The sequence below is a fragment of the Oreochromis aureus genome, linkage group 11, assembly GCF_013358895.1.
Source record: "Oreochromis aureus strain Israel breed Guangdong linkage group 11, ZZ_aureus, whole genome shotgun sequence".
Classification (NCBI taxonomy): Eukaryota; Metazoa; Chordata; class Actinopteri; order Cichliformes; family Cichlidae; genus Oreochromis; species Oreochromis aureus.
Genome location: NC_052952.1, coordinates 29,843,572 through 29,900,099, shown reverse-complemented (window position 1 = coordinate 29,900,099; position 56,528 = coordinate 29,843,572). Strand labels below are relative to the sequence as shown.

General features: G+C 39.0%; 3 protein-coding genes and 1 pseudogene across 5 annotated transcripts; 1 reads left to right on the top strand and 3 right to left on the bottom strand.

The window, feature by feature from the left end:
* Window positions 1-7,038: 7,038 nt before the first annotated feature.
* LOC120442736 lies at window positions 7,039-9,309 on the bottom strand (annotated as a pseudogene).
* An 81-nt stretch (window positions 9,310-9,390) lies between these two features.
* LOC120442534 (macrophage mannose receptor 1-like) lies at window positions 9,391-16,487 on the bottom strand. Of its 3 annotated transcripts, XM_039619133.1 has the most exons (7): window positions 16,336-16,487; window positions 15,162-15,413; window positions 14,226-14,279; window positions 13,048-13,407; window positions 12,634-12,960; window positions 10,152-10,252; window positions 9,391-9,755 (listed from the first exon to the last, which is right to left on the bottom strand). In XM_039619133.1, the coding sequence occupies exons 3-7, from the start codon at window positions 14,260-14,262 to the stop codon at window positions 9,618-9,620; spliced, it is 963 nt and encodes a 320-aa protein (XP_039475067.1). In that variant the 5' UTR covers window positions 14,263-14,279; window positions 15,162-15,413; window positions 16,336-16,487; the 3' UTR covers window positions 9,391-9,617. The 3 variants fall into 3 exon arrangements, with proteins under 3 accessions (XP_039475067.1, XP_039475068.1, XP_039475069.1); XM_039619134.1 differs by lacking the exon at window positions 14,226-14,279; XM_039619135.1 differs by lacking the exons at window positions 15,162-15,413; window positions 16,336-16,487 and adding an exon at window positions 13,587-13,850.
* Window positions 16,488-17,151: 664 nt separating this feature from the next.
* Window positions 17,152-20,453, top strand: LOC120442675. The gene has a single exon (XM_039619647.1). It carries the CDS (start codon window positions 17,177-17,179, stop codon window positions 20,078-20,080), a length of 2,904 nt encoding a protein of 967 aa, XP_039475581.1. The 5' UTR covers window positions 17,152-17,176; the 3' UTR covers window positions 20,081-20,453.
* Window positions 20,454-33,837: 13,384 nt separating this feature from the next.
* LOC116314819 (C-type lectin domain family 12 member B-like) lies at window positions 33,838-44,032 on the bottom strand. Its single transcript, XM_039619655.1, has 8 exons — window positions 43,914-44,032; window positions 39,341-39,441; window positions 38,938-39,012; window positions 36,149-36,262; window positions 35,138-35,305; window positions 34,886-35,049; window positions 34,649-34,758; window positions 33,838-34,536 (listed from the first exon to the last, which is right to left on the bottom strand). The coding sequence occupies exons 2-8, from the start codon at window positions 39,405-39,407 to the stop codon at window positions 34,410-34,412; spliced, it is 825 nt and encodes a 274-aa protein (XP_039475589.1). The 5' UTR covers window positions 39,408-39,441; window positions 43,914-44,032; the 3' UTR covers window positions 33,838-34,409.
* Window positions 44,033-56,528: the final 12,496 nt, after the last annotated feature.

Below are 56,528 nucleotides of genomic sequence, written 5' to 3'. Positions count from 1 at the left end.
ACGCAGGACTGTAAGCTGTCATCTGTGAGGCGTGAGCGGTGTTTGTTTTTAACATAGTTCACGGTGGAAAACAGCTGCTGACATAATGTGAATCCGAAGATCCATAATTGGCCTACCTGGGGTTGAAAGTCTCGATAAATGCACGGCGTTTCGGCGGGTACACCGGCTTCCGCAAGTGTGACGCTTATTTTGAGTGATGAAAAAAATAATAAGATATAATTTTATTTTTATATTTCAAAATCACAATAATCTTCCAATTTAGAACTACAAGTTAAAAAAAGAACTAAACACAAATAAAATTCACTTCAGCGAAATACTTCTTCTATTTTCCCAAACCACCCGGATCCGCAAAATAAGGACTAAAGAGCCGCATGCGGCTCCGGAGCCGCGGGTTGCCGACCCCTGGCCTAGTTTCTTTCTTTCTTTCTGCATTGCATGATGGGAGTTTGGTGGTGGAGCGTGTGGTGAGTCTGACTGAGCGATTGGGGACTTGTTTCCAACTTTACTTTTCTGTCTGTTATGTCCTTTTTCTGATATTATAGTTTAGATTTTTATATTGTGCGTGGTGCTGAAGTAAGCGTTACTGGTTTTGCTGCGTGCATAAAACCGGCTTTTTGCCGGTTGGCGTGCGTATCGCCAAAATGGACCTCAGTAACCTTTCGAGACAACATGGTTTTAGGATCATACCTACTTGTCCTTGCTCTGTAGAGGAGTGTGGTCTGGCGGTTGGTGAAATTGTGGGTTATAGCAGCATTAAATCTGCTGTTCGGATGAACGGCGCAGTGGTGATTTTTGTTGACAGTGTGGAGAAGGCAAATAAAGTGATTGAGAAGGGTATTGTCGTGAATGACTTTTTTTTTTTTTTTTTTTTTTTTTTTTTTTTGTCGGTTTCTCCTCTTAGCGCCCCAGCGAAAAAAGTCACGATTGCAAATATTCCTCCGTTCATCAGTGATGAATTACTGGTGAGAGAGTTGTCTCGGCACGGAAAAGTAATTTCTCCGATCAGAGAACTGTCATCGGGTTGCAAATCGCCGCTGTTAAAGCACGTTGTCTCACACAGGCGCCAGGTTCTTATGATCCTAAATAAAAAGGATGAAGACCTAAATTTAGTGTTTAATGTGCGAGTGGATGATTTTGACTACAACTTATATGTGACATCGGGTGCGTTGGTGTGTTTTGGGTGTGGCGAGGTTGGCCGTTTAGTTCGAGCGTGTCCTGGAAAAAATGTCTCTTCGCGTAATTTGGAACAATCTCTGGTGGAAGGAGGAGAGAAGGAGCAGGGAACAGCGGAAGCTAGAGATTTGGGGAGCAATGCATTAACCGAAACAGGAGAGCCAAGTGGTGAGACACCTGGTCAGAAAGCAGCTGCAGTGCAGGAAAAGCAGACTACAGAAGAAGAAGATGTAGAGCAAATTGTCCACGCTCAAAGTCAAACAGTGATAGATTCACAGGATAATCAAGAAAATAACACAGGTGTAGTGCAGGAGAGCTCAGGGGCGACTCAAGAAGGGAGAACAATTGCAAATGATCCTGAGGTAGCTAGCTCTCAAATTGGGAATGATGCTATAGGCAAGATGGAGTTGGGAAACTCAGGACAGAATCGGGTAGACTCTGATAGTGATATGGAAGAAGAGGATGAAGGCGAAGAGGAAGGCTGGACTGAAGATAGTCTGGCAAGTTCAACCTATAGAGCCTCTGTTAAACAGCAGAAGAAAGGTTATGGGGTGCAAAATGTTAAACACTTTCTCAAGGTCACAAAGAATATGAAAAATGTGAAAATAGAGGATTTCTTTTCAGACAAGAAGTTGTTTTTGTTGTATGTGAGATCACAGTTGAGCAATAAAGGAAAGGGTGATTATACGGACAAAGAAGTCTATAGACTGAGAAAGATAATTGCAAAACTTAAGCAGGAATTTAACAATGACGAGGAGTATGATGGCATCTAAGGTTTTGTGTTTTCTATCTTTATTTATCCTTGTATCTTTGGTGATGAGTAACTTCAGAGTTTCTACGTTAAACCTGAATGGAGCCAGAGATATGAGGAAGAGAGTCAGTGTGTATGAGTTAATGAAATTGAAGCACATAAATGTATTAATGGTCCAAGAAACACACAGTGATTGTTTAAATGCGACAGACTGGAATAGGGATTGGGAGGGAGAAGTGATTTTGAGTCATTTAACTAGAGCCAGTGGTGGAGTGGGGCTCCTTTTTTCGAAAGACTTTCTACCGGAGTCTTATGATTTTCAGGAGGTGGTAAAGGGCAGGCTAATGGTGGTGAAGGCAAAATATGAATGTTTCACGATTGTGTTTGTGAATGTGTATGCTCCAAATTTGGGGCCAGAGAGAGTTCTTTTTTTACGCAAGCTTGAGGCTGTCTTGTGCATGTGTGATCCAGAAGAGTTTCTTTTTTTGGCTGGGGATTTTAACTGTACAGAAAATGATCGGTTGGACAGAAATCATTTAGAACCCCATGTGCCCTCACAGACAGTTCTAAAGCGTTTGACAGAAGCACAGTCTGTAGTTGATGTTTGGAGGAAATGCACAGTGAAAAAGACAATTTACGTGGGCTAGGTGTGGAGGGAACTTTCTCTCTGCAGCTAGATTGGACAGGATATACTGTTTTAGACATCATTTTGGAATTTTTCAAGAGTGCAACATTCATCCTATTTCTTTCTCTGATCATGCTCTGGTTTCTTGTGATGCTTTTATTGCAAATCTTAAGCATAAGTCTGCGTACTGGCATTTTAACACTGCTTTGTTACTGGATGCAAATTTCAAGACAGCGTTTAGTTTTTTCTGGAGAGTGTTTCAATCTAGGAAAGATGATTTTATGTGTTTACGGCAGTGGTGGGACCGGGGCAAAACTGAAATCAAAGAATTTGGTCAACAGTACACTTTCAATGTGTCTTTGGACAGCCAAATCTATGAGAGAACTGGAGACTGAAATAGTGGAGCTGCAGGTGTCTGCAAATTCCACAGGAAACAGAGGTTGTTTTGAGAATCTCAATTCTAAATAAGATTTGTTGGCTGACTTGCTGGGCTCTAGAGCACAGGGGGCACTGGTTCGTTGCAGGTTTCAAAACCTTTCTTTGATGGACGCTCCTACGAAGTTTTTCTTTTCGCTGGAAAAAAAGAAAGGACAGAGCAAGTTCATACATGGTTTGAAGTCCTCTGCTGGGGATCTTTTGACAGTGGACGGTGACATCAGGCGGAGAGCAGCAGATTTTTACTCTGAGCTTTATCGTTCTGAGCACTTGGAGGATGGAGAAGCTTTTAATGCCTTCTGCAGTGGTCTCCCCAGGATTTCTGAGGATTTCGCCAAGGAGCTGGGGGGGCCTCTAACATTGACTGAGATTAATACTGCCTTCCAGAGTACGGAAGGAGGGAAGGCCCCTGGCATAGATGGGCTTCCGGTCGAATTTTATACAGCTTTTTGGTCTGACCTGGGTGTTGATGTCATGGAGGTTTTTGAAGAGTGCTTTACTACAGGATCTTTACCTCAGAGCTGCAGAAGAGCGGTTCTAACACTGTTGCCTAAAAAAGGTGATCTTCAAGATATTAAGAACTGGAGGCCTGTCTCTTTATTATGCACTGATTATAAAATACTGTCGAAAGTGCTGGCAAACAGACTGAAGAAGGTGATGGATCAAGTTGTCCATCAAACACAAACCTACTGTGTACCAGGCAGGTCTATTGTCGATAATGTGTCATTGATCAGAGATATTTTGGAGGTCTCCAGTTCATTGGGATGTGATATTGGTCTGATTTCTCTGGACCAAGAAAAGGCCTTTAACAGAGTTTTCTTCTCAGTGGTGTTTTAGGAATGTGGTGTGTTCTGTTATAGATGGCCGTTTGTTCTTCAGCCCTGTGTTCATGTGACAGTTTTGTTTTTTGTTTTTTTCCCTTTGTGAGAAAACTTGTGATGTCTTGATGTTTATTTATTGGTAATAAATGTGTTGTTAAAAAAAAATCTCTTTCTTTCTGAGGGAGGGGAGAGAATTTTGTCATGTTTCGTATTGAAGAACTGTGTTTTCTAAATTAAAATAAAATGTTTTAACATTATTTCTGTAGGTTTAAATTGCTTGGGTCAACTTGAGAGCTTTAATTTTAGATTTACAAATCTTACCTGTCTTTCACAAAATAAAGGTCTTGGTATGAAATAATGCCTTGGTGTAGGAAATGGCAGGTGTATCAAAATATCAATGAGAATGTGTGTCATTGTAGCAGGGTGTGGTTTGAGGCTAAGCTGCGGGGGAGGGTGGAGAAGTGGGTTCACAGGACAGTGCCAAGCAAGCCCGGCTGGCACAGCTGATTGTCATCATGCTAACCAAGACTTCCCTATTTCTAGTAGCTGCTGAGGGCTGGAGGAGCAGAGGCAGACAAGAGCTGAGCTGAAGCTACAGATTCCACAGAGTCTCCAGCTCTCAACACTGTTAATAAAAGTGCACCCAAACTCATCCAACGGTCTCTGAGTGTGTGTCATGCTGAGGTTCTGGTAACGAGTGTTGCACTCATGTTGACTGGGGCTTGCTAAAGACTGACTAGAATGTCACCCTCCTCCCTACAACCACATTTCCTGCTGGTTTAGTTCTATGTTTTCTGGACTAAACTCTAATTTTATGTAGTTATACACATTGTCTGTTTTTTTTTTTATTAGATCATTACAACTCAAGAAATAATTAAGGTTGAAGAGCTTATCAAATGCACTCTGGGGAAATTACATATTTGAAAGAGTGTAAATGTGAAATACAAAGCCCACGATCTGAATAAGCTCCAATAATTATGGATCTCATGTTTTTCATACAGCACACAAAGTAATATCAGCTGATTGTATCCAGAGCAGAAGAACCGATAAGTGTGATCGATAGGCAGGCAGACTAACGATCCCGGGGAATTGGACTACTGGGAACCAGTTCTTGATTCCCATCCCTCCTTCCACTTGTGTTAACACAGAGTGATTTTGTTTGATTTTTGTTGTCTTTTTTTTGTTTTTTGTTTTTTGACAACTCACCATTTGAATCAGGAGTTTGTTGACTTGCTTTATTTTCAACCTTCATTTCTTCATGTGCAGCTTCCTTGTCCTGTTTTACTGAGAGTTTAAAGGGTAATTGGAGTTACGTACCTTTCAAACAACCACAATTTTTGTAGACTTTGGGTCATTTTGAATGAACAAAATGTTTTTGCTCAGTGTTGACAGAATTCAGCATCTTAAATCCAATTTGATACATCATAGCTCTTTTTAAAAATGTCTTTTTTCTCTGGAACTTCGCCTTGGATTGTACAGGGAAAGTTTGCCTTTTATGTGACAGCACATATCTCAGTATCTGACCCACTGGATTTGCTTACAGTCTTTTTTTACTGTTTACTATTACTGAAGAAAACATCACCTAAACCAACATGACTTGAAACAGTAATCACATAGAGATGCAGACTTTGATTCACGTCAATAGCCCTGAGTTTTAGAAAATCTTTTTTTGATACACTGCATTTGAAAAGCTTAGCTTACCTGCTGATTGTGTTCATTTGTTAGTTCTTAATATGACCTTCTCCTCTGCCGTAATTACCGCCCTGCTGCTGAGTTTTTGGGACGTGTACACTGAGCAATAGCACTGTGTTTAAACCATAGAACATAATAATTATCATAATAAACTTCCTCAGTGCCCAGTCTGTCTTGTACCAGCTTCTGCTTTTTGCGTGAGAATGTAAGATGAGTTGAATCTTACATTCTTTTATGGCTTCAAACTGAATACGTGGTGTTCTTATCTACAAGTGACTAGAGACACTTCTTGTGGCTTGCACATTGAGAAATACCACAGAGCATCATAATAAACTGCTGCTTCATCAGTGTAACTCTGTCTCTTCTAACTAACCTCTGCTTTTGACATATACACTCACTGGACACTTTATTAGGCACACATTGATTGTACTGAGATGACATTGGCTTTGCCTTTATAACTCCCTTAATTCTTCAACAAGGTCCAAGAAATATTCCTGAGATTATTATTATTATGATAGCATCTTACACTTGCTGCAGATTTGCCAGCTGGAAATCCATGATGTGAATTCCCCACACCACACAGAACTAATAAGCCAATCACAAGGCATCAACTCATTGCATTTAGAAATGTAGATATATATAAGGAAACCAACTCCCATGCTCCCTGTTTTTCATGAAAAAAATCACAAAATGTTGATGCTTGTGGGGAAGAGAATCGATGTGTCAAGGCAAATAAGAGACTTTTTAAACCATGTGGAGCAGCTCTCACCATTAAAATCATGATAACTTTAGTGTGCTTAGTCAACTTTAGATTTAGTTGTGTTAATGCTGTAAAGCACAGGATTCTTTATTTCGATGTGCGAGACTCTTGTGGTCCTTCATGAAATTAGCACAAAGTATGTGGAAGCGGTTAAAAGCCACAAAAACATGCAGAAGCAACTAGAATAATAAAGAGAAACAGGAACATTGTTGTGTGAATGCTATACAGCATTTAAATGTAAATTCAAGCTAGCATTCACGAAATAGTGTTCCACACATTTTTTGGCCTTTAACTACTTCCACATACTTTGTGCTATTTTTATGGAGGACCACAAGAGAAACAACGAATCCTGTGCTTAAATAATAATATTGTGTAATATAATGTGCATCTGTAAATTCATTTCTGAATGTGTTTTTCAATGATTTTATTTATTTAAACATTAATAAGTAAGTTATTTTTTATAATTTAATTTAGAATAAAAACACTATTTATAAATCAATATTTCAAATGAATTATTCATCCATTAATAAATACTTAAATCAAAAATTAACCTCTGAATAAAAATATTTAACATTTAACTCATTTGAAAAAGTTTTTTCAAATTCCAAATTAAAAAACATATTTTTGAAATCTTTTTGAAAGGTTGATACTGGATTAAAATCTGGTGACTGTGGAGGCAATTTGACTATAGTGAACTCACATAGTGTTTTATCTGGCTGGAATCAGCCAAAACAATTGTGGGTACGGAGAGCTGGACAACAACAACACACAGGTGGGCTGTGCCATTTTTATTTATGCTCACTTGGCATAAATGACCCAAAGTGTGCCAAGAAAATGCCCCCCAAACCCTTACAGCACCACCACCAGGCTGAGCTGGTGATACAAAGCAGGATGGATCCATACTTTCATTTCAATCAATGTAAATGAATAAAATCAAAACTTTACTAACAGCACTAAAAAAGTGAAGTTGATATGATAACAATATGCAAAATACACAACATGAGACTTGAATTATAAGATGAACTTCCTGTTCTTCTCTGCTGCTCTGTAGCTGATATTGACACTGTGACTGATTAACAAAGTCCAAATGTAGAGGCCAGATGTCCTCCTTCCACATGTGACAGCAGTTCGAACAGTGTTGTTCTTGGCTTGACTAAAACATTTGTCATTCATATAACATAACTTAACAATAACTATCATTGCAACATGAAAAAAAAAATCTCAGTGCAGATACTTCAGGCAACAACTCTTTGATTTGAAGTAATGCAGTGCCCTCTGTTGACCAGTTATTAATATCATCATTAATATTATATTTTTGAGATTGAGACTATCCAAAAGTCCTCTGAAGTTTTACTGCAGTATTCAAACAGACAAAGCTTTCTTTTTGCAGATCCATCGGTTCTTCTCATTACAGCTCACTGATTTAAATCCTTGGTCTTTGACAGAGATTGCACAGTGACCATCAGAAGGAGGCTGGTCGATCCAGGAGCTGAGGAAAACAACAAATCTGCTCAAGGCTGATGGACACTGGTACACTGTAATTGATTTATCACAGATTTGGGAAATACTTGAAATTTATATTGATTCAAAGTGTCTCTTACTTATTATTCAGATTCCTTCCATCCAGCCACTTCCATTTCCCATCTTCAACTCTCAGACCAATCCAGTATCCTTTGTTTTCATTATTTTTCCAACTCTTTTCACTGACAGTTTTCTGAGGACAGAGAGAAAGTTGTCAGAGATATTTAAATGCTTTGCTCTAAGAAAGCTTTCGATCAAAAGAAATTATATTTTTATTTTCATGAAGTCTGTAATAAAGTGTCCCACAGTTTTCTCAGTTTTCTCATTACCTTTTCTTCTTCATTAATCACAACAGCTAAATCTGAAATCTTTCCTCTGCAGTTTTCTCGAGCTTCTTTCCAGGTTTTCCATTCACCACGGTTAGCATCATTAATTGCATAGCAGCTGGACTCAGCATGATCCCATACCCTCTGACAAGGGTTACATTTTCTGTCTGCAAGAATAGAGAACGGTTAATAAACAACATCAGTGCATATCTATGTTAAATTAGGTAATTTTGTACAAATATATTTGGAACATACTGTTATTTTCTTTGGGACAGTAGGCATCAATGCTGCATTAAGCTCGACTAACATTGAAGTCACTCCATGATGTCATCATCTGTTGTATTATTTCTGTTTTTCTTCTCTGTCTCCAGCTCCTTATTTTTCATTTTGAGCATCTGTGTCTCTGCAGTCAAATTTGTGATGTGTTTTTCTAAAACTGTGGAGACTATAAGGTTACAAAGGACAGCAGTTAGTTTTTTTTTTAAGTGGTTTGAATATATTTACATGTTTCTTATAAATTAATGCAACAATAACTGTTAAAAAAACACAATCAAATATAAAACATCACACTACTTTGCGTGTAAGTTTTAAAGTTATACTCACTGTAGATGCGAAGGACCATAATTAGTATTAGAATTCCCCAGCATGTTGCTAGTGATGGAAAAGATTTATTACAAGATGACTTCTTATATAGCAAAAACAAAAGTTATTTCAACAACCAAAATTATTCATAGTTTTCTTGAGAATAAAATGAAATGTGTCAAAGATCCCTAATTATTTAAGCATTGTTCTGTTATGTACAACCACAAAATACCTATTGGAGGCAGAAAAAAATGATTTAACATTAGACCAGACCTATAATCACAAAGAAAACTAAATCAGAAGACCTGAAGGCAAAACTAAGGCTAAACCTTGTTAAATGTAATACAGACCCCCAAAACTCAGAACACTATATATACAGAAAAAGGCAAAAATGTAAATAGAAAAACTGAAAACTCAGGCAAAAAACTCAGGGTTGATGACAGCTTTTGTCATTTCTGTGTTTTGTATCTTTGTGGGAGATATTACATCTTAAAAATGTTGTTTGAAAACCCTAAAATTCAGAAACATGGTCAAAAACTTGGATTCCATTGTATAATATTTTTATTTATTTTCAGTCAAAAGTTACACAGTTTTAAACATTTAATTACTTTACATGGGTACATTTCTGTTTTAAATGCTCTGTCCACAAATGGCCTTTGGTAAGAATTGCTTTACAGAGTCCAGGAACAGAGATTAACAAAATATGACCTGCTCACCTGCAAACTTTAGCTGCACCAATCAGAAGAAACAAAGAGGCATAAAACAGCTCATCAGACACTCTTTGATCTGAGCTTAGGATAAATAAGGATTATTTCCAACTATCAGTCATGCAAAGCTACACTATTACAGTCCAGCAGTCAGAGTATAGAGATGGAAATCAGTTGAATTACACAGCAGATCATCTGAGGAAAATCAGCCAATAACGTTCAGACTAAACCGACCCACAGTATTCCTTCTCACAGTAACCGGCTGTCTCCTCCTCTCTGTGGAAAATCTTCCCATCAGGCTGCGTCTTCCACCTCAGCTTCACCTCTTCTCTGATCCCTTGCTCCAGCAGCTTCTCCCTCACCTGAAACACAGTTTTCACACATTAACAGAAGCTCCTCATTAATCAGCCGTTGTTTCCGTAGTGAGCAGAAAACTTTGTTCGTGCTGTTTCTGGGGGTAATGAACTAAATGAACTGCCTGGTGATGAAACTGAAGTTTGTTATTAGGCCTCATTGCCTGTCATTGGGTCACTTCGTCTCCTCACAGTAATCTGAAATTAAATGACTTCTTCAAGTTAAGAATTAAAAAAGGCTAAATAACAAAAATCGATGGGATTCCATTAAATGAGCCCCGTATCTCTGCAGCTGTGTGCTGTCACGTTTCCCTGAACCTGGACTGCACAGACTCACTGCTCTCTATCATTTCACAGTAGTTATAGCAGTCTGTCCCTTGTATCGGGGCTAGTGTGTCCTCTGACCTGCTGCAGGATGGATTCTTGCACTGTGGGGTCGTTCAGGTCTGCAGATCCTGCCCTCAGCTGAACCTTCACTGACCTCGAGGCTCGAGAAGATTTGACATCTGCAGAGAAAGAAAAGGCCGAATTTCAATTCAATTTTATATATACAGCGCCAAATCACAACAACAGCCGCTGCAAGGCGTTTTAAACGGTAAGGTAGACCCTACAATAACACATATAGAGAAAAAAACAAGAAATCAAATGACCCCCTATGAGCAAGCACTTTGGCAACAGTGGGAAGGAAAAACTCCCTTTTAACAGGAAGAAACCTCCAGCAGAACCAGGATCAGGGAGGGGCGCAAGTGGGAGAAAGCAGTCTTACATATTTGTTTAATATGTGCATTGAAGGACATATCCTGGTCAAAAATGACTCCAAGGGAGGTTCCTCACAGTGTTACTGGAGGCCAAGGTAATGCCACCCAGAGTAAGAATCTGGTTAGATACCATATTTCTAGGATTTTCAGGGCCGAGTACAATAACCTCAGTTTCATCTGAATTAAGAAGCAGAAAGTTAGCGGCCATCCAGGTCTTTATGTCTTTAAGACATTCCTGCAGTTTAACTAATTGGTGTGTGTTATCTGGCTTCATGGACAGCTAGAGTTGGGTGTCATTAGCATAGCAGTGAAAATGTATGCTATGTCTTCTGATGATACTGCCTAAGGGAAGCATGTATAATTTAAAAGTGCTATATAAATAAAATTGATTTGATACTTTCCTTAGGCCATCAAATTAAGATAGATTTTATGTTGTTGGTTCTGAAGATCTGGATGGATATTTTAATGTATTCTTTATTTCTATTTTTCAAGACTTGGAGATTTGCCTTTTTTATATAACTTGGCCTACCCTTTTTAGTTTTGTTAATATTGGCAATAGTGAGAAGTACTATGGTTGGATTCAAATGTATTTAATATAGGGCATCTAATTAAGGTAAATGTCATGTTTTTAGTTGTTAGAATCTGATGAGCAATATTTTATTTTATTATTTGTTATTTTGTTTTCAGTTTTCCCCTGAGAGATTGCCACCTTAATGTGGTCAGGGGTTTGCGTGCCTCAGTGACACTAAGAGCTAGACCTGCAGAAGCTTAGCCTTCAGGGGGACACCCAAGTTGGTCAGGTTTTAGGGTAGAGGTCTGACAAAGTGCAATCCAATTACATGACAAAAACAGTTATTCAGAGCACCCCACACAACCCTTACCCCTTTCTCGCCTCTGTTGCCACCATGTGCCCCCTTTACATTTCTGTCTGGAGGAGGAGAGGAGCTGCAGAAAGGCGTGTAAGACTTCAGCTCTGCTTCCTGGTCCCAACTCTGGATAGTCATATTTTGGGAGGGGTTTAATAAATTTGTCCATATTTCTAGAAATGAGAGCGGCTCCATCCAAAGTGGGATGGATGCTGTCTCTCCTAACAAGACCAGGTTTCCTCCAGAAGGTTTGCCAATTATCTATGAAGCCCACATCGTTTTTTTGGACACCACTCAGACAGCCAGCAATTTAAGGAGAACATGCGGCTAAACATGTCACTCCTGGTCTGATTGGGGAGGGGACCAGCTAAAACTACAGAGTCCGACATTGTTTTGGCAAAGTTACACACCGATTCAATATTGATTTTAGTGACCTCTGATTGGTGTAACCGGGTGTCATTACTGCCGACGTGAATTATGATTTTAATGAATTTACGTTTACCCTTAGCCAGCAGTTTTAAATTTCCTTCAATGTCGCCTGCTCTGGCCCCTGGAAGACAATTGACTATGGTTTCCGGTGTCTCTAGCTTCACATGTCTGAGAACAGAATCACCAATTACCAGAGTTTGACCCCGGCGGGTGTGTCGCCAGTGGGGAAAAGCAGTTGAGACACATGAACAGGTTGGTGGTATACCTGGGGCTTCTGTTTAAGACTATGCTTCCTCCTCACTGTCACCCAGCCGCCCTCTTTCCCCAGCTGCTTGGGGTCTGCCGGGGAACAGGTAGCGGGGCCTACGCTATCTTCGGCTGCACCAGCTACAGGGGCCTGGCTAGCTACGGGTGACTCAAGGGTGTGAAGCCGAGTCTCCAATTCAGTAATCCCGGCCTCCAGAGCTGCAAATATGCTACATTTGTTACAAGTATCACTACTGCTAAAGGAGGCCGAGGAGTAACTAAACATCTGACACAATGAGCAGGAAAGTGCATGAGGGACAGGTGAAGAGGCCATGCTGCACATGAAGATTATACTATGAAAACAGAAGTTATCTAAAGGTTTTTAATTAAATTGGTATGCAGATAAGCTACTCAACTAGTACTTCCTGTTCCTGTGTTGGTGGAACAGGAACAGGAAGTGATACTCTACCGCAGAGAGAGCGAACACCAAATGACAGCGCCACCCAAAGGATCGACAGTGTTGTGCCAAGAGTGTCCAGATGAGCCCAGGAGGACCAGACCGTGCAGAAACACAGAGGACAGACTCACCTCTTGAGCAGAGGAAAGGGCGTTGTTCATTACAATTATGACTGTAGAAGGAGCCCGTTGATGCATCTATTGTGGCACAGTTTTGAGTGTCATCAGGCTGCCCGGGCCCCCACGGCAGGTTTGAGGCTGTGCTCAAGTTTGACCACGTCCAGTAATTTCTATACAGTCCAATCCAGGCCTGATTAGAAGATGTCAACATGTTAGCGGCCATGGTGTTTACATTTGAATCAATCATGCTGCTCAGGTCTATGTATGTCTGTCTGCAGTAAGACTGAGCATCAGGCCAGGTCATCAAGGTCGGCACCAGGATGATACTGCTACTCATGCCTGAAAGACAAAAGATCAGACGGATTCAGACCTGCAGCTAAAATGTTCAGTTTGTCAAACCCTGGTACCAAAGTCCAAAACACTCACCATTATAGCAGAAAAAGCTATGTTGTTCTGAGCACTGTCTTGTGGACCATGATCCATCACTAGATATTGTAACACACTCCCCAGTCCCTGGCTGTCCCGGGGACCAGGAATTAAACCAGGATGACTGAACTGGACCGAGGCGAGACCATTTCCAGCCGCTCTTGGAGAGTCCAATCCACACCTCTGTGCTCCCCGCCCATTTCTGGGCTTCCTGGATGAGAGCTGAGCTGTTAACGATGGCGAGGTCAACGTACTCATCTCTGCAGTATTGCTGAGCGTCGTTCCAGGACTTCTGCAGGTCAACGAGGTGGAGCTGTCTGACTAACTGATCAGACTGAAAATGGCAGACCATCACGTAACCTGAGAGAGGACACGAGTCAGTCAGCATGGTCACAGACTCACCTCAGCTCGATTTTACTCGTCAGGAGAATTTACAGAGATTTGAACAGTGTTGTGGTCTGTTAATAAATGTGTCCTTTAAAGGATCTGTAACTCGTGTACTGGTTAAAATGTGTTTTACAATGCCAGTGGACACCTACACACTGGTTTCCTGCTCCAGGGCCAAACTCACACATCAGGTTAAAAAGCTGCTTTAACAGTGTTAAGTTTGTTTTTCACTCTGGCCTTATTGCACATGTATTTGGATGATTTTTCCTCTTCAGTGTGCACAATAAAGGAAAACAACATGTTAGTGGTCGAGGGTCAAAGCTGAACAACATGTGCACACGGACGTGGTAAAAGCAGTCAGGATCTTTTTCAGCGAGCTGACGGGTTTGCAGTGTTTCAGGCTTTCAGTCAGATTTCTACACAGAAAATAAAATAAAGACGTGTTTTTCTCAGCAGTGCACACAAACAGAGCCACGTTCATGCACTCTCTCTTCCCTCCTGTCGTTCTTTTTTTACTCTTTTACTTCACTTTATACAAACTGTTACAAACTACCGACTATTAAACTGTCAATCAAACTTTTAACTGGACCCAAAGAAAGCTTTAGAAGTTTAGTTGACATGACAAAGATCTTTGGAGATTGTACGAGTGTTTCTTTGACTGCTTGAAACTCGTTTACAGACACCTTGAAAATAATCACTATGGAGCAGTTCAGTTTGTGCTTTCTTTGATTTTCTGATATTAAAAGTTTTATTCAAACTATAAATGAGGCGACTGAGATGAGTTTACAGACCTGAGAGCAGCAGGAGGATCAGTCCACACCTCTTCATGACTGAGAGCTGAAAAACTGTGAAAACATCCTCATGAATCTCATCTTCAGCTGCTCTATCATTATTAATCATAACACTTAAACCAGCATCAACAAAGAGGCAGATGTCTCTGTCATTCACTCCATTTCTATCCTAATCTAATGATTCAAACAAAATTATCAAACATATTTAACATTTGAAACGTTCAACTTTAAAAAATGGGCCGTTCGGTTTCAGGCTTCAGTCTCTGTGAGTGGAAGAACATGCTTCTCCTCCTGACTGGAGGTCAGCGTGTCTGCCGCATCATCAGCAAAGATGGACACACTTGGAAATGTTTGTGTCTTCATTTGAATCCAAAGCCGAGGTTTGCGAGTTTGCTTGCTGTGCATGTGTTTGCATAGATACAGCACTGATTCTCTGCCTGACCACTTCAGTGTTATTTGAATAATGTTGTAATTATTATAATTCTGACAAAACAGCGTTCAAGCTTGACTCCTCCAAACAAATCAGTGATGATGAAGACACAACCTGACACATTTCACATGTCAGTTCCAATCATAGAGAACAAATAGTTTTTACTTTGTTCTTTCTTTCTTTGTTTAGCTTCAGCGTGTTTTTTAATGATATTACAGTTTTAGTGCATCTCCTCTAAAAGTGCAAAACTTGCTTTGAGAGTCTCACACAGCACCACTTCCAAAGATGGAGGCTCAGTCAAATACAAATAAAATGCACTGATTTTAAAGTCACCACTAAATTTCACTGAAAGTAAGTAAATAAAATGTTATTTATGTAGCGCCTCACAATGTGAAGATCACAAAGTGCTTCACAAAGAAATACCAAGGAATTTAAAAGAAAAGATAATTTTTTTTAAATATCATTATTGGATGTGCTGCAGGTGATGATGTTGATACAAGACATACCTGTCCCAGTGATCACATGGTGAACGGTGTTGCCACGGCAGCCGGATGCCAGCTCGTTGCCCGTGGTGACGGAGAAGTCCACCTTTGCCAGGTGTCAGCATGGGTCTGTTCTGCTCAACGCCGGCGCTGCCGAGGAAGGTCCGAGCGCTCCTCTATTTATTTTCAGTTTTTAGTTTCATTCGATGGAAACTTTCTTCTTGTTAGGCCTTGGAAAACTTTACCATCCACATGACAGAGCACTCGGACTCATATCTGATGATGTGTAAGATCAAGAGAATATCAGAAATGATGGTAAACCTGAAGTCTGCTTTGGATTATTCTCTTCAACAATCAGTTGACAACATTTCAGTTTTGTGTTTTGAAGGTTTGAGTAATTGCAGCCACCACGAGTACATGAAAAAGGACTCGAGGTCTTTTTAAACCTTTATTTCCGTCCTGTCTGAGCGCAGCCCACAAACGAACATCATGAAAATGATTCAACAGAAAAGTACCCAGTTCTTATTTAAACTCGGTTTTCTATGTGAAAACTGTCGTTTCAGCTCTGTGTGACGGGAGAACATTACAGCCATGCGCTGAGTCCCCTTAGACAACAATGATGCTAAGTTTAGCTAGTAAAATCTGGGACTCTCGGCCATTTGACCTTAGAACTGAAGAAGCTTCTCGGATGAGAGGTGAAACGTCTTCAAGCAACTCAAAGAAGTCCAGACGCTTTTCTTTGCAAACTCCTTTGACTACGATGACCTGGATGACTGAGAACCTTCACAGACAGTTTTGTCTTATAATCACAAAGACACACTTTGTGTTTTAATTAGAGAAAGGAGAAACAGGAGGAGGACTTCTCCATCTACTGTCTGTCTCATTATTAGTGGTTTATACAGGATGAGAGCTCTTTAAGGACAAACTTCAGCACAACATGGTTGAGTCTGCGTCCTCGCCACAGTTCGCGGGCCAGATATTTGGTCAACCGTCTGCTCGGTGTTTCCTGAAACGTTTAAGTACGTTTGGCTTCACACCGAAAAACAGACCCAGCTTCGGCAGAAACCTAAACTAACTAACCGACCAAAGAGCCGCTTTAAATGGCGATATCACTAACGTCACGTAACTTTAAGGCTTTTCATTATGCTAACACTTATTCCGCTGTATATTTGAAGAGAGATACAAGCCCAGTGCTTACTTTGAAGATTTCTGGACCGCCTCACTTCGACCGTCCACCACTTTTCTTCAACCTTTCACTCGCAGTTAATCCTGGTATATGGTTGGGCATATCAAGGCTACGTCCACACGCACACGGAGATTTTCCGTTTTCGTTTTAAAAATAATCCCGTCACACGTAAACGCAGAAATGAAGGAAAACGCTGCTAGGAACATGCCAACGCAACAGGTGGCGATATATTCCTAACCATGTAGAAATGTTGGCCAATCAGAAGTCTAGAAGCCTCGGTAGGAAATAGTAAACAAAGATGGGGCATAGAAGCAGAACCGAGTCCTATGTGTGGAGGGACAGTAACTGTGTGTGTATATGTAAGCATTTAAACACTGCAGAGAGTACAATTAACAGTATTGTAGAAATTCATTTCACCGAAACAATAACGTGGCGCACAGTGTGACGTCAAAAAAGGCGCACACCTTTGACGCTGCGTTTTCTCCGTTTTTCTCGTCCACACGTAAATGCAAAAACGGAGTTTTCGGAAATATCCACCCTGGCAGGCGTTTTTAAAAATCTCCGTTTTCAGTGACCGAAAACGCCGTTTACGTGTGGACGAAAGGTGCAAACGCATAGAAAAATCTCCGTTTTCAAAAATACCCGGGTACGTGTGGACGTAGCCCAAATCTGCTGCTGCGCAGCTGTGAGCGCGCGCTAGGGGCTTTTATCCGTGTGCGCGTGCGTTCTTTGCGACGTCACTGGCAGATCAAAGGAATTTGCTTTTGCTTTGATCCGTCAGCCACGTGACAGGCAGCCAAACCCCACAAATAGGGGCTCTCACACACAAAAATTACTGCTCATCTGTTTGCAAATGTTCAACAGTCGGCATCCTCCAAAACAAGAAAATTCTCCCGCTGTTCTCTCAAACCCGGAAAATCAAATGTGTGATACAACCATGTCAACACGCAGCGAAAATGAAAATTCGATTGTGGTCACACCAGACCAGATAATGCCACCTATCAAGAGGTGCTTCGAAAGGCTCTCTGGGGTTCAGTGGAGCTTAATAGAAAATGGCGCATGCGACTCGGGGACCCTAGCGGTGCTTGCTGATATGATTTGTGAAATCATTCAGATCGCCTCTAGCAGAATCCTCAAAATTGCCCTTCCTGTTACTCAGGATTGCATGACGAAGGAAGATCCAGAGCCTTTAGATGCGGGGAAAATAATCCCGTCCCTCGGAGACTCGATCTCAGACGCCATCGCCAGCTCTCTTAATGTCCCGAAACAGCGACATGAGAGCGCTGACGAGCTGACACGGATGGTTGAGGAAGAGATCTCCGAAAAGGTAAGCTCAACAGTCAAACTCATTACAGAAAGCCCCGATCTCCCGCAAGACCCCGCCGTTTATGTTAGCGGGAAATGTAGTAATATTAAAAAGCTGCACCGCATGGTTTGTCACGCTGCCTCGTGCCTTAAAAGGTTTGTAGCACGTAAGATGCGCTGCCGGTGCGTGTCAAGCGGGTCTGATTCCGGTACAGAAAGTACGGATTCAAAGATATCAGTGCAATCAGCAATCACAGAGATTTCTGTGATTCTGTCATCAAGCAGCTCAGATGGAGAGATGACAGAAAAAGATAAAGATGAGGAAGAAACTGAGCTCCCAGACGAATCAGCTCTAACAGAAGAAGACAAAATAAAACCAGCTGCAGAGAGCCAAAGTATCCGAGCTCCAACGCCAGTAGAAGTGGTTGCAGCTGACATCGTAAATGAGATACTTGGGAACATGAATTCAAGCAGTGAAGAGCCCTGTGAGAGGTGTAGCTTACCCAAGCCTGCCTTTAATGCAGGATTAATTATCAACAAGGTGAGAGACCTTTTCTCCAGATGTTTGCCATCCACCTCACACTCAGGGCTCAAAGCACGCAAACACCGCTTTTCCATGTTTGCGAAAAAACAGTTTGAAAAAATGAAAAAAGAGCTGAGACAAGTAATAAAGGCAAACAGGAAATTTTTTGTTTGTCTAAAAAACATTTTCAAGTTCCACAAGTATGAAACAGTGCCATCCGATGAAAGTAGCCTCCCAGGGTCAGTCCCAGAAACTGGTCCCCAGAGTAAAGAGGCTCATCGAGCCCCTTCCCGAAACACGCTGCTTCGTTACATGCGTTCTTCTCCAGCCGACTTTGACGCCATTAGGTCAGACGTTAACCAGCTGTTTGACAAATTAACAAAGAAAGAAGAACTCTTCATCATCCATAAAACATTGGACAACTTCAGAAATAGTGGGGCAACCAGAGATTTTACCGTGGAGTTGACGGGAAAAGTATTTGATCTACTTATGACGGATCGACTGTATCAAATCCCCGAACCTCTAATGGGTAGATCCCTCTCAGATACAGTCATCTCCAGGACTCCACAACCAGCACATGGCTCAAAGCGTCCCTTTTCTGCTGAAGTCCTCTATGTCCTCGTAGAAGACGCAGTAGAAAAGTTTTTACAAAAGCTTTTACTCTGGGTGGAGAACGAAGACCAAGATCAAATGATTGAGGACAAGGTTTCTGTGGTGGTGGAAGACATTCAGAACTTTATTAAAAGAACAAGGACACCGACAAAGGAAACAAGCACAGAGTCAGATGGCAGTGGAAGAGAATCTGTTCCATCACCTGTAACACCAAAACCTGAGAGCATTTCCCCAGAAAGATCTTCTCCGGCACCGGATGAAACACCTGTAACACCAAAACCTGAGAGCATTTCCCCAGAAAGATCTTCTCCGGCACCGGATGATACACCTGTAACACCAAAACCTGAGAGCATTTCCCCAGAAAGATCTTCTCTGGCACCGGATGAAACACCTGTAACACCAAAACCTGAGAGCATTTCCCCAGAAAGATCTTCTCTGGCACCGGATGAAACACCTGTAACACCAAAACCTGAGAGCATTTCCCCAGAAAGATCTTCTCCGACACCGGATGATACACCTGTAACACCAAAACCTGAGAGCATTTCCCCAGAAAGATCTTCTCTGGCACCGGATGATACACCTCAAACACCAAAACCTGAGAGCATTTCCCCAGAAAGATCTTCTCCGGCACCGGATGAAACACCTGTAACACCAAAACCTGAGAGCATTTCCCCAGAAAGATCTTCTCCAGCACCGGATGAAACACCTGTAACACCAAAACCTGAGAGCATTTCCCCAGAAAGATCCTCCCCGGCACCTGATGAAACACCTGTAACACCAAAACCTGGGAGCATTTCTCCGCAAAAATGCTCTGCTAGCATTTCACGCTCTCTCAAGGATTCCTCTGACATGTCTGAGATGCGTTCTGTGTCAGTGTCATCTTCTGATGCTGAGAAAATTTCTGATGACCTCGCTTTTATCCTCATGATGAGAGTCGTCAAAAAATCTAAATCTAAGACCAAACAGTCTGTGTCTCTGTCAGAAGAACTACAGACGGTCATCAACCGTCTGAGAGATCTGATACAGCCTGAACTAAGCAGCACAGAGTCTGCCACAAGTCTGACAAATAACAAGAAAAAGTTCATCAAGAAACTAGCCAAATGCCTCATCAAGGAGTTTGGCTCCCCAGACAATGTCTTAAAGGCTGCAATAGCAAATGATTCGTCTTTTGATGAGGCTCTGATAAGGCATCTAAAAATCCGCCTCGGAGTCATCCCCAGTCCTCCCAAAAAGTCCAAAATTTCCAGGTTTTTTTCAGCTGTGGGAAAAGCTCTGCGAAAACCCTTTAGGTGGTTCACTAAAGCCAGAGATGATTAAAATGACCATCCTGGCTTTTCCCCGCCGCCCTGCTTCTTTTAACATCTTGAAGCAGAATTTTAGCACCAAATCCAAATTTTAACAACTGTAGTTCGCGCCATCTCGTCTCCTTTTGATTTCCATCCCCCCCAACCGGTCGCAGCGGATGGCCGCCCTTTCTGAGCCCGGTTCCGTTGGAAGTTTCTTCCTGTTAAAGGGAGTTTTTCTTCCCCACAGTCGCCTAGTGCTTGCTCAGAGGGGGATCATTTGATTGTTGGGGTTCTCTGTAGTACTGTAGGGTTTTGACCTTACAGTACACACAGGGAGGAGACTTTGTGATTTGGCGCTTGATTTTTAAAATATCTAATTCGGCATGAAATAAAAAATATCTAAATTAAAAATACATTCCAGCTTTGTTTGTGTTTTTCTTCTGTTGTCAAATATGTAGAAAGTGTTGCACATGTGATTTTAGTCATTTTACATCAATATGTAGCCAAAATGTGTCTGTTTGTGATCATGCTGCATCTATTTTTGTCTGATTTGTGTCTTTGTTTAGTCAATTTACATCTATTTTGTGGCCCAAATGTGTGGATCCTGTTTGACATTGCTATGTTTTGTCTTAATGCTTCACTTTGGTTGTTGATGTTTGTGCTCATTTTGATTCTAGATGTAGACCTGCCATCTGAAAATTAGCACCTAGCCCACTTGGAACATTTTTTTTTAGTCCAGGGGTTAACACATTTTTTTATTTCAAAAAGGGAAATACCTCGGTTACTTTACTACTGACCAAATAAATGATGATGATGACATATACAGATAATGATGTAAGCTCTATGTGCAGGCAAGTACTGTTTAACACAAATTCAGCTTTTGTTCACTTGCAGTTTAAGTGATTTTGTTTATTTATGTTTGTTGCATACTGTTATATACTGCCCCCTTGTGGTCAGGATACCTAAAGGGGGTAGTGCCAGTCAGATGTTTGTAGCTGTGGGTGTTTGGACTTTTAAAGCACTTTTAAGAAAGTTAATGTTCACTTTTAGAGAACGACTGGATGGCTCTAGTAACAGTGTAATTTTAGCACCCACAGATCCGACAGTGAGTGGTTCCTGTTACTCATGCAGTCTGGGGAAGCACCGGTTGAAGTGTTTGTGTATTTATTGATTTCTTTTAAGTCACTGTGTATTTTATGTATATTATGGTTTATAAGTTTATAAGTCCTGTCAACCCTGTGCTGAGAGGGCTGTGCTCATCCATCCGTCCTGTTCTAATAAAGTCAAATTTCAGGAACACCTTCTTTAGATCTGTTCAGTTTTATTCATGTAGCACCACTTAAACAGTCAACAAATCTGGACTCAAATGATGTTATATTGTAAGGTAAAGACCCCAAAAGTTAAAAATGTTCACACCAATGTGAATTGCATTCAGTTCATTGATGAATTGAATGCAATGTCAGTACTCAAAGGTGAGTGGCTATAACTGACTACATGTGTGTACTGTATCATGAGTGGACAGACATGGATGTAAACCACACCTTAACTGTTTGGCTGAGGCAGTGATTCTAACTTAGAGGTGCTCTGGATATTATTAAATGTGAACATATTGTTAAATATCACACTTTTTCGTTGTCAAGTGTTTGAAGAAAACACTTTGGAGCCACTTGAATGAATGTATATAAAGGCATTTAAATGAGGACAAACTGATTTCAAGGAAATAAAATGCATAAATTTGAAAGTTTGTGAATGATTTTGTGTATCAGCTGTTTAGTCGTTCTGTGGCGAGATGGATGCTGTCATTGTCACGGTTCTGGGTCACTTTGACCCAGCATTTTCAGTTTCTTGTGTTTTGGTATTCTTCTGTATTATGATTTATGTTTTGATTCTTTAGTTGTGCTGTTTTGATTATTATTATTCTAGGTTTCAGTTTGGTCCGGGTTATGAGTTCTTAGGTTTTGTTCTTGTGCCCTCGTGTTTAGTGTAGGTCTAGTTCAGTGTCAAGTCTACGTCTTTGTGATTTGTTTCTTGTTTCCTGTTTTACTTTAAAGGTCCATGTCTTATGTCAGTGTATTCAGTTTTACTTCGCCCTGTCTCGTTAGCCATAATTTCTCCCAGCTGTGTCTCCCTCCTGCTTCCTATTCCCTGATTACTCCACTGTGTATTTTAGCCCTGTGTTTGCCTTTGTGTTACGTCCCTCTGCAGCCTCTAATCTCCTCAATGTTTTCAGCTGGTGCTAATTGGCCACACCTAGTCAGGTGTGGATAAAAGCATAAATGAGGCAAGCTTTCCAGAGAACTCACTTGTCTTTGCCTTGGTGGCACCAGCCATTTTAGCCAACCTGGTATTCCATTTTAAGATAAACCCTCTTCTCACTAACACTCTGGTATTCTTCTACTTTTCTATGTTGTGGCTTTTGAGCCGGGTCGTAACATAAGTGGGAGCTCGTCCGGGATCTTTGGACATTTTAGTGGAGACTGAATATCAGTTTTTTGTATTGCTTTTAAGTGGGTGAGTGATGGTGTTCACTGTAATTGAGCAAACTCTTTAGTGTGTTTCAGCTGGGTGGCTGTGCTGCCCTTCCATCGAAGCACTTGTTTATTGTTTTGCTTTGTTTTAATTTATGTTTGGTGGTTATCCTGGGTGGGGGCACGCTTCAGAGTTTGGTAGGAGACTATATCTCTGGTCTGCTGCCTGCTCTCGAGTTCGCATTCAAAGTTGCCTCGAGCCCGGTACACCACTGAAGACTAGACAGGTCAAGTTTTGTTTTTAGCGTTTTAGGATGGGAGTTGCTCAAAGTGAATCAGTGGCACCAAACTTGGCAGGAGGTTTGAGACCATTCATTAATAATGGTCTTGTAGCTGAGGCAGGTAGGTCGTTTTTAAGTTGGCATAGTGTGTACACCGTGTGTGCCTCTAATATGTCAGTGTTGATGGATGCTAATGAGATCCTCATGAGGTGAGTGTTTTGTGCTGTGACCTTTAGTGTTGTGGGGAATATGGCTACTTTTGTTGGATCACTTGTGAGTGTTGTTGGCCAGGTGATGGCAATAACACTGTGGGGTGCTGAGCCACCCTTGATGTGATCATTGTGTGGCCATAGCTCTACATTTTGTGGTTGGTCACTAGTGTGCTTGCTTTACTGAACCTTGTGGATTAAAGTAACTTGTTGTGGTATAAGGCCACTTGTATGTGACCGTTTGTGTGGTGGAGACAACAGATTACTTGGTTGTGATTATTTGTTGCTACTTTTGGTTTTGTGTTGTAGCAGGTCAAGTAATCATTTTGGGTTTGACTGTTGTGCTCCTTTGTGTTGGTCATGTGTTACTTTGTGTGTGTTCAGTGTGGCGACTTCAAATCCTCATGCAGGGGCATCCATGCTTAAAGATGCCAACTATAATGTGAACACTGTGCTTCTGTTAGCTTTTACTTTTATTCCAGGTTTGTGGGTCAAGGACCTGAAGGCTTTAGAGGGGCTTTTAATAAATTTAGGGGTCCTAGAGGAACCCTTTTAAGGGAGGAGGTGTTACGTCCCTCTGCAGCCTCTAATCTGCTCAGTGTGTTCACATTATCTGTCGTGTCGTTAATGTTTGGTACCCTCTTCTTGCTGTTTGTTTGTCTCGTCTTAGTTTCAGCTTTGAGGTTTTTGTAAGTGTTTATTTTCATGAAGAGTTTTTCCAGCAATAAAAGCTGCGTTTTGAGTCCAAGTCCCGTCTCTGAGAGTCCTGCGTTTTGGGTCCACCATTCCTGCCTGCCACACAGCCTGTCTTGACGGTCACTATATTTTAGGATAGTTTCTGAGTTGAGGAGAATAAAAGAATATTTAACAGTAACTGTACCAATGTTGTTGTGTACTAAGCACAGATTAATTTATAAAGTTTTAATTTATGAATGTTTGAGCAAATGGTGTATTAGGTTGGAATTGTATAGAAATTTACATTTAATGAGTTACAGTAAAAAGAAGTGCCTGTAAAGGGTAATATAAACAGAACTTTTTCTATTAATGGAAAATATTAGTTAACAATACAGAAAATGCACTGTGAATAAAGAGAATTTTCCCTTTTATAGCTGAAGGAAATGTCTAAATCCTACAGAGAGTATTCTGTAAATACTTAAGAAATTTATTTTATCATCATTTATGGAAAAGTCAGTCAATTTCTGTAAAAAAACAGAAAATTACCAGGACATTTTGTGGTTTTTACAGTGTAGATAAGCTCCATAACATCAGAGTTTGAATATAGAGAGAACACAGCTGGGGTCACTTTGTTGGGATGATGATGATGATGCCGGGGTTAATACTGCTGCTTAGTAACAACATGATTGGCTGATCCTCTTACTCATCTCCAATGACTTCAGTTGGATGAGGATTTTAAAAGGATGGAGCCGTGACTAAAAATGTATACTTATATTAACCTCCTAGGACCTGGCGTCCACATATGTGGACATCATGGTTATTTAGACCCAAATGCTCAATTTTGCTCTACAAGGGCCTGATATCCACTTACGAGGACATCATACTACCACTGTTCTATCGAAATTCTAAACGAATATCCTCATTTGTGGCTCTCATTTTTCTTAGAAAAACTGGGTAAAAAAAAAAATCTAGTAATTCTTTGTTTTTACATTCATTGGGCCCCAATATGCCCAAATATCAAAGAGAAATTAAAAATGCATGCTGTGGAAGAGTTCGGGTCTTAGGAGGTTAAATGCCCCTGCAGCAGTGACCCCGCCTCTCGCCTTATGACAGCTGAGATGATTTTGTGTTTCCTTCTGTGCCTGCATGACGTCTTCAGTATTTCAGCTACATTTGACATCGGTGGGAAAGTGCAAAAGTAAGCATAAATAATACTACAGCACTTTCAATACCAGGTAGGGGTACTGCACTTGTGGGGCATTAATGAGCAGCGTGTGGGCTCCACTGGACTGTCCTAAAGCTGACTTCAAGACCATCACCAGACTGGACACAATGGGAGAAGTGGTTGAAAGATGCACAATAAAGACCTTAGAAGCCATCATGAACAACTCTGAACAGCTCACCTTATAACAGCTTTATGGGACCTGGAGGACTCGTCTGTCTTCGTTGTTAAACAGGGAGACACAGATAATCAGTCACACCCGCGGCCATCAGGCTTTTCACTCCTCATACAAATAGTGAGTCGTGAATTCCCCTCTGGGATCAATGAAGTTATTCTTAAGCTGTTGTCTGGCAAACTGCTGTATGGTGTTTCATCTCTGGTGCTTCATAAAAGCTGTTACAGACTCCACTGTTAGATTATGTGTTATCATAAATGTCGACATGAGCTGCGATTAGTTTGTGGAAACATGAATTTTCCTTTTAACAGCATCCTGAAGTGAATGGAAGTGTAGCTCATTTGCTACATTTAAAGGGCTTTTATTTTGAAATCCAAAATCAGATTGACTTGATAATAACATGGCCCCAGTGTGAGGGTGTGTACTGGTGATAAAAAGTGAAATTAGAAATTCTTTACTGAAAATAGATGATAAAATCTTATCTAAGATGAGAATCAGTCCACAAATAATCTCACCAGATCAGACAGCTTTCATTTCAAACCAGCACTCTAGTTCAGATGTCAGAAGGCTGTTTAGTATCGTCTTCTCGTCCCCATCCTAACCCATCCCATCACTCAACTCAGCGCAGTTTCTACTGAAAGTACCCTGTGAAAAGCCAGAGCACTGTCCTTCCAAAATGTCAGCGTCATCTTCAAGACATGACAACAGGTGTGACAACAACACCCAGCTGTTGGCTTTGTAAGTTTCTCTCTCTTATTCTTGGCCCTTAATTTCCCCGCTTCTCCCCGTTGTTCCTGAGTTTTAGCGCTGTAAGTAAAGGAAGCCGATCAGAAATGTTGACTGCAACCAGGCGGAGGAGGCGGGATTTAAGCTCTGCTGTGTCACACGTGGGCGTAGGCTATGATGTAAGCCCCCAGGACAATTCACTGGAAAATTGTAAATAAACATGCAGGAGCAAAGAACAGTGAGTCCTGACAGGGTAATAGATCATCTACAAACACATACTCACTGTATTTCAGAGCATCACTGCTATTCTGTCTCTTCATTAATGGATTTAACTGAAAGAGGGGGAGGTGGACGTTTAACAGTGGCATTACAGCACATCACATAATCATCACATACTTGGATTACAGCACATCGAAGGGCTGCCCCGGCAGTGAGGCCTATCATCCCCCCTTATGCTCATTCTTATTTTCTTAAATCCCTTACAACAGCACATGTTCATATTAAACATTCCAGATAATGAGTATGTGAGCCAAAGATCAGGCTTCAGACTGCTCCACAAAGCCTCTGTGACGTCAAAGGGAGCAGATATCCCTAATGTGATCATCTTAGGAGTAACATTCACAGGAGCAAAGGAACAAATGCAGAAATGTCCAGTAAGAACGTTGCACTTCTCCTGTAGTTTACATAAACTTTGATTATCTCAGTGTGATGCGTTCAGGGTACATCTGTAGTTCCAAGCACAAAAACATGGGTTGCGCTCTTCTCAAATGGGACTGCTGAGATAAATGAGTCTTAACAAACATATGTTAAAATGTGTTTTTAGCCACTCTGGTGGAGTCGAGAATAAAGAGGAGGATAAATGTGGAAATGAGTGGAACAGCGCCACTCCATCATAATATTCCTGCAGACACTGGAAATCCAGGAAGGGAGGGCACATGCGAAAACACCAGAGGCTTTGAATCCAGCCAATTTTCTGCGCTTTCAGAAACAAATGTAATCAGAAAGCACAGAGTTTGAGTTTGCAGGTGCACGTGGGCTAAAGTCCAGCCCACACAGGATCAGAGCAACACCAACTATAAGCTGTTCTTCTGTTGTGTGTGTCACTTTCTATGTAGCAGTGATCTTTTTTAATATTATATTTTGAGACTGAGACTATCCAAAAGTCCTCTGAGGTTTTACTGCAGTATTCAAACAGACAAATCTTTCTTTTTGCAGATCCATCGGTTCTTCTCATTACAGCTCACTGATTTAAATCTTTTGTCTTTGACAGGGATTGCACAGTGACCATCAGAAGGAGACAGCAGGTCGATCCAGGAGCTGAGGAAAACAAGAAATCTGCTCAAGGCTGATGGACACTGGTACACTGTAATTGATTTATCACAGATTTGGGAAATACTTGAAATTTATATTGATTCAAGCTGTCTCTTACCTATTATTCAGATTCCTTCCATCCAGCCACTTCCATTTCCCATCTTCAACTCTCAGACCAATCCAGTATCCTTTGTTTTCATCATATGTCCAACTCTTTTCACTGACAGTTTTCAGAGGACAGAGAGAAAGTTGTCAGAGATATTTAAATGCTTTGCTCTAAGAAAGCTTTCAATCTAAAGAAATTATTTTTATTTCCTGAAGTCTGTAATAACGTGTCTCACAATTTTTCTCAATTTTCTCATTACCTTTTCTTCTTCATTAATCACAACAACCAAATCTGAAATCTTTCCTCTGCAGATTTGTCGAGCTTCTTCCCAGGTTTTCCATTGATCACGGTCAGCATCATTAGTTGCATAGCAGCTGGACTCAACATGATCCCAGCCAGCCTGACAACGGTTACATTTTCTGTCTGCAAGAATAGAGAACTGTTAATAAACAGCTTCAAATTAGGTAATTTTGTACAAATATATTTGGAACATACTGTTATTTTCTTTGGGACAGTAGGCATCAATGCTCCATTGAGCTCGACTAACATTGAAGTCACTCCATGATGTCATCATCTGTTGCATTATTTCTGTTAGGTTTTTCTTCTCTGTCTCCAGCTCCTCATTTTTCTTTTGAGCATCTGTGTCTCTGCAGTCAAGTTTGCGATCTGTTTTCTAAAACTGTGGAGACTATAAGGTTACAAAGGACAGCAGTTAGTTTTTTTTTTAAGTGGTTTGAATGTATTTACATGTTTCTTATAAATTAATGCAACAATAACTGTTAAAAACACAATCAAATATAAAACATGAGACTACTTTGGCCTTACACACCTGAGATCAAAGTGTAAGATTTAAATTTATACTCACTGTAGAATCGAAGGAGCATAATTAGTAACAGAATTCCCCAGCATGTTGCTAGTGATGGAAAAGATTTATTACAGGACGACTTCTTATCTAAAAAAAAAAAAAAAAAAGTTATTTCAACAACCAAAATTATTCATAGTTTTAAAGTCTTTAGAATAAAATGAAATGTGTCAAAGATCCCTAATTATTTAAGCATTGTTCTGTTATGTACAACCACAAAATACCTGTTGGAGGCAGAGAAAAAATGATTTAACTTTAGACCAGACCTATAATCACAAAGAAAACTAAATCAGAAGACCTGAAGGCAAAAATAAGGCTAAACCTTGTTAAATGTAATACAGACCCCCAAAACTCAGAACACTATATATACAGAAAAAGGCAAAAATGTAAGTACAAAAACTCAAAACTCAGGCAAAAGCTCAGGGTCAGTGACAGCTTTTGTCATTTCTGTGTTTTGTATCTTTGTGGGAGATATTACATCTTAAAAAATGTTGTTTGAAAAACCCTAAAATTCAGAAACATGGTCAAAAACTTGGATTCCATTGTACAATATTTTTATTTATTTTCAGTCAAAGGTTACACAGTTTTAAACATTTAATTCCTTTTAATGGGTACATTTCTGTTTTAAATACTCTGTGCACAAATGGCCTTTGGTAAGAATTGCTTTACAAAGTCCAGGAACACAGATGAACAAAAATATGACTGACATATGGTAATTTATTCAAAACTGTTTTATGAAAAATCTATATCAACAACTTATAATATTCAATTAAACATAATTTTGGAGGCTGAGGGGTCTGAAAAATGCTTTTGCCATTATGTAATCTGTAATTTCCACAAAGTATGCTGATCAGTGTAATTTTCAATGATTGAACTGTAGTAGAGACGAGCAAACATATTGGTAGATCTGAGAAGAGAGAACTTTTGTTATGAAAATGATTTTAATCTTTTATACATGATTGCATTTGAGCTTATTAAAGAGCTGTGGCTCCTGGTCAAGTGAAGGTCAGAAACTCTTGGCAGGCGTTAAGGATCAGCCAACACACGGTGAGGAGGACAGGAGCTCGGAAAGGAATGGCAACACACCTGCTTACATGACATACGCCTGGAGTGATTTTTTATCTTTTATTACTTATATCCTTTAGAGGTAAGATTTAAGTTTTTATCATTTACACCTTATATCCTTTTGAGTAAGTCTTAAGTTTCATTTATGTTCAGTTTGAGTAAGTTTCCTTCATGATTTGAGTATCATCATTTGAGTGTGACATTTAGCCTAGAAATCACACAGAGTTCAGCTGTGTATGTGCACAGGCCTTATGTCTGGCTAAGACGAGAGGTGTGAGGTGAGCTGGGGTGCAGACGAGGTCATGACACATACATAGCCTACACAGCAGACACTCACATACACACACACACACACACACACACACACACACACACACACACACACACACACACACACACACACACACATACACACATACACACCATACGAGATCTATTTTGGTAGGTAAGAAGTGAAGATGTGTTTTTGCTGCAATTGCAAATTGTGCCGGCATATTGTCAGATGCTTACAGGAAGTGCACCTGATGTTCGGGGAGATAAGGAGGCGCTCATGGTGCGACACCGGGATGGAGAGGAGACGTAATGCTCTTTAAAACTATGTTAAAGTTAGCAGGAACATTTTGTGGTTTAGATTGACGTAAGCTGTATTTTGTCTGTTTTTGCAAAAGAGGGGGCTTTGTTGTTGTATCCATATAAAACCTTTGTCTAATTATTGTAAGTTCAGTTCGATTGCTGACTTTGCCCAGCTTCGGACTCCACGCGTGTAATCAATAAATCTTTGCTTTGATCACATCTTCGGGACCAGAGTTGTTATTTGCTTGTGAGCCCTCCGTACTCCTTTTCTCCAACTTTTGAACCTTAACAAGGCAGATCTGATTATAGACAGAATTACGTATTACTTCAATTACCACAGTTTCCTCACAGTAGTAAACCCATTAGTGCAACACCTTGATGCACGAGCGCCAGTCAATGAAAAGTTATAAATGCTGTTTTAGCAAAGATCTTTCCTGCTGTTTCAGCTTGAAGAAGGAAAACTAAAGTATTACAGGAGTCTGTGCTACAATATCTCCCGATCTGTCTCAGCTGACTGCATGTCTGACCATGGTTTCATCAATGATCAGTGGTCAGTATTCATTACAATATGCGTATTGTAGTCAGTGGTGCTAGTTTCAGTCATTATGCAAATGTAGTGTTTTTAAGGTTGGAGAAACCTGCATTCAGCTGAGAATGAAGAAGTCACTTGGATGAGTAATGAAACGTTTCTCCCCATGAAAACGCGACCTCCAGATGAACAGATTCAAGTTTTTTGGATTTCCTGATTGAGCATGCATCAAGACAAGATTGTTCACTGTATTTTAATTATTTTACGATTTCTTTTCATCTTCTGTTCTGCTTTGCCCTCAATTTCATATTCTTCTGGACAAAGGCCTAGTTTCTTTCTTTCTTTCTTTAAGAGGGAGGGGAGAGAATTTTGTCATGTTTCGTATTGAAGAACTGTGTTTCCTAAATTAAAATAAAATGTTTTAACATTATTTTTGTAGGTTTAAATAGCTTGGGGCAACTTCAGATATTTTATTTTAAATTTACAAATCTTACCTGTCTTTAACAAAATAAAGGTCTTGGTATGAAATAATGCCTTGGTGTAGGAAATGGCAGGTGTATCAAAATATCATCGACGTGAATGTGTGTCATTGTAGCAGGGTGTGGTTTGAGGCAAAGCTGCAGGGGAGGGTGGAGAAGTGGGTTCACAGGACAGTGCCAAGCAAGCCCGGCTGGCACAGCTGATTGTCATCATGCTAACCAAGACTTCCCTATTTCTAGTAGCTGCTGAGGGCTGGAGGAGCAGAGGCAGACAAGAGCTGAGCTGAAGCTACAGATTCCACAGAGCCTCCAGCTCTCAACACTGTTAATAAAAGTGCACTCAAACTCATCCAACGGTCTCTGAGTGTGTGTCATGCTGAGGTTCTGGTAACGAGTGTTACACTCATGTTGACTGGGGCTTGCTAAAGACTGACTAGAATGTCACCCTCCTCCCTACAACCACATTTCCTGCTGGTTTAGTTCTATGTTTTCTGGTCTAAACTCTAATTTTATGTATTTATACACATTGTCTGTTTTTTTATTAGATCATTACAACTCAAGAAACAATTAAGGTTGAAGAGCTTATCAAATACACTCTGGGGAAATTACATATTTGAAAGAGTGTAAATGTGAAATACAAAGCCCACGATCTGAATAAGCTCCAATAATTATGGATCTCATGTTTTTCATACAGCACACAAAGTAATATCAGATGATCGTATCGAGAGCAGAAGAACCGATAAGTGTGATCGATAGGCAGGCAGACTAACGATCCCGGGGAATTGGACTACTGGGAACCAGTTCTTGATTCCCATCCCTCCTTCCAGTTGTGTTAACACAGAGTGATTTTGTTTGAGCTTTGTTGTTGTTGTTGTTGTTTTTTGACAACTCATCATTTGAATCAGGAGTTTGTTGAGTTGCTTTATTTTCAACCTTCATTTCTTCATGTGCAGCTTCCTTGTCCTGTTTTACTGAGAGTTTAAAGGGTAATTGGACTTAAGTACCTTTCAAACAACCACAATTTTTGTAGACTTTGGGTCATTTTGAATGAAGAAAATGTTTTTGCTCAATGTTGACAGAATTCAGCATCTTAAATCCAATTTGATACATCATAGCTCTTTTTAAAAATGTCTTTTTTCTCTGGAACTTCGCCTTGGATTGTACAGGGAAAGTTTGCCTTTTATGTGGCAGCACATATCTCAGTATCTGACCCACTGGATTTGCTTACAGTCGTTTTTACTGTTTATTATTACTGAAGAAAACATCACCAAGAAGAAACCAACATGACTTGAAACAGTAATCACATAGAGATGCAGACTTTGATTCACGTCAATAGCCCTGAGTTTTAGAAAATCTTTTTTTGATACACTGCATTTGAAAAGCTTACCTGCTGATTGTGTTCATTTGTTAGTTCTTAATATGACCTTCTCCTCTGCCGTAATTACCGCCCTGCTGCTGAGTTTTTGGGACGTGTACACTGAGCAATAGCACTGTGTTTAAACCATAGAACATAATAATTATCATAATTAACTTCCTCAGTGCCCAGTCTGTCTTGTACCAGCTTCTGCTTTTTGCGTGAGAATGTAAGATGAGTTGAATCTTACATTCTTTTATGGCTTCAAACTGAAGACGTGGTGTTCTTATCTACAAGTGACTAGAGACACTTCTTGTGGCTTGTATACCGAGAAATACCACAGAGCATCATAATAAACTTCTTCAGTGCCCAGTCTGTCTTGTACCAGCTTCTGCTTTTGCCTGAGAATCTAAGTTGATTCCATTTATGGCTTCAAACTGAAGACAGGTAGTTCTTATGTATCAGTGACTCGACACTTCTTGTGACTTGCACATTGAGAAACACCACAGAGCATCATAATAAACTGCTGCTTCATCAGTGTAACTCTGTCTCTTCTAACTAACCTCTGCTTTTGACATATACACTCACTGGACACTTTATTAGGCACAAATTGATTGTACTGAGATGACATTGGCTTTGCCTTTATAACTCCCTTAATTCTTCAACAAGGTCCAAGAAATATTCCTGAGATTATTATTATTATGATAGCATCTTACACTTGCTGCAGATTTGCCAGCTGGAAATCCATGATGTGAATTCCCCACACCACACAGAACTAATAAGCCAATCACAAGGCATCAACTCATTGCATTTAGAAATGTAGATATATATAAGGAAACCAACTCCCATGCTCCCTGTTTTTCATGAAAAAAATCACAAAATGTTGATGCTTGTGGGGAAGAGAATCGATGTGTCAAGGCAAATAAGAGACTTTTTAAACCATGTGGAGCAGCTCTCACCATTAAAATCATGATAACTTTAGTGTGCTTAGTCAACTTTAGATTTAGTTGTGTTAATGCTGTAAAGCACAGGATTCTTTATTTCGATGTGCGAGACTCTTGTGGTCCTTCATGAAATTAGCACAAAGTATGTGGAAGCGGTTAAAAGCCACAAAAACATGCAGAAGCAACTAGAATAATAAAGAGAAACAGGAACATTGTTGTGTGAATGTTATACAGCATTTAAATGTAAATTCAAGCTAGCATTCACGAAATAGTGTTCCACACATTTTTTGGCCTTTAACTACTTCCGCATACTTTGTGCTATTTTTATGGAGGACCACAAGAGAAATAAAGAATCCTGTGCTTTAATAATAATATTGTGTAATATAACGTGCATCTGTAAATTCATTTCTGAATGCGTTTTTCAATGATTTTATTCATTTAAACATTAATAAAATAAGTTATTTTTTTAAAATAATTTAATTTAGAATAAAAACACTATTTATTAATCAATATTTCAAAATGAATTATTCATCCATTAATAAATACTTAAATTGAAAATTGATTTGACAAAAAAAGAATTAAACTCTGAATAAAAACCTCATTTGAAAAAGTTTTTTCAAATTCCAAATTAAAAAACATATTTTTGAAATCTTTTTGAAAGGTTGATACTGGACTGAAATCTGGTGACTGTGGAGGCAATTTGACTATAGTGAACTCACATAGTGTTTTATCTGGCTGGAATCAGCCAAAACAATTGTGGGTATGAAAAGATGCACATGTTCAACAACACACAGGTGGGCTGTGCCAGTTTTATTTATGCTCACTTGGCATAAATGACCCAAAGTGTGCCAAGAAAATGCCCCCCAAACCCTTACAGCACCACCACCAGGCTGAGCTGGTGATACAAAGCAGGATGGATCCATACTTTCATTTCAATCAATGTAAATGAATAAAATCAAAACTTTACTAACAGCACTAAAAAAGAGAAGTTGATATGATAACAATATGCAAAATACACAACATGAGACTTGAATTATAAGATGAACTTCCTGTTCTTCTCTGCTGCTCTGTAGCTGATGTTGACACTGTGACTGATTAACAAAGTCCAAATGTAGAGGCCAGATGTCCTTCTTCCACATGTGACAGCAGTTTGAACAGTGTTGTTCTTGGCTTGACTAAAACATTTGTCATTCATATAACATAGCTTAACAATAACTATCATTGCAACATGAAAAAAATCTCAGTGCAGATACTTCAGGCAACAACTCTTTGATTTGAAGTAATGCAGTGCCCTCTGTTGACCAGTTATTAATATCATCATTAATATTATATTTTTGAGATTGAGACTATCCAAAAGTCCTCTGAGGTTTTACTGCAGTATTCAAACAGACAAAGCTTTCTTTTTGCAGATCCATCGGTTCTTCTCATTACAGCTCACTGATTTAAATCCTTGGTCTTTGACAGAGATTGCACAGTGACCATCAGAAGGAAGCTGGTCGATCCAGGAGCTGAGGAAAACAACAAATCTGCTCAAGGCTGATGGACACTGGTACACTGTAATTGATTTATCACAGATTTGGGAAATACTTGAAATTTATATTGATTCAAAGTGTCTCTTACCTACTAGTCAGATTCCTTCCATCCAGCCACTTCCATTTCCCATCTTCAACTCTCAGACCAATCCAGTATCCTTTGTTTCCATATGTCCAACTCATTTTACTGACAGTTTTCTGAGGACAGAGAGAAAGTTGTCAGAGATATTTAAACACTTTGCTCTAAGAAAGCTTTCGATCTAAAGAAATTGTATTTTTATTTTCATGAAGTCTGTAATAAAGTGTCCCACAGTTTTCTCATTACCTTTTCTTCTTCATTAATCACAACAACCAAATCTGAAATCTTTCCTCTGCAGTTTTCTCGAGCTTCTTCCCAGGTTTTCCATTGATCACGGTTAGCATCATTAATTGCATAGCAGCTGGACTCAACATGATCCCATCCCTTCTGACAAGGGTTACATTTTCTGTCTGCAAGAATAGAGAACTGTTAATAAACAACATCAGTGCATATCTATGTTAAATTAGGTAATTTTGTACAAATATATTTGGAACATACTGTTATTTTCTTTGGGACAGTAGGCATCAATGCTCCATTGAGCTTGACTAACATTGAAGTCATTCCCTGATGTCGTCATCTGTTGTATTATTTCTGTTAGGTTTTTCTTTTCTGTCTCCAGCTCCTTATTTTTCTTTTTGAGCTCCTGGTTTTCTGCAAGTTGTTTTTCTGTGAGAGTAGAGTCTCGTGTCAGGTTGTGAATCTGCAGTATGAGGTTGGTTTGGTTCCTCCTCAAGTCTTCAGTGTCTGAGCTGACTTTGTAGTATAGATCTATCAGGTTGTGATTGGCAACAGTTAGTTGTTTGGTTTTCTTCTAACTGCTTCAGGCGAGTTCAGTAATTGTCAGTTAATAATGTGCAAACTCTAAGCCCCTAAAGAAATCCCATTATGTTGTTTAATTTCTTTTTCCATTTTGTTTTTTAATTTTATCACAGTTCAAAACATCTTCTGTCTGTTCTAATTCAGGTTTCCCAAATTTCTGCGCATTAATACCTATGTTTGTGCTTTTCAGATTTGTCAGATTAATTTTAAATAAAGAACAAAAAGAAGTAAACCACAAACCCCATACTCAGTCTTTTATCACTGCCGATATCTGCCATATTCATTATTTCATACCATGCATTCATGTATTTCATGTAAACACTCTGACAATAAAAAGTATATATTTGTTTTGATTTTTTTTTTCTAGCTGAAGATATGTTGTGTCAGCATAAGGGCTGTACTGTGACTGCAGGTGTGAGTCCTTGTAGAATGTCTTCAAATCCACTTTGACTGCATTCGTTGTTGTCAAAGAATATTTTCTAAGTGTCTGTCAAAATATTGTTGTCAGAGGTTGCCTCTAAAAATAAAACAGTTTTCTGAGTAACAAAACATTTCAAAAATCGTAGTTGAAATTGTCCTGATCAAGAAATGTGGAATTTGTATAACAACAACAACAACAATACTACTACTACTACCACTAATAATAATAAACGCATCTTTTATACATGAAATGATCTTTTTCATACTTACGGTAGACAGTGGCTGCTATGATGCCAAACACCAACATGACACAAATGATTCCCAAACAACAAGCCAACTGTTTATAGTGGCGATGTCTGCTCGTAGTTCTGTCTGATGTCTTGTCTGGAAAAATATTTATAGTCTTGAGTTAGTGAAGACTTGATAAAAATTTCATATAGTTTAAAAGTGGACATGAACACATTTATTGGAGCTAATTTACACCATGGAGCCCTTATGTAAAAATCTATAATAGATTTAACAGTGTCTGTGAAGCCAAAGCAATAACTGACAAGAAATAACTGTTTAAAGTTTTAGTTTTTAAGAACATGTTTAGCGGGATCTTGTGCCAGTACAGAACGTAACAACTGCTTGGTTGTTGTTAATAGACTTACATTAGTTTATGTTAGAAACTAGTGACAGAAGTGATCTCAGTAGTGTAACAAGTGTCATCTGGCAGTTGTTGCTCTCTGCCAGGTGATTGGCTGAAGAGCTGTGTAAAGGTAGTGGGTGTGTGGGGTGAAGTCAGCGCTCTTCTGTGGAAAAAACCAGAGGCAATTAATCCACTCGGGTGCGAGTGGGTATACTCTCGGTAAGAGACTTGCCATTTTTGTTTGGATCATTTGCTATTGTATGTGCTTATTTTTAATGTGTCGTTGGACTTTTTTTAGTGTGACTTTTTTTAGGCGGTTATTGAGAGTGAGTTGTGTAAGGGCGGACTAACCTCCCTTTTTTGCTTTTTGTTTAATTGTTTGTGCCACTTCCCTTTATCTCCCAGATCGCAGGCCATGCATAGCGCTGATTCCCAGCTGCGCTGAGACCCGAATTGCTTGCAGTGCGTGCCACGATTGCAGTGTCGCTAAGCGGGGTGTGACGGGTTGCAGTGTTGTTATTTTCGCACAGTTTGTGTGGTAAGTCTCATGTGCAGCTGGGATATCAGCAGGATGTGTTGTAAGTCCTGTCTGGAAACAACGGGGAATTTGTATGTTTAATTAATGTAATAAATAAATGATCAATTTATTTCTTTGCCCCGTTTACTCATACCTTGTCCTCGGTTACAGTAGAAAACAAGGACACTAAAACAAACAAACAAACAAACAAACAAACAAACAAACAAACAAACAAACAAACAAACAAACAAACAAACAAACAAACAAACAAACAAACAAACAAACAAACAAACACAGTCTTACAAAACTCTTTGTGGCAGCCCCTGGCATGTTTTATGTCGAACATGATTGGAAGTCCTGACATCCTGTCAGCATGAAAAAAACTGTTTACAATCGGACTTCGTTAGAGATAATGTGAGATAACGATTTCTAAATCAAAATAAGAAATTAAGGTTTCCAAATAGTGTCAGTCAATCTTGTAGGCAATCTTTTCCCTGTGGACATGCTGATGGATGTTAGGATTCCCGCTCACACTTCAGTGAGAAACTTAATTACATTTATGCTGCGATGCGCATATAGTAATCAGTTCTGCCATAAACTGTCTGCATGTGTTTTGGGAAAGAGAGAACATTTAAGTGCATAAATAAAGTGCTGATCGCTAACTAGCAAACAACTAAATAACTACTTCTTCAGAGATGGAGCAAAGGTGGTCAGTATATCCTTGCTTTGTTTTGTTTTTAACATAAAGCTCATTGCTGACAGGGTTGGGAGCAACCATTATAAATGGTTTTAGTTCTAGTGTCCTTGTTTTCTGCTGAGTTATTGGTCACTAGTTAGCTGACACTGTGAAATTAACCAGTAGCCTAACGTTTCTTACTATAATACTTTCGTATTATAGTAAGTTAAAACAAACCTTTGAATATATGACTTATGAATGTACAAAGATTGAAATACACATACCTCACTGTGATATATAAACTGTTGTAGCTCAATGTATTTTTGAAAACTAATGACCAAAAATGCAGTTTTGTCTTTTTTTTATTCAAACATGCTTGCGGACCTCTTACAGGAACTAGTATAAGTGACGACCGTGAATTATGAACCCTGACACGACTTTGCAGCAACCAACCCAGTGACATCATGTTCTATGCTGGCACAAGATGGCGCTAAACATGCTCTAAAATCTTTAAACACTTATTTCTTAAATCCAGATTTGTAAACAGTGCTAAATCTATAATCGCTTTTTTTTTTTTTTAGAGAGAGAGAGAAGGGAGTCTGTGTCCACTTTAAAACGCATATTGTACCATGGAAAAACGTATTTTATTCATGTAGGGCAACGAAACTGAAGTAAACGTTCTTCTTGTCTGGCGTAAAAATCTAAATAACAGAAATATTTTATCTACTTGATTATTGGTTCATTGATTATTCAATGTTGCTATCTATAAGTCCAACATTTCCTTTTTGTCTCGCTGTCGCAAATGATGGTATTTTAAACTTCATTTGAGTGTCTGGAACAGCTGAAGCCACATATCAGCTTTGAAATGCGCATTTACACAATGTAACTCATGCTGTTCTCTATCTTTGGAATGTAAACCCTATAAGGAGCATCTCCTAACTATTATGAGCATGAATGATAAAAGCATTTTAATATTAAACTGTTAAATACCACTTGTCCTTCAAAACTTTGGTAAAAATGATTGTAAAAGGAGAACATTCACCATTTGAATCTAATTGTAAAACTCAGGATGCTTCATGTCTCTTCATTAAATCCCTGTTAGGGAAATGTTCCAGTTTGAAAGACACTCAAACTGATCAGTACTCGTCACACCTTCTTGTACTGACAGTTTTAGAAATTTTCACTGTATTGGACATTTGTTTACGGTGGATTTGTGTTTTCTTTTCTTAACTCACCGTTTGTGTCCAGAGTTTGTTCCTTTGCTTCATTTTTCACCTCCACTTCATCAAAAACAGTTTCCTCCTTTTTAACTGAAAGGTTTAAAAATTAACTGACATTCATAAGTTATCATACAACAAACAGGGTTTCATGCCAGAAACACCTCACCTAAGAGGCATCTGGGACACATTCAAGTCAGATCCCCAAGCCACTAGCTGAAGTGGTTCAGGCACCAAGCTCTTAAAATATCAGTGTAAAAATCCTACTTAGCTCAAGATCTTATTTGCTGATTTCTACTGATATTTTTTTATAGTCACTGTTACTGTTTAAAACAAATCAACATTGAGTAAATTTGCAATTATAGTCATCAAAAGTAGCTTAGAATGTATTTTCTTGATGCAGTGCATTGGAAAAACTTACCTTTTGATTGGGAATGTTTCTTTTCTTTGAATTTGACTGTGGCATAGTTAACTTCCTCCTCTGCCATCCTTACAGACTTTCTGTTGAGCTTCGTGTAACTTCTAGACAGAGAAATAACCCTCTATAAGAGCCACAGAGAAGCAAAATAAGAGACAAGGTTGAATCTTCTGACGTGTCATGTCTGTTTCTATTGCCAACTTCTGCTTATGGGTGAGAAAATAATTGCATGCATGTCATGATCAGTATGAACCTCAAAGTTGTGAATATATACTGGAGGCAGTGTACATACTGGAAAGTGATTTCTATAGATTTCTATAGATTTGCAAAGCAGAATCACAACATCAAAAATATGTTAAAGTCAAAACATAGCATGTTATTTAATAACTGTTCGCATAAAGACATTATCATTTTAGGGACTGAGATTATCTCAGGATAGAGCACATGAGTTTGACCAAGTCACTGTATATTTGCATTCACCAGAAATTCTACTAGATGCACTATGTGGTGTACTGGGGCAGCTGTGGTAGCTCATTGCATAAAGTTAAATTGATCCCCCGTCTTCTCCATTCTGGATGTTGGGCATGATACTGATCCCCAAGTTACCCCCAATGCATCCACTGGAGTGTGACTGTGTGTGAGTGTCGTCATACAAGACACTTAGATATTGAAAAAAAGCACTTATATGAACCTGTGTGTGACTGGCTTGTAGTTAACAAAAGCACTTTCTCGTGTTTTGATTGAACAAGGTGCTTGAAACATTTCTCTGATATCTTGGTCCATATTGACATGATGGCATTACACAGTTGCTTGAGATTTGTCAGCTGCACATCTGCATGATTCAGTAAAAGGACTAGATGTTGTAGTGATAATGCATTGCTTTAAATGGCGAGAATCTTGAGAATCTTGAGGGACGGCTGTTATGAGGAAAGGCAGCCCAGAAACTTTACCAGCAGCACACATTGTTGTGTGCCTTTCGGCCTTTTACCCGAGCTAATCTGCCATCTGACACATCGTCAGTAGTGGACCTTGGATTTATCGGGTGTTTCAGCCATTATCACTAGACACCCTCATCCAAGGAGGCCCTGCCAGGGTTGATCAGGCCCTGGAGTGTGTCACTGGTTTATGTTAAATTGTTATTCTCTTCTACTTTCTTCTGTTTAGTTTTCTACAGTTTATTTTCTCATATCTATTCAATGTAACTGAGAAATAATACTTACCTCTTTAGCATTTATGGAGCCTCACTTCTTCAAAGGGATAGAAAAGGTGATAGAGAGAAGTAAGACAAAAGGGGTGGTTGAAGAGTTGTAACTAATAATGTAGCAATGAATGTATTGTAATGTGTCATGGTTCTAGGTCTGGTGACCCAGTGTTTATGTTTTTGATCATTAATATTCTTTGATTTAGTTACTGGTTATATTTTTGTGAATTCTAGTTCTTAGGTTTTGTTACTGTGCCTCCATGTGTTACAGGTGTCACGTTGAGTCAGTTATGTTTTCATGTCTGCTCTTTCCCGGCCCCTATGTCAAGTCCATGTCTCAGCGTGTGTCTCTAGTTTCTTGTTTTACTGTAATAATTCTGTTGTGATAATTGTGTATTCTGTTTTGCTTCCTTCCTGTCTCTGATTATATCAGTTTAGGTCCAACTGTGCTGCCCTGTTGCAGATTCCCTCATTACCCTCAGTGTATATATTGTGTGTTTTCCTTGGTTCGTTGTTGGGTTGTCTGGATAAGTTCCACATGTTTCCCAAGTCTCCCGTTCTTTTCAGGTCTTAGTTTCCTCTTTCCTGGTTTCAGTTTTTGTGTTTTAGGTTTCTATATTGTTTTCTATGCACCTCGTGTCTTTATGTTTAGCTTTCCCCAGTTTAGGTTTTGTTAGTTTATCGCAGTCCTGTCACCTTTTTTTTTAATGTTTTGTGCAGCCCAAAATAAAGGCTCGCTTTTTGCTAATATGCACCTCCATAGTCTGCATTTGGATCTACACTCTCTCCACTCCACGCCATCTGCCTCAGCAGACGTGACAGGAAAGATAACCTTGCAGTTACAAGCAGTGTGCATGCTGAAGACAGATTGCTCAAATTGACAGACAGTAAAAATATACAATAGTCTGAATTTTGACTGCAGGATTCAAACAGATAAAAACCTGATTTAAAAATGCACTCTCTATGTACGTAAACAACATTTCTTCCGAGTTCCTTGGGACTTGCACTTCATGAACAGCAGTGGTCAATAAAGAGGCAAAAATATTCATGAAACATACATTAGAAATTACTGTTTATCAACATATATCTTTGTAAAAAACATTTATTATAAATTCCAATTCTTTGGATATTTGTATGTATTATGTTATCACCCTCCTGTGAATGCAATGCTATGATCTACATTTGGATTTCTTTTATATGTCACATTAAACAGGTTCATGTTCAAGAGGTTTATCATGAGATGACCCTCACGTGGTCTTCTCATAGAACTGTGCAGGGTCTTTTAGATCTTTTATTGCAAAGCCTAATCTTAGCTTCCTCATCTTGAGTGTAAACGTTGTGTATTTATTACAGTTCCCGGGTCTTGGAACCAGGGTATTAATTTTTGTGTATTCATTATTTGTTGTCAAAAGGGGATTATGATCAGGCTTTATTCTTTTATTAATGGTTCCCTTCTATTTATGAGTTTTTGATATTTCATGCCTTTAGTCTGTGTTTTGGTTTTGTTGATAGGTCTGCTAGTTCCCTTTTGTGTTCCCTTCTTCTCCTCCAGTCTTTCCCGTGTTTGTCTTTTGTCGCTGTGTCAAATTAATATGGTTGAGTCGCTGACTCAGTTTTGATTATACTTACTCTTTTATTTTGATAGGCTGTTGTCTTGTCTCTAGTGCTTTGTTTTAAATTTTACTTCCCTTGTCTCATTACTGTTTCCTCCTCCCTCATTACCTGTATTGCATTTATTATCTGAGTCTCCTCTCATGGGTGTGTGTTTCTTTGTGCTGTCTTTTCTAGTGCTTGCTCTCATTTGTGTATACTTTGCATTCTTACAAGTAACAGTATGAAGCTACTTTTTGAGTACATTTCTCCCTTACAAGTCCAGCATTTGAGCCACATTCTGCTTCATTACAGTTTTTCTATTCATCAAGGTGTATCTTGTTTGTAGACTTTGACAGTTATACACCTGCATTGCCAAGAATTTCTTTATGTGTAGATGTTAAACTGTTTTTCTTGACCATGGAAATAATTCTGTAATGCATTTTCAAGCTTTTTTCAGAGCTTGGAAAGAAAAAAACATCCTCAAGAAATTTAAAGAAGTCCTGTCTCTTTTCTTCCCAAGCTTCTTAGATTAACATGACCTGGATGTCTGAGAACCTTCATAGACAATTCTGTGATGCACTTTAGTTGTCTTCTGTTGTCTTCAGGCCTTTTAGTGTTGCTGAGTTGGTCAGTACAGCATAAATGGTCAGTACTGCCTTTGAATCTCTTTGTATTGTGTACAATGACAATAAAGGAATTCAGAACAATTCAATTTAATTCAAATCTTGCAGATCCTGACAACTTGACATCTTCTCTTCTACTTTTGGCATCTTCATCGCTGCAACATCTGCTAGCTGTCTTTTGGTCACAATGTTAAGGTGGTATGTGTAAAATACTCATCCACACATATGTGTCTGAGGTTGACCTCAGTGGCTTCCAAAACTGATGAAGTTGTCTCCCTGTATATGCATTTCTTGATTTGGACTTACTGTTCGTTTTAACTACAAAAGAAGTGTACTTAATATCATTCTCTGTCATTGTTATTTTGTCTTTCTGTTGAGCCTTTTGTGAACTCTACTCAGAGATGCCCCAGTATTAAAGCCACAGAGCATCATAATACAAGAAGTTACTGTTTCTTAACTCCGTGACTTCTGTTTCTTGTACCAACTTCTGCTTTTGACTGGAAAAAGTAAGTTGCCCCATTTTGCAACACTTTGTGTTACATATACACTCACTGGAAAATGTATTACATACACTGTGCTAGTACCAGGCTGAACCACCTTTTGCCTTTTTTGGAGTAGATTCAACAAAGTGCTGCAAACATTTTTTCAGAGATTTTGGTCCACATGATAGCATCACACAGTTACCACATAATAGCCAGGCGTTCACAAATAAATAAGGTTTGTCTGATATTAGGAGACTTTGGCTTCTTTGTCAGGAGACGTTACCTGCTTAAACATGTATGTGTCACTTATTCATAAAACAATATATATCCTTGCGGCTTTTAATAGCCTAAATATGCTTCACAAATATTTCTGCTCAGGTTAAAAAAATCTTCTGCACATTCAAAACATGTCACACAGGTCTCTGTTTGGGAATCAAGCACATGTCATCAATGCTACTAAGTATGACTGAAAACAAGAAGCCCAGGCAACATCTTAAGATTATGTCACAAACGGCCCAGAGGCCAACACAAGGAAAGTACCCAGATGCAGACACAACATACTCAGTGAATCAGACTCACATTATTTACAACACAGATCTTGACTGCTTACATGCAGTGAAGCTGATTTCCAGCTTGGGGAGGGTATTGAAGACTGAGCAGCTGAGTATTTGTCCAACCTGAGGTTTAGTGTTTCCAGCACAGTCAGCAGGCAGGAGGGCAGGCAGTAGAGGTGAAGAGAATCCAAGTTTAGACGGCAAGGTTCAGTGGTGGGTGAGATTTCTGGCTGGAAGCTGGGTGCTTACGGTGTAACTGATGAGTCAAAAACTGAGAACACAAGGAGAGGTAGGTAAGGCAAAACATCGACCTGAAAGGAAACACAGAGAGATGCAACTTGTTACCACCACTGGTAGCTGTCGGACTGGCAAAGGAGAGGTGACGACACTGGGTTTAAATGCAGCCTCTTGATTGCAGCTGATGCACCACAGGCGAAGGAGATTACCTGAGCTACGCCTCAGTGCGGACCCAGGGACACACAGTGGGCCAGGAGACAAACCCAACACTCGCTCGGATCATGACAGATTAGCTGGAAATCAAGCAACAACACATCTAAACTAAAATGTGCTAAAATAAATAAATAAAGTAACCTGCTTTTTAGACCTTTTTAGTAAAATTTCTATTGTTGCAGGTATTATTTTAGTGGATGATTGTCAGCCTTCACCTTTCTTACAGCAGCTTAAATACTGTTGTTCTTTGCTTCATGAAAACTTGTCAAAAAGATAAAAATTAACAACAATGTGACATTCCGTTAAATATAACAGCCTAACACTAAAACATAGATTTATTACAATAACTATCACCAACATAAAAATATCAGAATACAGATACAGTACTTCAGACAATACTTCTGAAAGATAAATCCAAATCCAGAAAGAATTATGAATCGCCTCAATTGGATTTTATCAAATATTTTCCCTGCCCCTATCAGCTTGAAGAAAATAAACACAAAAGTAAATCTATGCTAGGTCTGTACTAAGATATCTGCTAATCAAACAAGGTGCTATCAACCTAATACCACCCAAACAGCTCTTTGGTGATTGACCCTGGATCTCTCGTAGTGTATGTCATAATCCAGGATATTTGCAGCTGATCATCTGAGCCCTGTGTATGATCAGGGCTCATGGGACAGGGCTCATGGATCAGGGCTTTATGGGACCTTAAAGTGGACATGAAACACTACATGTATAAGCCCAAATTTACACCATGGAGCCCTGCTCTCAAAAACCTGAATCAATGTAACACTATGTGTGGAGCTGGATTTAAGATGCAGTTTTTAGAGCATGTTTAGCACCATCTTGTGTCAGTACAGAGCGCGACGTCATCAGGTTGGTTGGCTGAGGTCACTTTCACCCTCTGTCTCTCAAGCTGTAAGTGGTTCTTTGTTTTGTTAGCTGCACTGAAATGGGAAAATCAAAGCATGATAGGGAATCCTGACATCCGTCAACGTGTTCGCAGAGGGGAAAAAATGTGCACATTACGCTCTCCATCACTCACATTTGGGCTTTGCTTTTCCTCACTTGTAATGTAATCCAGACAGTGAGATGATGTGTGGAAGAAAAAGTCTCCAAACACTGCTGCATCTCTTCTTTGAAGCCTCTGTTTTTTTTTTTGTGTCCATAGCACACATGAATCTATTTTTCCTGTGCACATCCTGATGGGACTCAAACAAGCTCTCTTCCACACAATCCTCATTTATAGTGCTTTACAAACCTGAACATTACAGTTAACAGCTGGATTTTCACATATCAGTACAGCCAGCCAAACAATGAAAAAACATTTATTCCTTAAGGGTGAAAGTGAACAGTATATCCTTGGTGTATTAACATAAAACTCATTTCTGCAAAGAGACAGTACAAAAGTGTGTAAGTCTATTTATCGCAACCAACCAACCTGACACAAGGTGGTGCTAAATATGTTCTAAAAACTTCAACCTTAAGCCCTTACTTCTTAAATCCAGCTTTACAGACAGTGTTACATCTATTGTAACAGTTTTTGAGAGCAGGACTTCATGGTGTAAATTAGCCTTTATTACAGTGTTCATTCCTCAGGTCTCAGGAAAAAAGCTGTCACATAGCGATTCATGACAGTTATCATAGAATATTGTTTGTTATTGTATCTCAAATCACATACACAGGTTTTGTGTGAAATCATTTCAGTGTTGCATCTTTTTTGTGGAAGGTTAACTCTAAAGATAAAACACACAAATCACAAAAATATTACATGTCGTCAAAATTGTATTCATCAAAATGTATATTTTGCATTTTTCTCTTCAGTAATTTGTTGTTTTTTTTTTTCCAGAAAAATGACCTTTTTCCTTTTATAAATACTAACAGAAATTAGAATAAGTATGACTGATATCTCAAAATTTGTACAAAGTGCTTTTATTTAAAATCTGCCTCAGCTCTAAAGTGAGTGCATGTGTAGACTGATCTTTTTCATACTTACGGTATACTGTGACTGCTATGATGCCCAACACCAAAATGACACAAAATGTGCCCAAACAACAGGCCAACTGCTGATAGTGATGACGTCTACTGCCTGATCTCTCGTCAATCAGGAATTCTACAAGACAAAAATATATTGCTTTACTTTTTAATTAATGTAATAAATGTTTATTGGTTATTATTCTGAGTCCACGTCTCGGCCGACCTTACCTGGTCCACAAACATTTCCCACCAGGTAGGGAAAGCACAACAAAGGCTGTACTTTCTCAAGAAGCTCCTTCAGGCCCAATTACCCCAGAGACTGCTAGTAAACTTCTACCATTCCACCATCGAGAACCTTCTGACCTACTGCTGCACACTCTGGTTCAACTGCTGCTCTGCGGAGGTCAAGAGGAAACTGCAGCTGGTGGTGAGGGCAGCAGAGTGGACAATTGGAAACTCACTAACCCCCCTCAGAGACATTTATACTGGCAGACTTCAGCAGAAAGCCAGCATCATCGTCAAAGACCCCTCGCACCCTGGGCACCCCCGTTCCCTCTGGTAAACGCTACAGGTCCATCAGGACGAAGACAAACAGATTCAATAGAAGTTTTTACCCACAGGCTGTCAAACATGCCCTACCTTCACCCTGAGTGGAGGATAACTGCACTGCCAACACTCATGGAAATTACACTTTATTTATAAACCGTATTTCTATGTATACTTTAATGCAAGCAACATCCCTACCTCTTTAAACTTTTCTGCCAATACATAATCCAATTTTTAACAGACATTTCTATAAATGGTAAATGGTAAAATTCAATGTGTGGTTAAAAAATAAGAGAAAAATTCTTTAAAAATTTATGTACCATATTTTTATGTTGTTTTTTTTTTTGGCACAATATAAGCGTGCTCTTTCCTGTCTTTTACAATGAAAACCTTTTTAGGGTGTAATCTCCTACCAACCCTTATGAACAGGAATGATAATAGCATGCAAACACTTGTAAATGAATACAGGAGTTAACTCGGGATGCTTTGTTTCCAATCATACAATCTGTTTGGGAAAGGCTTTCTGATCAGCTCCCCTTTATAAGGCACAGAGGCTGATTAGTACTCATCACCACATCTTACACGGACAGTTTTAGAAATCTTTGCAGTGTTAGACATGATTACAGGTGGATTTGTGTTTTCTTGTTATTACTCACTGTTTGTGTCAGGAGTTTGTTCCGTTGCTTTATGTTTCACTTTCACATCATCATAAATGGTTTCCTCCTCTTTTTTAACTGAAAGGTTTACAGATTAATTAGTATTCATAAATTATCAAATTATAGGACTTTATAGTGCCTATTTATTAGTTCTTTTAACTTTCTTTTATTCATTCATACAACAAAAAACATAAATACAGCAGACGATATGAATATAGTTATGTACATAAATTTACATTACCAGTCAAAGGTTTGGACACACCTTCTCATTTTATGATTTTTTTTTAATTTTCATGATTATTTACATTGAAGGTTTTCACTGAATGCATCAAAAATATGAATGAACACATATTATCTGGTAAACAAAAAAGTGTGAAATAACTCAAAACATGTTCTTTAGATTCTTTTAAATAGCCGCCCTGTGCTTTGATTACTGCTTTGCACACGCTTGGCATTCTCTCGGTGAGCTTCATGAGGTCGTCACCTGAAATGGTTTTGCAACAGCCTTGAAGGAGTTCCCAGAGATGCTGAGCACTTGTTGGCCCTTTTGCCTTCACTCTGCAGTCCATCTCATCCCAAACCATCTCAATTGGGTTTAGGTCAGGTGACTGTGGGGGCCAGGACTTCTGGCGCACCATCGCTCTCCTTCTTGGTCAAATAGTCCTTACACAGCCTGAAGGTGTGTTTGGGGTCATTGTTCTGTTGAAAAACAAATGATGCTCCAACTAAATGCAAACCGGATGTGATGTCATGTAGCTACAGGATGCTGTGGTAGCCATGCTGGTTCAGTGTGGCTTCAGTTTTGAATAAATCTCCAACAGTGTCACCAACAAAGCACCCCCACATTATCAAACCTCAGTTTGGACTCACCAGGCCAAAGCACAGGTTTCCACTGGTCTAATGTCCATTCCTTGTGGTTTCTATTTGACTATAAAGGCCTGATTTGCGCAGTTTCCTCTGAACAGTTGATGTAGAGATGTGTCTGCTGGATCTCTGGGTGGCATTTATCTGGGCTCTAATCTGAGGTGCTGTTAACTTGTGATTTCTGAGGCTAGTTACTCGGATGTTTTTTGTCAAGAGAGGTGATTCTTGGTCTTCCTTTCCTAGAGCGGTCGTCACATGAGCCAGTTTCATCATACTTGTATAAAATCCTTGTGATTTGTGTATATAGACTGTTTCACGCACCCCCTCTAACTACTGCTAAGATGGTACATTCTTCCCCTCCTGGGTTTGTGTTTGCGCTGGTTCACCGTACTGTGATAGCGCTGGTGGAGCTGGGTTGTTGTACTGAATATGTGTTGTGCGTGTGCGTGAATAATAAGTAAGTGCCTTGTATTTGTTTGCCCTATGGTTGTAACCAATCCTATACTCGCCCATGTATGTTGTGTGATGCCAGTTTGCCAGTGGTTTGTGTTGCCACAAGACCAGTGTTGCCAACTCCTCAGTAAGGAAAATCGCTATTGGCTGTCCTAAAAGTCGCTAGAAGTCGCTAAATGACGTCATCACCTAATTTGCATAATTGGTCACGCTAATATAATTGTAACCTATGTTGTTGGAGAGAGAAATAACATCGTGGAAGAGACATAAAGTGAGTAAAAAACGTCCTAAATGCATTTAGAATTTATTTAGAACTACAAATTAAATTTCTTTTAGCAATTATTGTTTTTTTAATGTCACAATTCCAACCCTGCTCCTTTACCCGGCTTGGACCGGCAAAAGTGACCGAAATAGGCACTCTGGTGGAGTTACTTTGTGTGTGTGTGTTTATAAGTAGTTTTAAACCTTGTGATCCACAAAACAGCATAAGAGTAAAAGATTAAAAGAAGAACTGACTGCGTTACAGCACCCGCTGCTTGTTGAGAGTAAAAGCTATACGCGCTTTCACGTCTTTTTTTAGCGACTTTTTATAGAAAAAAAGTCGCTAGGGGGTCTGAAAACTCGCTAAATATAGCGACAAAGTCGCTAAGTTGGCAACACTGCACAAGACACTGTAGTTACTCATGTTGATTTGACCAAAATAGCGACACCCGGGTGGACTGAGCTGCCCAAAGTAAAGATGGAGTCGATCCCTGTGCAGCAGCCCATTTGTGTCCACCAGGGGGTGGTGTTTAGTCGTTTTTGAATTAGATTTTTCTGTTCAACCTTTTCTGTATTATTTAGACCAGTTTTGGTTTACTTTAATTGTTTGCTAATTGTAATTTCTGTTATTTTAAAGACCCACACACATATACTCACACGAATTCACTTCTGAAGATGTTTTGGATTAAAGGAACCCAAACTATCATTGCTGTGGACCCTCTCTTTCAAATCAAATCAAATCAAATCAAATCACTTTTATTGTCACGTCACATGTGCAGGTACACTGGTACAGTACATGTGAGTGAAATTCTTGTGTGCGAGCTTCACAAGCAACAGAGTTGTGCAAAAAATACAATAACGTAAAACAAACAAAATATAAAAATGGCTAATCTAAAAAGTAATAAATATATGTACAATATATAAAGGTATATACATTACTGAACGTGTGTACTAAATATGTTTTCTACGTGTGTGTGTGTGTGTATAGTGTGTATATACATGTTTTACAAATGAAATAAAGTAAACAATAAAATAAGATATATAAAATATACAGAGGTTGGTAGTTGGATATTGTGCAAAACAGTGGCATTAATGTACAGTATGGAGTGCATAATGTTGAAGTTCCAGTAGTGAAGGTGCGGTGTCTATGACGTGTTCAGCAGTCTGATGGCCTGGTGGAAAAAGCTGTCTCTCAGTCTGCTGGTATGGGACCGGATGCTGCAGAACCTCCTTCCTGATGGAAGTAGTCTGAACAGTTTGTGGCTGGGGTGACTGGAGTCCTTGATGATCCTCCCGCTTTCCTCAGGCACCGCTTCCTGTAGATGTCTTGGAGGAGGAAGCTCACCTCAATTATCCGTTCAGCACACCGCACTACTCTCTGGAGAGCTTTGCGGTTGTAGGCGGTGCTGTTGCCATACCAGGTGGTGATGCATCCAGTGAGGATGCTCTCAATGGCACAGCGATAGATATAAGTCACCTGTGCCTTCTGACCGTGGATAGGAATATCCTGCTGTAATTTGCCAGTTTATTAAGCACATACATGTCCAGTTCAATACTGCTTGATGGTTTTTGCGACTGCACTTGGGGACTTGGGGATTCAAAGTTTGAGTAGTTTTTTAGGACTGATTGACCTTCAAATGAACCCTGACAAAGCACACCTGTGAAGGGGAAACTATTTCAGGTGATCATGAAGCTCACTGAGAGAAGGCCAAGGGTTTGCAGTGCTGTCAACAAAGCAAAGAGTGGCTACTTTGGGAATCTAAAATATATGACATGTTTAGAGTTATATATCAATTTCTTCTTTGCTACATAATTCCATATATCTTACTTCATACATTTGATGTCTTCAGCATGTATCACAATGTATAAAGTAGTAAAAATGATGAAAAACCATTAAACGAGAAGCTGCATCCAAACCTTTGACTGATAATAATTAATAAATCATTCTTCAGTTCTGGCTCCAACATTTATTTCTGTTTAATCTCTTATTTTTTCAACCAGCCTTGGACATTCACAAAATATATCTGTAAAGTTCCTAACCAGTCCACAGCCCCTCCAGCATAGCTCACATCAGTTATTGTATCTTGAAGTGGTAGGTGGTGTATTGAAATATTGAACCTTTATTTTGCAGTCAAATTCCTTCTAATGCTCTTTTTATTATTTGTATTTAACAGCTTTCTGCTCAGTGTAGCTGTAGTAAAAGTATCTGAAGTTAAACATCATGGAAATGCAACTAGTCTGCGTTACATAAGTAGTTGAAGAGATGGATGGACGGATGAAATAATATTGAAAATTCCAGTGGATTACAACTGGTAAAGTTCACAGAAGGCACACTCATTCTTAACGATTTATCACACTTTTTATTTACTTATTTAATTAAATACATCTAGCTATAAATTTTCTCCCATTTAGTCTATGTTTAGGGAGTGGGGCGGGGTTGTGGTTTTGGAAGCGATCCAAGCAGATACCCAGACCTCCCCCTCATCAGCCACCATCACAACCAGGATGCCTCAAAGTCAGATGCCCAAGCTATCAGTATTCTGATAGCTTGGGCATCTGAATGAATCATCTCAATATTCTGGTGCAAAACGTTTGGGATAGTTAGCTTAACATCTAACTTGGACCTTATTTCCATAAGTTTTTTTTTCCTAGCCTCTATTACTACAGAAAACAGTATAAAACATTGGTATTGTATAAATTTGCAGTGTTGGTTTTAGAATAGCGTTTCTTCTTGCAGTGTATTTGAAAAACTTAACTTATCTTGTAATCGGGATAGTTTCTTAGTGTTGAATGTGACTGAGGCATAGTTGACTTCTTCGTCTGCCATCCTTACAGTCTTGTTGAGCTTTAAGCGATTGTAGACAGAGAAATACTACCGTGTTACAGTCACAGAGCAAGTTGTTTCTTAACTCTGTCACACACATCTCTTATAGCAACTTCTGCTTTTGGCTGACAAAATAAGCTGTCCATGTCTTTCACTTTATTAGGTACACCTTGCTAATACCAGTGTGGTCACAAATTTTGAGGCCATCCTGATAACCTTATCCCACTAATGATGTGGAGATCCAACTTTTTTACATCCAATTAAAATCAAGGCACTCAAAAAGATGCTCTGGAAAAGAGTAGAATTCTTGGAAAAGAGTTTTATACACTAAATCACATGAACAGTAGTAAAAATACATACAGACATTTAACAAGAGAATTACATAGCCCGGGGTGTACAGCCTTAAGCACAGACAGCAGAGTAACACAAAGACAGACAGAAAGAAGCAGTAGGAAAAAAAGTGCTGGGTTGTCATCTGGTCCCCTAATATATAGGGACCAGTATCTCCACCCCCTGCTGGTGGGTAACCTTCAAACCCATCCTCCAGCCAAACAGCTGCAGGGTCAGGTAGTGGCCAAGGTTCTGGCCAGAGGCCAGTCAGGAGTCCGGCTCCCCTTTGGCTTTGGCTTATCACAATTCAGCTATATTCAGCTTTTGATTTTGTCCACATAACCTGAGGCACCATTGGTGTGTCTAGATGTTTATAAATATAAAGCTCCAGATGTATACATGAGAAATTCTGTGGATCAATAACAACTGATATCTTTTTATATCTGAAAAATACCAAACATATTATAGTTGATACTAATGAAATAAACAGAAAGATATATACAAAACTAAAATGGAAACTATTGAAAATATAAAACTGACCAAAACAAGTAAATTCACTCTGATAATGAACTGAAAATCAATGAACACAAACTGACAAACAACATGTGTAAAATGCACAACGTGAGACTCATTTCATAAGCTGGACTTCTCGTTCCTGGCTGCAGCTCTGTGACTGAGCCAAATGTAGGGGCCAGCCCTTCCTCTACCTCATCTTGATCAAACATGTTACAACAGCTTAAACAGTGTTGTTTTTGGCTTAAAGAGAAGAATTCAACATCAACCTGACAATACGATTTAATATAACAGAATAAAACTGAAGATACAGATATATAACATTAGCTATCACCACAACATGAAAATATCAGAATGCAGGTCTGGTTTGTTGGTTTAAAGTGACCGATGTAGATTTTTTCTGGCGAGGACACTGTCATTTGTGTTTATTTGGTGTCAGTCTTTCTATTGGTAAATCTCTTTAATGTTACTCACACAATAAAAAGCATCAATGCCATGGATGAATGGTTTTGTAATCAGTGGTTTCTGATCAATGGTCATGACAATTTGAATTGAATTGAATTGAATTAAACCTTTATTTTGAACATGTGAAAAAATACAACCACATAGAAATAAAAAAGAGACAAACAAAGCAAAACAAAAGGAAAACAAAGCAACCACAACTACAAAAAAACCAAAAGAACTTTCATGTTCAAAAAGGAGCAGGAAGAAGCATAAGCTTATTTAATCAATAGACTACAGAAATACCCAAGTACAATTACATTTTATGTTACATGTATTATTATTATTATCATATACAGTAAATTAAAAAAATAATACCCCAGGAGGCAAAAAATAATAATTTGACTGTTTTAATAATAATAACAATTTGCATATTAATGATCTAGAAACTGACCTCACAGCCACTGGTCGCTATTGGTGCTAGTTTTAGTCAATGTGCAAATGTATAAGGTTGGGGAAACCTGCAGTCAGCTGAGACTGAAGATGTCACTTGGATGAGTGACGAAACGTTTCACTGACAACGTGATGTCCAGATGAACCGAATCAACGTTTTAGGACAATAAAAAGCAGGATTTTATTCAACTGGGGTTTTTTGTGCCAGAAATAAACAGCTGTAAACATACACGGCGGACCCAGTGGCATTTTGATCATTTTTATTTCATTAATGACGGTTGCTGGACACCAGTGTTGGTCAAGTTACTTGAAAAAAGTAATCAGTAACTAATTACTGATTACTTCCCCGCAAAAGTAATCCTATTACTTTACTGATTACTTATTTTCAAAAGTAATTAGTTACTTAGTCACTTTTTAAAAACATGATTTACAACCTGAATAGGTAATAAAGCGATAGATCTTTCAGCCCAATTCTACTTTTTCTGCATAATCCATCATATAAAATGTAATCAAATGAAAGAGTCTCTTTTTAAAACTAGTTTTATTAGTTTTAATCTTTTAACTTTATGCATCAAGCAAAAATTAAATTATATGCAACATTGTCTGACTGGAAGAAATTTGTTTAACATTTAAACCTATTTTGTGCACATTCCAGCATATAAAAATAGTTTTTTGTGCTTACACTCACTCTTTCAAATAGATTCAAGTAAAACACAGCAGAAAATAAATAAAATCAAAGACTCAGCGGTCCTGTTGCTGTATTTTCACCTGTATAGCAGCAGTGGGGCAGGCGGAGGTTTGCTCTGGTGCAGGTGTGTCGCAGCGGTCAGTGGAAGGATCTGGGAGTTTCTCTGTGAATGTCACATTCCAGTGGCAGCGTATTTGGTGCATGCTCGGAAGTTTAGGGGTTTTTTTCGTGGTAAAAAATAAGTTTTCTTCCCACGCAGTGAACAGCGGACACTAACGTTTTTGTCACTTTTTACGGAATTAAACTCAAAGTCAGTCACGGTCATACTCTCTCCCACACTCCTTATATTATCCATTGTTGATCTGCACACAGCTGTTGCCACGAACGTCGCACTCGCTTACGTCATTGTCATGAGACACTTTCGCAAACAAAATCACGGTTTAGTAACGCAGTAACGCAGCTTGCTTATGGGAAAGTAACAGTAATCTAATTACCTTTTTTGCAATAGTAATCCCTTACTTTAGTCGTTACTTGAAAAAAGTAAAGCAGCTGATCATAAGCTAATCAAAATACAAAAGAAAGTGATGTATTTTCTTGAAATGTTTATTCAAAAACATAAACAACACAGGCTGTTGGTTATAAATTGCTAAAGCTATCCGGCCATATCACCCAAACTGCAGTGAAAGAGCATTAAATTTAGATTAGAATAATGAGTAATATCATAAACTGAACACCTGATATTAGCAGTCTAATTTACTTTTACATAAATAAATGTATACAAATAGGTAACTGTAGATGCTTTTGAGTTATTTCAAGCTGAATTTCCGTTTTTACTGTGGCCCATCTGCAGTACTTTGGCGGCCCACCAGGGGGCCCCAGCCTGCACTTTGGGGATCACTCATCTACCCCTTAACTGGTTTGGACCCTCTTATGCTTTCAGAAGTGCTTTAATTCCTCTTAGCATTAATTGAGCTCACATGTTAACATGGCACAGTTGCTGCTGCAAAAACAAACATCACAATGGAAGAAAAGAATTCATAAAGCTATGATTAAAGGGATTAGACACTGGAGGTGACTGCTCTTTTCTTTTTACATTTAAAACACATTTATAATAAAATTCACATGCACCTCAATAAGCAATATGTTTAGTGTTTCAAAAGAATTTCCATTTTAGATCATGTTTTGGATGAACATCGCCTCTCACTTCTTTGTGTATGATACAGTGAGAGGTATGATATAGTGTTTGGTTAGATGTGAGGGCATTTATTGAATCAACACTTGTGTCTGTTATTCCTGTGGGTGACCTTGGTTCTTTCGTTCGGGGTTGTTAACTGTTCAATTGTATATGGGTCACATGTTAAATCATTCATTTATATCCTCCAGGCTTTTAATAGATCAGATGTACTTCAGTAAAATTTCAAATCGTTTTTCAAAATGAATTTTAGGAATCAAGCACATTTTAATAAGGTTACAGACGATAATTGAAAACAAGGACCTGCAATTAGCATTGAACCTAATAGAAACTAAATTCAAGTTAATAACTTCTAAACCTAAAAGAGTAAATTTTCTCTGAAAATAACTGAATCTGTATGTTACTTTCAGCTGCTCCCCTGTCACAAGGGTTGCATGTTTGATTTGCTAGTATAGTAGATCACAAGCTCTCCTTGATGTGAGCCCAAGGGGAATTTGCATCTCCTGCAGGAATCAAACCAGTGAACCTCCAATTGCTAATTGAATGTGTTAGCAACTAAACTATAGAGCCACTGAAAAGTAATTGAATCTAATTTGGAAAATCTGACACTGAAAGAAAACAAAAATTATTAAAAACAAACAAATTATAATAACAATGTTGAAAAACTGATTTGACAAAGAATATATAAATACAATACAAAGCATGAGACTCATTTAATAAGCTGGACTTCCTGTTCTTCTCTGCTGCTCTGTGGCTGATGTTGACAGTCCAAATGTAGAGGCCAGCTCTCCTTCTTCCTCATCTTGATTAAACATGTTACAGCAGTTTGAACACTGTTGTTGAAGCTACAACGTTTGTTTAAAACATCGTTAAAAAGAAAAAGTCGGTAACAATACGGCAATTATTTGGCAATATGGCAAACAGTTTCAACAATTTACTTTCTTTTTTTTCTTTCTAAGTAAAATTAAAATACTTTTAATTACATATTTTTTAAATATACAAAAATCATAAAGCAGTCTTCATATTTTAATATATTTATATATTTACTTATATTTTTACTGATATGAACATCATTATTAATATTATA

Excerpts from the sequence above, each read along its gene's own strand:
- LOC120442534 (XM_039619133.1), bottom strand. The coding sequence starts at position 14,262 with ATGAAGAGGTGTGGACTGATCCTCCTGCTGCTCTCAG. Across the intron at positions 13,408-14,225 it reads GATCCTCCTGCTGCTCTCAG|GTTACGTGATGGTCTGCCAT; the intron begins GTCTGTAAACTC and ends GTCCTCTCTCAG. Across the intron at positions 12,961-13,047 it reads TAGCTTTTTCTGCTATAATG|GCATGAGTAGCAGTATCATC; the intron begins GTGAGTGTTTTG and ends TTTGTCTTTCAG.
- LOC120442675 (XM_039619647.1), top strand. The coding sequence starts at position 17,177 with ATGTTCAACAGTCGGCATCCTCCAAAACAAGAAAATTCTCCCGCTGTT.
- LOC116314819 (XM_039619655.1), bottom strand. The coding sequence starts at position 39,407 with ATGGCAGAGGAGGAAGTTAACTATGCCACAGTCAAATTCAAAGAAAAG. Across the intron at positions 35,306-36,148 it reads CATAGCAGCCACTGTCTACC|AAAAACAACTTGCAGAAAAC; the intron begins GTAAGTATGAAA and ends CTACTCTCACAG. Across the intron at positions 34,759-34,885 it reads TGATTAATGAAGAAGAAAAG|AAAACTGTCAGTAAAATGAG; the intron begins GTAATGAGAAAA and ends CTCTGTCCTCAG.